This window comes from Bacillus rossius, chromosome 1, assembly GCF_032445375.1.
Source record: "Bacillus rossius redtenbacheri isolate Brsri chromosome 1, Brsri_v3, whole genome shotgun sequence".
In the NCBI taxonomy this organism is placed as follows: Eukaryota; Metazoa; Arthropoda; class Insecta; order Phasmatodea; family Bacillidae; genus Bacillus; species Bacillus rossius.
Window position 1 is genome coordinate 249,377,078 of NC_086330.1, and position 72,089 is coordinate 249,449,166.

Here is a 72,089-nt window from a genome sequence, read left to right on the forward strand (position 1 = left end):
TCCATGCACTTGAGCGTACACGTTTTCAACATTTATATTTTACAGGATTCTCATTCAGAATAAAGTAAAAACTTTACGTAGGACTGTACATAGCATGGTTAAAGCAAAGGTTGGTGTAGGAAGTTGATTATAATTTAGTTTAGCGTAATCAACCCGTGCAATGTTAATTCATACATGTGCTTAAAAGGAAAACCGTGTTCACAAAAAAGAAACCACGCGAAGATTCCAAATGCCCTTAATTAGCCAAGACCTAGCTTTCCTCGCCACAAGCCGCCCTGCCTAAGGGCGACAGTTGCGTCCTGTCGCTTAGCGCAGGTCGTCCTTAAGGGTGGGACGCACTTCGACACGCAGTTCCTCGCGGCGGCGAGTGATTTAGGCGCGCCGTAAATTACGTGTTTAATTACATTCAGTGACGCGGTGGGGGGGGGGGGGGGAGCCGGGATGAAGGATCACCTCGCACGGCGGGGAGGCGCTGCCTCGTGCTCCTCCTGACCTGGGCAACTCCGCAGACAATGGAGCACAGTCACGTGGCCAGAGCATCACCCTGCACCCCCTGACTGTAGCCTCTGAGCGGTCACTCGGCTTCATCGGACTATCTGCTTCAAACTCATCACTTTACAGCGGGATATTACTTTCCGTGCTGATCAAAACTGAAAACACAATTATTACATTATACAAATTTAATTATTTCCTATTAAAAATTTTAAATGTAAGTGAAGTTTTGATAGGACAAACTTGTTCTAAAATAAATTTTTATGCTGCCACTTATTACTGCAAGGGATGATATATAGCGCTTGAAGGAAAAAAAATTACTATTACTTTAGTAGACATTCTAAGTTATTCAATGTATTGAGTTAAAAGCACTAGAAATATGTTTCTTTCGCTGCATAAAATAGATCATTATGGAATATTAGAGACAATAAACGATGTTACTTACATTATGTTGAAAAAAAATGTTCCAGGAGTTTCTTGAACATACAAAAAGTTTCTAGAACGTTCCAGAAGTAATCGGTACTTTGAAGTCTACCTGCACCTGTAGACTGTGCCGAAATTGATTTTTTTTTGAACGCAACTCTTTACTACGACACTTGAGCAGTAGTTTTACATGAAATGATTCCCACTGGAAGTGTGCCTGAGGTCTCGTGACCACCAACCTAGGTCACGGCGCTCAGGATAAAGCTATCTGAACTCACTAGATCTCCGTCACCTCCCGCACCACGTCATACGCGCAGTGGGGTGTGCTCCAACACGTCCATTACAACTACCAACACTTCATGTGCATCGAGCCTGCCACAAGCCGTCATGCCCGAGGCCACTTAAACATACGAAATGAATGCAATTAAACCATTCTGGGTGTGAGGATCTCACAAGAAATAATTTACATAAACAATTAACTGAAAATATTACATATAACAATTAACCGATGTCTAAAGACAGGGATTGTAAAAAAAAATCCTCAAAGAACAGTTTCAAGCAAGGACAAAATTCTTTACTAAGTAGTGGTTGATGTCTTTGTTGCAAAGAATTTACACTTAAAGACTGGTAAGAAATTTGTGTTCATGTTTTTTTTTTCAATGGTTTTGCACACTATGGCGCATGGCGTGATTCTATTATAGTGCACGGTCTAGCAAGCAGATAGCTGGCTGACTTGATGCCACGTGGAGTGGCGTGAATAACGCAACGATGTTCTGGATGCTTCCCGTGTCGGGTTGGCCCGGAATGACGCGAAACGTCACAATCACTCCAGTCAGTTCCAGAAAGACGGCCAACGGGATATAAAAGCGGTAAAGCCGGCCTCCGTGGGAGTTTCAACAGGCGAGAGAGTGAAGTGTGAGTGCGGCGAGTGGCGCAGACGCGGAGCGACGGGACCGCGCGTGTGCGACTGAGTGGCGCGAGACTGTGTGTGTGTGGATAGGCGCGGGGTAAGGGGCGAGCTACTGTTGAGCCCAGCTCCAGTGTGGAGTTTGAACTGTGGATTGGACAGATTCTTAGCGATTTGTGAAAGGACATTAAGTATGGAGATTTAATTAAGTAGTAATGTAAATATTAAAAGCAAATGAAGATGTATAAAATTAATTGAGCTATCCATACGAACCCATTTTCCCCACTCGTAACTATTAATATATAAGATATTTTTTAATAATTTCGCATACACATCCTGAGAAGTTTGGTGAAAGTGAACTGATGTAATATTTTTTGCTCGTTGTACATGTGACAACGTTAGCGTTCCTATCTTTTTATCCTGGGTGTGGCTAATGGAAAACTATCTTTGGTAAAATCTTTAAAATAAATTAATTTATATAGTGTCCCTCGTGATGTTCTCTAAAATAAATAGAATTCTAAAATATCGCACATACTGATTCCTCAGTGAATGAACACATGAGCGGCTACAACTTTTCGTGATGAAACAGTGTCCCTCTATTAGTAACCTAGGTCTAACTGTGCATAGTCGTGCGAGGCAAATCTTGTGTTTTCCTTAACCTTACATCACGTGTTTCAAATTAAATGAAGTTAGTAATCGTTTAACATAATACATTTAAACAAAATTATTGTTACTAAGATTGGTTTTATTAATAATTATCAAAACCTTTTTTAAAAGCATACATCCTTAATATGGTTAATAATTGGAGTTACATGTATGCTAACTTAACCTTAAAAATGGTAACTAAAGTCTTAATCACAGGGAAGCGCTATTAAAAGCTATAACATTTTATAAAAATTCTGATTAAATTTATTTCAAAAATTATTTTGATGCGGTTACGTTCATAACTATGTATATTAAAGTAACTTTAGATGTTTTGCTTACTAAATACTAGTTTCGCATATTATACAATTAATTTATGTTACCAAAAAAAACGTGTAAGTGGCATTATAAATAAACCCCCAAAATATTTTTGAGTAGCAAAAAAATTGAATTTTTAATAGTTTTAAAACTTTTCTTTGGTTTAAAACTGAATTAAATTAATGCAGTGTTTAAGCTACAGTAAATATAGGTAAGTGCTATGGACTTTTATCGTTAGAGTAGGTGAATGTTCATCAGCGCATCTAAATCAGGTTAATCTTTCTCTCACAAACGGCAGTCGGTAAATAATTAAAAAAAAAAAAAAAAAAACACCCCATGGAAACCCTTAAGTAAAATTTAGCTATAGTTTCGATATAATTTTATATAAAATTTGAATTTGAATTTGGATTTGTTATTAATGCACACAAAGTTAGTTACCAATCATTGCGGAATATATTACAATATTGTTAAACCATTTAGCTTAAGCATTTTAATGCTAATAGTGTAACGTTTAACCGTTTTCTTAGCTTTTTCTAACATTTAGCAACTTGTGATACTACCATTTATAGTTTGTAGAGATTTGAAACAAAATTTGCTATTTGAAGTACAGGCAAAAATACGTCGACTGTAACAAAGAGACAGATAGACGTGTGAAAGCACATGTTCCTCCTGCTTAGAACACCTGTGGGGCAATATGGTAGTCCCCATATTCGTATTAAAGTGTCAAGCACTATAATTCTGTTCAAGAGAATGCGCATGGCAAAGTTAGTAGTTTGTATTGAACAGCGCACGAATAACATTTTAAATATTGATAAATGGGAGGCAGGGTTTGTTTCACTTAGCTGAGAGCTTGTCACGTTTAAAGTAACTCATGTTTCATGTAGTCTTCGCTCAAAAGTACTGCTTCTTGGCATGAACTAATAAGGCAGTAGTGATGAATGAACCAAGGCAAAACGGCTCAACAACATGGGAGTCAGAGGTGAAGGGAAAATCGCTGATGGAGTTGCGACAGAATGAATTGTTTGAGGAGACGAGATGTGTTGGCTTGACCCTAAGGGGCTCATAGAAGTGCAATATAATTGATCATGTATAGTTGATTGTAAAGGTATGCGCAATATACTGTACTAAATAAAACAGGTTTGATATATATTGCGCAATTGGGAAAATACTGTGCCGTGTGTTGGTAACAATGTGCAATACCCCGTCACTCCCGTCAGTTGCCATCATCAAGTGGTGGAGAACGTGTGGTGATGGCAGACAAATAGACGGAGAAAAAGTTTATTCGGGAATTTATTGAAGTGTACCATGGACTTCCGGCTGTATAAAACGTAAGGTTAAAGACAAGCACTGACTTACGGGAATAGCAAAACGCATAATAGTATTATTTTTCTCAATTTTAAGAGTAACCAAAGCGAAGAGTTCATCAAACAATTCACTATCCGTGCGCAGAAAGTTTCGAAAATCATTTGGCTAATATACTCGTATTCTCAGTTCATGAGTGTACTATTCTCTGTATCGAAACCACTGTTTGGGCCATTTAATTCCTTTACTTTTCTGCTTATTATTTTTGGCACTTTCGCCCACGGCGATCAAAATGCCGCGAAGTTCAGTGTCACTCAACATGTCCACCACTCGAAATACCGCAGGGGCTGTGCCACGCACAACCCGACTATATTGTACCATCTATGGGCGTCTCTCAGTATTATTTCACAAAATTTTGGACATTATTATTACACGCCAATGGGCCCATTTACGTGGCCCGCCTAGTCAGGGGTGTATTGTATTAGTAAGGCGGGATGATTAATGCGACGCTCGCTGGTGCTGATAGCGCGGTGTCGCCTCTAAGCGCTAGGCTCTGAACTGGCATGCATACTTCTAGTCGTACATCGGATAACTGTGAGACTTGAGGTAACCATAACATTAGATAGCGGATAAATGAAGATAAAGGTGTAATGCAAGTCCCTTGAGTGCTTACAAGAATCTGTACCGGATTTTTAATGGCTAAACATTATTATTCTGTAAACACAGGTTTAAGCCATTTTCAGTCTACTAAAAAATTAAGTTTCAAAACGATAAACGGAAACATTAAACTCATCCGCCCTCACCATATTCGTAAATTCTTATCTTAAAGACATATCAGTCGTATATCTTAAAACGTTTTCAAATCACGTGGGTTTTTTCTGTAGCTCTGCACACAGTACACAGTTCTTACCCAGATAGGCGGGGCTCTTGAGCCAGGAAGTTTAGTTGAAGGAGACTTTCAAACTGGCACATTCCCAAACGTGCGGTGCCTCAAGACCCACGAGCCCAGAACTAAAATTAAGGAAAGCTTTCCCGCACATGCACGTGGTCAGCTTGGTGGAGGAAAGGTTTCCGGTTCGACGCCCAGCTGAAGTGGTCAGGACTGGGTCCAGAAAGCAGGAGGCAACAGTAAACCACCGCAGTCTCGCCCGGCCACACGCAAAGTTAGACGCAACTGAGCCAGCAGGCGAGATGACGCGCTGCTGCTAAGGATGTTGCGATATTATCGATATCAATAAATATCGATATTTTCGTTTCGATATTTGCTATTTTATATCAATACATGGGATACGGTATTATCGCTGTATAGGAAGAAACATACAAATATCGGTTTTCAATATCACACTTCATGAAGAGTTACATTATTATCATCTTATTCTTATTACTTGTAAATTAAAAGATCGCCACGCGTTGTACTCTATCCAATAACGGAACGGCTCAACAAACCAAGGAGGTTGAATAATGGTATACCTAATGAACCTCAAACCTCCTTGGAACAAACATTAATAACTAGTCTGCAAAGAAGGCTAGTAAGTGTAATGTGTTTAGTTCATTTATTAAGTCCTCTACAAATACTTTCAGTTAATTTTAATATTATTAAGAAGTTCGCTATGTCAAATATTGACATTTAGTGCAGTGAAACGCTTTATTAATTAACGACAAACAAAGCGATGGCTCCACCAGTAAGATAGCTTTGGAACCTTTTTAGGAAAAAATGAACAGAAAATCGCTACTTGCAAACATTGTTTGAGAGATGTGAAGTATATTGTAAACACCACTTATTTAGCCCTACATTTTGAAAAAAAAAAAAATCGTCTTTCAGTTTATAAAACCTACTAGAACGTTGGTATTCCCAATGAACAACATTCTACATCGTCAAATACAGCTAGCTCAATTTAAAATCTCCCCTCTCTGAAGTACTTAATATAGGTAGAGAATACTCCGAATGAGTATAAAATATATTGTCAATATATATTTGTTGACCACTTTCCTTGAAATATCGATACCATTAGGTATTGAGGATATCGATATTACTGGAATATCGATAAGGAATATCGGGAGCAGGGGCTGGCGAGGTTGGTGTGTCGGGGCGCTGCGAGATGGCAGGCGAGTGTTTCCACCGGCCGGTGTGTCGCAGGTGTCGGCGGCTGCTGGATCAATACGGCACCTGGCGCCGCGAGCCGCGAGCCGCGAGACGCGTGCCGGAGCGATAACCAATCAAAACACGCGCCTGGCCGGCATCAGGCGCGTCCAGCGCGGCCACTGGCCAGACCCGCCTCGACTGTTGCCGCGAGCAGCGAGCAGGGACCTGCGCGAAAATACTCCTTGTTGTCACGTCAGTCCAGATGGCAAACGGTATGCTTAGTATGAGCCATGTACCTGTGTTAAATAGGCCTACACGTGGTACCAACCGAAATAACTTTCTTTTCTCTTGGAAAAACTTTTTTTTATCATTGTAAAGTTTTGTGAAAGATATAAACCTCCAGGTCTTAAAGTTTTTTTTTTAAAAAAGGAAGTTAATGTTTGACACCAGATAATGTTATATTTATTTTAACAATTAAAAGAAATTTGTAGTCACACCTTATGCTGTTTGGATATTTTTCAATTTCTCGCCTGTGTTGTTAGTACAGAGCTGTCCGATATTAGTCTCTAGAGTGCTGCATGAGTGTTTTCTGAACGGACCGAGTAAACACCTACGGAAAATAGACAGCTATCAAGTCAAAATCGAGTTGATAGGAACTACTGAGGGGTGTTGAGATGAGAATGAAGCCAGTTGCGGATACAGGAATTAATTTAGAGAAGGAACTGAAAAGAAATAATGTATTAAAAAAAATTACGTCAACAAAAAAGTATTTCGTTACTTAATATATCATTCTCAACATACATCATAGCCTTTGTGGTTTAGTGTTGTAACGACATAGCATCAACCAAAATAACACGTTAGCTTTCCAAAATCTCGCATTTTTTCATAACTTCAGGCGCCTCTACCTCTAAATGGAGCTACGATGGAATGAATGTTAGGGTAACATCTGGGTTCCCACGGCAACGTAGGCCAATTTTTTTTACTTGCGAATGCACGTCACTGACTTTACCAAGAGTCAAAGCAGAACAGCCGGGAGGTAAGTGATCTAAACTTCAAACATCGACACCACACCAGTTAGTTAGACCATTGCAGTGTCAGCTGCAGCATACTTACACACATGCATATACAATATAAAACTAGCTGAAGTACCCGCGTTGCCCGAGCTAAACACATCATAATATAAGGAACATCACTACTGAGCTTGAAAAACGGGAAATTTTGATTTTAAAGTCCCATTGATTGCACAGTCTCTGTGCACAAGGCTACGCACCAGCGAAACTGAGGCGCCAATCTTCAGCTTCACATTGTGGGAAGGCAGGTAACCCCTAGGCAAGACGTGACGGACGCACGAAAAGATAGCACGTTACAAATTCAAGGCAACGCTATCTATGGATGAAGTTCTAAACTAAAATATTTTTAGCGCCTTTAGTTCGCTAGCAGCCGCGAGCTTCACTTATCAGATGGATTTCACCAAAGAGAAGGATAGGAAATTGCCAGACCTTACTATACGACCGAGTTTTCTCAAATTTTTTCTATTAAAAATATTTTTGTTGAAAATCACCATTAAGATATAGGACCATTTTAATAAAAATAAATGCCAATGAAATTGTTGTCAGCAATACACAATACGACACTGACAAAAGGAAAAATATCAAATAAATAACTTTTGGATAAAACAAATAAAATTTTATGGTGCTCGCTGAAAACGAATATACATTCCCTTATACTGGTAAAATATCAAAAATTCAATTAATTTAATGATTGGTCAATATTATAGTAGGAATAATTGTGTCAGAATACATTTTTATTGGTTCGTACAAATTATATCTTACAGACAATTAGTTACGGCCGAATATTACGGCCGTTGCCAAATCTTTCTTCTTTGGCGAGCAGTGAGAAAGTTTCCTTGTAAAATCGACCCATTCGTGGTCCGCGGAAAGTTCTCTCGTCGTATCCCAAGCTCGGTGTTTCGAATAATACCCAAACTCTTGGAGTTGACTTCACTCGTTAAACATGAACTCATTTAGAATAGCGGAAGTTTGTGAGCAGAATTTTAAACTCGGGACCCACTTGTTCCCTTACAAAAACTTTTATATTAAGTTACGCTTCGAGGAGCGCTATCCTTCGGGAGAATCAGAACTTGGTTGATATTTTGATGGATACAATGCTGTGACGGAAAAGGCACTTGAAGGAAAAAGTTCTGCTTTAAAATATTTCATATAGTTTTTTTCACAATTGATGTTCACAAATTGTTAGCATCATTCACCTAAAACATTTCCAGGCAGATCAATGTCGCTTTAGAAAGTTATCATTCCACTATTAGAATATGTAGTTGTCAGTCTTTATTTATATTTGAAACTAACGCGTTCTCATGCATTCAACCACAAATAACATTTTTAGTAAATAACAGACCCACAATTTTATTACAATTTGGCGCAGGTTAAATACAAAAACCGTATCTTAGACATTTAAATAAAGAAATTAATAAATCATGTAACGTTTCTTACAAAATTAACAGCCATTTTAATTAATAAATAATAATTTGGTCTCTTAACCTGATATTTATCTCGAAATAATTTTATAAATATAACTTTCCATATATACCCAATGCATTAAAATATTTAAATAAATTTAAAAAAAAATACCATAGAAACAAAACAAAAAATGTAATGAATATTAAAGTAAAATTATTGTTTAATATGGTTTACGGTTTAGTCATGAAGTTATAGCATAGATATCAAAATATATTTAGTTCAGATTACTTCAAAATATTATTTCAGATATTTTAAAAATTGTTTTCAAATGAAATTTCACACTTAGTCTTGTTGCAGCTTTAAATAACACTTTGGTAAATTTGGTAAAACAAGTTTGCAGACACTAAAATTTTATTATTCACGACCTAAATAACCAATGACGCAATAACTCTCAACAAGGCATTGAATGGGGAAAGTTACCTGACAAAAGGTTTCAAGTTTTCATTCTTATTCAGAATAGCACTATTTTTTAAAAAAAATCTGAAATTAGAAACTTTTTTGGAAAAAAAAAATTAAAATTAAAAATGAAATTCTATCTAGATACTATATTGCTTTTTAACATGTCTAATTTACAGATTTCCATAAAAATTACTGTTCAACTGCTTTAATTTGTTCTCAATAATTAAAATGTATTTAATGATTAGTTTTTTGCACTCTATTTGGCTATATGTTAATAATTTTAAAAAGTGAAATATTGGCTTCAAAAATACATACATCCAAAAGATTTGCATCTTGAGCCCTTTTTATAAACTGACGGTAGATTATAATTGTAATTTCTGATAGTCTTATTTTTATTTTTTATAGGGCTTTAAATGACAAATTAAACAAAGCCAAATAAATTAAAAAAATTACAATTATTTTACTTAAAAACCAATTTTTTAATTATTATTGCAAATTATGCTTAACGGTAAATTATAATTGTTTTCTGATAGTCTTATTTTTATTTTTATAGGGCTTTACATGACAAATTAAACAAAGCCAAATAAATAAAAATAATTCATTTTTTTATGTAAAAACCAGTTTTATAAATTATTATTGCAATTTATGCTTAATATTTAAGCATTTTCAGAATGGCAGAAGTAAACAATTTCAACAACTCAGCACTAGAAAGGCTGTCATTATCATTATAAAATCGATCACTGCTGCATAAAACTAATTGTAACCGTCTTCGTAACTGCACGTCTTGCTGACAACGTGGCACCTCACGTCGTCACTGGAGACAAACTTGCGACCACACCACACGTCGTGCAAACAACACAAGCACGCCCGCAGCTGGGAGATGTGGCAACGTGGCCGGTCGCGGCCCGGGCAGAGTCAGGCAGAGTCCCTGGGGACTGAGTGCCGCAGCTCCGGGGCTGAACAAGCATAGCGGAGGAAGAGGAGGTCAGTTCACTTCAAAATTATTGTTCCCCCCCCCCCCCTTCCAAATTTTGACTTAGTTGTATAAGTGAAACTTATTTACAACCAGAAGGGTATGTTGAGAGATGAGGTCATTACAGGGTAACGGAAGTGAGTACAGATAACGGAGGTAACGGAAGTAACGTAGGTAACAAATGTGTTCGATGATGCGGAGTTTGAAAAGTAGGCTATGGATAAGAGGGGCAGGGGAGGAAAGAACAATGAATAAAGTACGGAGTAAGAAAAATACGAGACTCTGCAGGTTTTCCGTCACTATCTTTTTTTGCAGTTGTAAAAATTCATTGTGTGCTTTATTGATCAAATTCATAGATACTGTGAACTATAGAATATTTTCAAATGAAACTTCTTCACAGCCCGACCTAGACTACTGTCTGTGTAACCGAACAATGAGTAGCCTGCGGTAGGGAGTGATTCTCTATTAGCGATATTGTGCCTACTTCTGAGTGGCGACTGTCGGTTACTACCATTTTTTAAATTTCTAACATTTCGCTTTTAAATGTAGTTATAATTGATCTAAAAACTTGTTTTAATTTGATAAGATATGTAAATGACATTAGTAAATTTAATTTTTGCTCTCCAACATTTTTGTAGAGTTTTTGATGGTACAATTACTCAACCGGAAAAGAAATATATCACTACCTATTGCCATGAATTACAAAATTAGTAAGTTAATATAAAAGTGCAATGAATAAGGTTTATCTGATAAGATAATTATTTATCTTTTAAGCGAAAACATTTGTTAAATTATTCGGTTTATTATTCAAAAGATGCCTAAATAACATCTATTGTAGTTGAAAATTATGTTGTAATTTAAAATTGTTCTTAGTAAAAAAAATATTTGAAAAAATCTTTAGTATCCCTCTTTTTGAAGTACATAAAATATTTTTTTTTCGGAATAATTATTAAATCTTTATATAAAAAAGATAGAGTTGTTGTAAGGAAGTGTTAAAAGTTTATTTTTAACATATTATACTCGTCCAATCTTTTTGGTTATATATCATTTTAAAAATAAATACAATGTATCAAATTAAATTATCGTAAATTTAAAATTTAAATTTACGAAAGAAATTGAGCTCAGCAAATAATATTTTGTAATTTGATTGTTAATTTTATTTGAACTGACAAGTATGCATGTTTTTGCTCTAGCCACTGACACTGGCTGGAAAAAAAAGAAGCTTTTTGAGCCATGTCTGAAATGGGTTTTCAAGCCCTGTCCTGATAAGTTGAAAGTCAAGGTACGACTACCACAGCCGAGAGCATCTGAATAATATCCCTTTGAGTTGCGTAAATAAGTGCAAAAAAAACATTACAAGGCTTAATTATCTTCCCTGCTTTACATGCTAATCTTCCAAAGCAGCGTGAAAATCCCTCCTTCAGCGAAGAACTTAAGCCGGAAAAATATTTGCCGGCCATTTGCGCTTGTTCCTCGACGCCGGAGAGCGAACACGAGGGGACGAAAGAAAGAGGGGCAGCTCGTGCGCGACATTAGTCAGATGGCTACAAGCTAAGCGGATTGCTCGGGCTGCGGCAGTCGGCGGGACGAGTGCGCATGCGCGCCGGCTCCGGGACAAGCATCGCGCCGCGTTGCAGCTCTCTCTCTAGCGACCCACATCACCTTGTCGCGCACCCAGTGCCAAGACCCACGTCAACACCTTCACTTCTTTAGGCGAGTTATGGGAAAAAACATGATAAGTTAATAATTACTATGCGTGCGCAACATGCAACAAAAATTGACAGGATGGATAAAAAAAAGGCTACATACAAATCAAAATGTTATATTTGCTTTTAAATAATATACTTTAATCTTCTATACAAGTGATGTTATGTTCTCGCATGTAGAACTTATTTCCATTACAAATTTATACATTATAATTTAATAAATAATAAAATGTTAAAATGTATTACAGCATATTTATTAATGTTCGTTTTTAATTAAAATTTATCTCGATTATTTTTTAGTTAAATCATTAATTTATGTACGTTTTTTTAATAATATTGAGTACTGAATATTTATGAAAAAATTTAATTTGATTCACTACATAATTTACCGACCGTATTTATAATAGGCCCTACCACTCCTGTCCTTTTATTATTTTAATTCTATTAATTAATTCCATGCAAAATAAAAATAATAGTTTTTAGTTACGCCAAGTAAGTGTACTTTCTATCGCTCATACATAAATAAACGCAGCTATTTTTTTTTTACTGGAAAAGTATTAAGGAATATTTAGGGAGAATTGGTTAAATAATATAAAAAAAAAGCAAAAACTTAAGCCTAATTTCAATTAAAATTTAATTAATTTTAAATACAATTTTGGTTTTCAGTAAATTGAATAAAAAAACTTTTATGAATATAAAAACTCTGTACATCTTTGAGGATTCATCAAATCGGATATTTTAATGGGAAAAACGATTGTTCTTCTCAAGAATAATAGTCAAACAACTGTAAAATATGTTATACGTTTGCTGTAGGTACTATTAAGTTACTGTTAGCGGAAATATATTTATTTGTAAATATAGCATATTTTGTTAATCAAGTAATAGGATAGATTATTTTTTCATTAAAATTTTATTAGGTTTTATGCCATTACAGTACTTTTAAAATGAATACTTTTTCTTGTATTTTAAAAGGAATGTGAATTAGTATTTATCAATTTCCTACAGGCTTTATAAAGCCAGATAAATAATTTAGAAATATATATATATATATATATATATCAATGCCACTCAAAATATCACAAATTAAGTCAAATCTAGAAGCTGAAAGTCTGTTAATATGAAATTTGATCAGAATTAGTAAGATATAGTTCAGTGGGAACATAGAAACATACACAGACAGAAACATACACAGACAGAAACATACACAAACGCAGAGATAGGAAATTGTTCTTATAAGCATAACTACTTTTGGAAATTATAATTGTTGAGGCAAGAAATCTTAACTTTACGTGAGCAACCAATAACTTATTTCTGTTTTAAAGCAGTCGTAAGTTTTAAAGTAGTTATACATTATTAAATGTTAGAAATTATTAAATGTTAAATGCTTAGGCAAGTTAAAGTTTTTTGAGGTGCATGTTGTAATGTATTTATAAATTACTAAGATTGTGATATATATTTAACTAGTGCCGATTATTACGTTAAGAGTTAAAAGTGGATTTAAATATGAACAATTACGAGTGGTAAATTATTACTGCTATCAACCTTCCACGTAACTATTCGCGTGAGAGTGGCCAAGGACAAAGCCAAGGAGGTCAGCAAACCGCAGTCCTGATCTCGAACCGACTGTAATGAGTTGCTTATATTAAATGCTGTAGAGGCATATATCTCATTTCATCGTTCAATGCTTTCATTTTCCTTGAGTCGAAAGCTAATGTGGAAAAAAAGCAGGTTCTGATACAAATACTTTAAGTTCAGAAGTTCTAAAATAGCAATAAAAATTAGGAGGCTGGAGGGCAGAAATTCGTTACGTAATTATGCTAAGATATCGGTCTACGAGAGCTTACTTGAGTGGCAGTGAAAGGAAAAGTCTGCAGCTGCCGATGGTCGCCCATCGTCAGAGAAACCAGAAACGTACATGCGGAACGGAGAGTCACACACTTGCAGTCGTGATCCAGGCCTCGCACTCGGTCCTCTCGCGTGTTGCCACGCACGCTAGAAAGGGTCATAGTTCGCATTCCCACTTCTCGTGGCTATTAGGCAGTGCCACCGGCCAACCAGCCACCATTCACGTCACACAATACTGCGCGTCGAAGCCTGCGTGATGTGCAGTTTCGCGCCACATGCGCGCAGTTTCAGAATGATTTGGGAGGTTGGGGTAGGTGCCAGCATTGCTGATAATGTCTAACTGCTAAGGGCACACTCAACTGTCTGGTAAGCTTCGTGGTGATATGCTGGGATGGTTAGCCTCAGCCTCTACTCAAATCCCTAGCTCTAACACCCAAAGGGTGGAATGGCTTAGGCTAAGAGAGCTGGGTTTCTAAAAAGCTTGGGAATAACCCTTCCCCCCTTCATGAACGGTATATACGCGCAGTCTATATTCAGTTTCAGACATATGAATAAAATTGTAAACATCTTGAGACACAAAAGTCCAGCAAATGAATCCAAGTATTTGATTACTTATTAAAAGTAAATAAATTACAATAATAAATATTTATAAATATGATTTTCTTATAACCAATACATTAATAGGAAGACGAGGCAGCTTCCACGAAAAAAACCTAAGGAAAAGCATGGTCAATTAAAATACTATTTTCTATTATAGTTTTCGAATTGTGCCCCTTTTTTGTCAATGGTTTGGTGCGACTGAATTTTTATACATTTCCTTTCTTAATGGTTAATTTTTTTTGTCCAAGTATTTCCTAACATACTATATTGAATATAAACTTGGTTTAATTTTTCTTGGGTCACGTTCGATTTTAATTTTGTACCGGCCTCTCGGCCCGCAGAGTATTCCGCCTTCACGGCTGGCAGCTCGCACTACTGCCGTCCTGGCGCCTCGCCAGCTGCCGTGTGTGACGACCCGCGCCTGCTGGCGCTCGGCGTCTCAGCAGCCATGTCGGCCAGACGAGCCAGGGACCTGGCCAGAAGGGAGGAGGTCTGTGGGGTCCGGACCACTCCCTTCCAGGATTATAAAATAGATCGTGAAGACAGAATAAGAAAAGTATAGCAACTTAGCTACATAAGGGTACAGAGAAATTAATCCTTAAAGGGCTGCAATTATGTGTTCACTCCCCCATATAGCCCAACACGGCTAATGCATAGAAGGGCCAGGAATTGTGTTTCAAATTATGCTGTTATTTGTAAGTATGTTATTTGATACAAACTTGAAGTGTGTTCTTAATGTATTAAATAAAATTAAAATATGAATTTATGACTTGTTTTTAACGAAATAATAAAATAATTAACTTAAGAATAAAACTATTAAGAACAATTATATAAAAATAATATCAAATTATCAGTTTTCTTTTCTCAGGCAAAATAATTACTTCGTGTAAACGTTGGACTTCTAAAAGTCTACTGTTCCCTAAAATTTTATTGTAAAAGTTTTCTTTTACAAACAGTTATAAAGAAAACTTACTCAAAAAATTACATAATGGATGTACGGGACCCCTTTCTTCTCAAAATCCTGGCTACGGCCTTGGACGAGCTGACTTTACTTGCCTCTCACAACGCAAGCATTTTGTCTGATAACAGCCCTCTGCTTTTGAACACTGCTCCAAAGTTCCCCAAGTGGTACCCTCTCCCCTAAGCCCACACTTAACGTTAGCCTGCCTTCCGGTGAATATGGGCTCTGCCTTCCGGTGAATATGGCCCCTCCCCCTCCTTTCCAACCAGTCGCCCTGGCGAGGACCGCGTTCCACACGCCATCGTCGGAGCGAAGTGTTAACGACAATGTCCACCTCCCTAGCTCCGTCTGCCATCTGCCGGCCCGGTTACACACTGCCGCGGCCAACAATGCCCCTGTGTTCGTGCCCAGCGCGGCCTCCAGCGGGGCTTCTGGTAGCTGCTCCTCAGGCACCGCCTTCCTTTATTCTACTCGGCGCCAGCGGTGTCGCCATTGCCCTTCAGAGTCCCTGGTTCACGTACTGACTTATAGTGCACGCCAACTGCTGCTTGTTTCGTCTTGTTTATGGGGGTTTATTCTAAGTTTTTCGCATTTCCTATCGTAAAGCTTTCGGTGTTGATTCCGACATACTGCACGCTCGCCGACCGCAACAAATCAGTTTTACCGACAAGTTTTTAAAATGCTTTGATGTTCCAACTTTCATGGCGATCGATGAAACAGTTTCGGAGTTTATAAACGTCATATATACATACCAACATTTGTTCAAAAAAATGATATCCATCCTCTCCTCGGAAAAATATCAGCGGGTGTTGTAACACATCATATGAACGATGAGTTTCGCAGATACGCTGAAGGTTATCACCATCACGCCGTCGAATCACCATGTCGCGAGACACCAAATTCTCGTCAACAACCACAATGGCAACTTCCTTTAACGTCGGTGCATTGAAGTGTCTTTCAAGTTGGCCTGCTGGTCTTTTATCTGCTTTGATCGCTATTTTGTGATTATCTGAAGGCATCATTTCTAGTGCAGTCTTGAATAATTTGACCAATTGATTGTGTTGAGGCAAGAGTTTAGCAGTTGCACAATAATCTCTCGATTTAGGACACGACCTATGGCACAACGCTCATTGATTTCATCATCAGAATTTCCAAGTAAATAAATCTGAAGAAATTTGTCATCACTTTTCACTGACGGCAACAATGCTCCTGCACGATGGTAAATTTTCACTTGAATCTGTAAAATAGAAAACAAATACTTGATTTATGAGCCTCGGTGAAACGCTGTGTTATGTGTTTTTGTATGTGGTGTGTGATGCAGTCGAAAAATTGATTTCCTTTAAAAGTTGCGTTAAAACCTCGTTATTCTATAATATTTGCCCTAAACGTTGTCATTTGAAAGGAATTGTTGTAATTTTGTATTTTCTGCAAGAAATGCTTCAATAGAGGATCTCGAACAGAAAACAATGATACCAGTGGCTTTGGTGGTAGTGTTAATTGTGGTCATTTGACCTTTTCGCTCACACAACATAATCCTGGTGGTTCATGTGGAAACCTCAAAGCATTGTAATGTCGACAAACAGTGCTCATTGTTCCGAAGTCGACAGATACATCCGTGGCGTAATTGACTGTTGGACCATACCTGAATGGCAAACGTTTATGTCGTAATGTCACCCAAATTATTTTGTGTGTAGATTCCAACTGAGCGAGTAAAACTCGACTGTATCCATTGTTCTGGAGTCATAATGGATCGCGCTTGAGAAATTCTTATTCGATTTTCTTTCAAACGGTGACTTCGCTTTCGTCAGTCTCATTTACTCGAAGTTCATGTAGTTGGCTTGCATTGCGCGTACACTGACCGATATTTCGATGCCGCACTGGTGGCATTTATATCAATTAACAACGAACTGAAATCAACTGAATGATCCAATTATTTTTATTTTTAAGGTTATGTTATTCTATAAAAATTATATTAATTTTTTTTTAAAAAACGCTCAGACCTATATATGTTTATTTCCAACTGAACACCTTAATATCAAAATTCATGCCTTTACTTTGAAAATGACAGACTTTCCGGAAAATTTTACTATAAAAATACTTGGGTATTGAAATTCAACGTTGTGACAAGATTTCAAGTCAATCGATCGACTGCTTTTCGAGTTTTGTGATCACAAACATACGGAGGCTGAATTTATATATATATATAGTTTAAATTATTTACAAAATTAAAATTTGTTGATTTAGCTCAGTGTTTAGGGTGACTGCATGACATAATTAACTGCTGGGTTAGATTTTTTTGGGTTTGGTTCTCCAACATTTAAGACATTTTTTAATCTTTAAAATAATTAAGTATTCACCATCATTCACAAAATAAAAACAAAAAATATATAGTTAGCTTTTTATTACATCCGACTATAGCATTACACTATCAGAGAAATCTCCGGGAATCTCGCACAACATAATAACTTTTAATTAAATTGTTTGAAGAAATATAAAATAATTTGAGCCATTCTTAAAACAAGATATAATATTTAATCATGTAAATATTAAACGTATTAATTAAAAATATGAAATACGAAAGTAATAGCACTAAACAATATCTTAATTTCGAAACATAAATAAAGTTTAAGGAAATATTTTAACTGACAAAAGGTTTTCAATGTGGTTAAAACGCCACGCCTTAATCTACTCTGTCATTCTTTACTTTGGTGAGTAGTGTGAGAAAATTGTATCTAATATAATTAGTAGTATATATTGGAATAATAGATGGATAAACAAAAATTCATAATTGTATTTAAATCTAGATTAAGTATAATATAAGTAGTTTCTAAGCATTCAATGAGTGGATATCTAGCTTACACGTAGCTGTTGCCACCGCGCTTCCAAGCAGCCATGTTTGAGAGCTGGTTGCCGAGTGAAGTCAGGTTCCGACAGTCGGGCTCTCCTGATCGGCGGCCACCGAGCATCGAGACGCCACACGTAACTCAGAATACCGAACACGCGTCATATTCCGATATTCGTCATTTTACGATCGGGAACTCTTTTCCGAGTAACTATAGAGTAAACCTCCTGGACGGTTATGTCGAAAAGTTTAATAAATGTGGTCCTGAGTGATTGTAATTTAGCTATTTTTTGTTTTGTTTTGGTCATGTAGTTTTTCAGTGTGATTTTTTTTATTAGTCTACACTTTTTCTTCGGATTTTCGGTCTTCTCAATGAGATAGCTCTAGGATAGATTAGTGGAATCTATAGCCCGAAATAAACACCTAGATTTCTTATCTAAGAATTTTTGCGCCCGCATTTACAAATATTTTTTGTTTTTACCTATTATCTTTTCTTTTTGTGCACCGGGGTTCCAGTATTGGAGCTCCAAGCTTCGTTTTGGTCTGTTTGTTCCTACCGGGCTTCTCCGTGCGTGCTTTTCTCCGTGGCGTCCGGAGAGGCACGCCCTAGACGGCCCGCAGGTTCCTGTTCCGTCCACCGGCGCGTCGCTGAACACTCCCTCATTGGCCGGCGCGCAGCAGCCGAGCTTCCACGTCTCTTGACTCGTCACTACGTGCACCCCAGTGCCCTTCAGCTCACCTGCTTATCAACTCACTGTGCCAGAGCTTAAATAAGTCACGGGAAGTGCTGGAGATGTAATCTCTCTTTTAAAATAAGACATTTTACTGGCCAGCTAAGAAAGAATTTTAATCGAATTTTTTTCAAACATTTGCTAAAATATGTTATTTAAAACCTTTTTTATATTCTCAATAAACTCTATTTCGATTAAAATATTTAAATGTTTTAAAAAGTAACAGACAAACCAGAGACAACTATCCCACTTTAAATGATTAAATGACTATATTTTTTTAACAAGCCACAATATACAGACAGGAATGAATAGTCAGTTAAACTAAATTTTGATTTTTTGCGCTGCTTCCGCCTCTGTAGCCAACAGATTAATGGGTATTTTAAATTTATAAGCCCCGAGGATTCCGCTTAAGTATGCATTTTTGAAGCCACGCAATTGTATTTAGCGGATACAGTATATTATGACTAACGTTTAATTAAAAATATGACTAACTAAATAAAGACTAAATCAGCATAACTCATTTTAATTTCTGAATAATAATTTATTGTCAATTAAAATAATCAGAATCATTTATTTTTATAAAAACTCAAACATTTAAAATTTCAAAAGGAAAACTACCATCGCACAGAATTTTTAATAATGATACATTATTTTGCAAAAGGGATTAATTATTAATAGCATAAAATGTAATTAATTAAACAATAACAAAATAGTTCTCTTTTAACAGTTTCTGTGCACAACAAAATTTAGAAATGGTCAAAAATGTAGCTTTGTCTTCAATTTAAGAAAATAATTCTTAATCATTGTTTATTTAGAAGTTCATGCATTAACTTATTTCCATGGCAAAATTGTAAACTATTAAAATTTCAATTATTTTATTTTAAAGAATTCTTTGCTGAGCATTTATTGCTTTCAATATGCTAAATAAAATAAAGTTAAATTAGTCAATTGTTGTGATATATATATATTTATTTAATATGCTTGGATATGATTTAAAGACAGGACTGATAATTGATTCAACAAGATATCGATGTGAAGGTGTGCCCTACCTTCTGAAGAGAATTTCATTTCAGCTTACGTTTGTAGAAAACCAGCAGACTTACCTGAAAAAAAAAAAAATTAATTAGACATTGTCTAAGAACATAACCTAAATTATTATTCTATTTCAACTTTCATTACAAGACAACAACAATTTACAAACTCCAAGGAGAGTTTTGTATGTCGGTATGTATTTTGCATACATAAGATTCTACACATAAGGTTTTCACATAAACTTTATTAGTGGCATTATATATGTGTGTTTCCTTGTATTAGTTATTAAATAACTTGAAATGTTTTAAATCTTGTAACATAAATTCCTACAAGTTTTATTCATAAAAAAACCATTAATGCGCGATTTATTTACACCCATTAAATGTCAATTAGTGAATAACTTTTGAAAATATGTGTAACAGAACAACAAGTTTAACAGGGGTTTTGCGTAAGAATTTTATAAATATAACCTTAATATTAAAAACGACGAGAAAATGAAAAAAATATCAAAATGGGGTGTGAGACCTAACAAGCAAGGAAAAAAACTTATTTTTGACTGGATTCCTGTTTGGGTGTAAACCCAGAATTATTAAAAAAAGATTGAACATCATTATTTTAGATGTTACAAAAGTTTTGATTACAGATAATAAATTGTTTCAAGCTAAATAGGTCATGGCAGAACGAGGCATTGCATTTACCCCTTTAATACATCAGCTTTATAGCATATGGTTTGTCATTTATCTTGCTTACTCCCTAGGCATTTAAAATTTAGCACGTTACACTCTAAACCTGAATCTGTAAAATGTTAGCAGCTAAAAATTCTGCTTAAAGGTGGTTACTAGCTGGTAGATGTATAGACTTCACTATGAACATGAAATTAAAGAGTAGAAGTAATGGAAAATAGTGAAATCCAATGACGAAACAAATATATTTATGTGTGTGTGTGTGTTACAGAATCACGTTTTATTACCATACAGTTAAAGTGAAGCGTTTTTTGCATATTCTCAGATAAATTTTATCTATAACAGAGTAATATAAACTAATTATAATTCGGAGGGTTTGAATTTCAACAAGACAGCAGTCTATCATATGAGATATAGTTGATATCAAAAAAAGTTATGAGTCATAAAATTACAAGTGACCAAAAAAAGAAAGGGTCTTCAACCCTATTTTATTAGTGGAAGGTGATTATCTTATCAACCAAGTTTTCACAGGTGAATGATTGTAGTTAGGATAGACATATTACTCCTATTTTTGTATGGATGCAAATAGTTTCCTTAATCAAAAATAGATTAGTAAAATAATTTACAAATGCCGGATAGCTTCCTTAATAATCACTATAGGGTAAATAGATGTGATGTCGTCTTGTTTTCTAGTAAGGTAACATGCGGGGGTCTTGGTTACAAATGCATACTGCACAAAATTTAATTATTATTTGAATGACAATTCTGGAAGTTGCCATAGTACATTTAAATTTTTTTTCAATGTCTTGTGTTAGTGTTTATGACAACATTTGCAGAATCACCTACACCATTTTACAAAAAAAAAAAAATGATTCCAGAGAGTTTGTTGTAAGATGTTCATGCACTAATTTCAAAGAAAAATGTAAAATTTTCCTGCTAACACACTATTTTCGCTTGTGATTAAATTGAAATTCATGCCAAGTATTGAGAGTCGCAAAGGTTTTTGTTGGAGAGCAGAATAATTGGAGGTGGAGTTTGCCTTGAGGCTGAGCGTCAAACATTAATCATTATTTCCTCACACTGACCTTTTTAGCGAGTACCTACCCAAAATGACACCTTAGATTTACTGAAATAAAATTTTATTTTTTTTTGTTTGGAAAATATTTTGTTGCAAAACATACAGTTTAAATGGCGTTAATGGTTTAAATGTTTTTAACATGAGTTCAACAAATGAAAATGAATCAATAAAAGAACACTAGTGTGAATTCTGTAGGTATATAAGATGTAAATACATTTTTAAAGAAAAAAAACACGTTTTTAATCATAACAATTTGTCAAAGCAAGCATTGAGTAAATAAACTGTTTTAGTTATTTAAAATCATGAGTACAACATTCAATAAACGCATAATGACATAATTTAAGATGCCACGTTCAATAAAAGCTAAAACTAATTTGTCTAGAGGAATCCAAGCAATTTCAACAATCCTGTACTTAAGTGTCTCAGCACCAGCCCAAACTACTTACTGAGTTACCAATCAATGATTAATAATACTCACTCAAGCTTACGGAAAACTCAAGGTTTTCAACATGCAAACACTAACTGTTAACTACCAAAGATGAAGTTAGATTCTTGGTGTATATTTGTTTACTTGTACCGTATCTAATGATTTGTATATTGTGTGGAAAACGTTATTTCTGAAATTCATTTGTAATAATAGTTTTAATGACTAATTAAAGACTAAATTTTATTTGAAATTTAAATTGATTTCTTTCACATACTTTTTTTGTAAATACTTTTTCTGCGTGGAATTGTAACATGTTTACTTCGTAAGTTTACTAATGATTTATTTATTTTCTTGTTATTTACAATATTTCATTTTTCGGTGGAATTACTTGCATAATTATATTATGCACTAAGTTATTTTAAAAAGTTATTAGTTCAATATTAATAATAGTATTTTCGTGGTTTTCACTATTTGAAACAATATCTACTGTTTCATAACAAGAAGCTATTTGATATTGTGTGTTTCATCGCATTTCACAATATTTTGACACATGCGGTAATTTTTCTTGCCTGACAATACAAAAATAAAGTAATATAAAATAATAAGTTAAAACTTGGTGACGGAAACCAAAATTCTGTCTCCCAACTACTGAAATAGGACAAACTTTAAGCATTAATACAATTTGTGTTTCGGAAAACCTACTTATTATTTTAATTCTAGCTGACGAGTAACTATGGCGAGCGCCAACCTGTTATTGAAAGAAATAACATAATGTAATAATATATGTATTCTAATGGTCTGGGCTAAAAAGAGTTTAGTTTGTTTCTAAGATACCAGTAATATTATTTGTATAGGTTATATTGAAAACAAAAACTTCTGTTTACAGTCAATATGAGGATCTGTTGTAGAAGTTCCACCTTCAGAAGCGAGCACATTATTTGCCTGATTGATTATCCTTTAATTTGTGTGTGTTGTTTGGTATAGATTGTAATAAACAAATGAATAGAACCTTGTGCTTCTGTTATCGGCCTGCCTGTTTTTCCTTTAAAACCCAGTGGTTTTAACAGAACAACAATATACAATATTAAAAAATATAGAAACTACTTTAAAAAATATGCAATGCAAATAACACATGGGCGGAAGGGAAGCCTTTGTTACTTAAATAAATTAAATAAAACTTATTAGAAAATAAAAGTAGACATTCAAAGACTATATTGAAATGTACAGCAAACAATTGCATAAAATTTTTATCCAAGGTTTGTAAAATTATCGGGTTTATATGCGTGTTGAAAATAAAAAAAATTGAGGTCTTGTAAGGACAGCGTGTTGCGAACAGCGGGATGAAGAAACTGAAGGAAAGGGAAGAATCTGCGTTGGAGTGGAAGGAGGGCGGAATAAAATAAGAAAGTGAGCAGCAGTGACGTGGAGGAAGACATAAAACAAAAACCGGTTGATCCGTGGGCGATATAAAGTTGGCGGGAGGCTCGGGGGATGGCCTCGCCCGCGCAGCCGGCGCGCACAGCCAGAAGCCAACACAAGCCTCGGGAGTCGCCGGGTTGAAGCAGGCGCCTGGGAGGGGGAGACTTGGCAATTCCCGGCTTGTTGCGGGCCTAATCCAGGCGGACCGGCGAGGCAGTCAGTCACGGGGATTGCCACAGTTTGTTCGCAACTGGGTCGCCAACACGCTCACAGCACTCGCACAGAAACACCTCGCGTGTCAGCGGCTGTCGGTCAACGAGTGTTTACTCGTTACGTGATTGGTTGGAAATATTTCACTACGTTACTGTTGAGAAGTATTGTTCATTTAAAGTAAAACCATGTCCGATTATAGTTGTTACAATGTTATGAATCCTTATCAACTACACTCACGACGCAAAGAAACTTTTGTAAATAATTAATGACAGCCAAAACCTGCTTTTAAATCTAACAATTTGTTAAAGCTATATTTAACGTAGAAATCCTTGCATCACTGTGAACTTGCAAATGTTTGTTTCAATGTAATTGAAACGTGTTAGCTGTTTAAAAATAGCAATAAAAGTGTCAGTATTGAGACAGAGACGCTTCAGTTTTACGTCTCCTTAACAACGTTACATTAAACTTTCTAACTACTTTTTCAAGACATTTACTTTTTGAAGTGTTTCATCGTATTCTACCTTTATAGCTTAAAAATTAATTTTGTTACAAAATTTGTGTTGTGTAATTTACAATTGTGTCATAACTTTCATATCAAAGAAATAGTTTAACTGGTTTCCTTAACTGAAATTGAAATAAAACTAAACTTTATTCGTTAATAATCTCTCCACACTTTTACCTAAATTTACCACTCGCCGTTGTAAAGATTAACATATTAATATTTTTAATTTAAAAGTAGTGTTTTATTTTGCTTACTTAACCTAAGAGAACAATGCCATTAATGTAAACAGATAGTTACAAATGTATTATCCTTGGTAATGTATCCATAAAAATGTATAAAACAACAGTCGATACACTAAAAAATAAATTTGTTAACGATGGGAAGAAATGTTCATCACATTTTATCCGATGATAGCTAGGTTTCAATCACTTGCACATTGTTTCATAATGCATAAGTGGGCCTCAAAGTTAACTGCAATAATCTTGTATTAACATGTATGTAGCAGCAATGTCTCCATTATATTGGTGTAATATTATTCCTACAAATTTATGTGTTTTTTTTAGCTTAATCAACATAAATGTTGGACAAGTACAACTACTTGATCAAAATGGCAAAGTTATTTGTGTAATTACTTTTAAATATTCAATGTTTTTTCCCCCCAAAATCCAATTAAACGTTATTATATTTTTAGTAAATTTAACAAGCTGTAAAATGGGAATTTGTTTTCTCTATAATAGGTACTTTTTTTGCAGTTAGGCCTGTACAAAAGTATACTAATTGTTCTGGAGAAGTGAACCTATGACTAGTCATCTTAACCATCGTGCTCAATAAACAATGTTGTGTTTAACTATGACGATGAAAACTGTATACGTATACATAATGTAAATATATATATATTTCAGCAAAAATATTATATTTTACGATACTTTGGTGTTGCAAATTCACTATAAAAATAATACGCAAGTAAACATTGATATAATTGTGTTCATACTACTTTATGATAGTAAAAAATAATAATTCAACACCTATTGCATGTGCTTTCAACATGCTCATAAAAATGGTAATTTAAAACTGTTATATGTATGTCTATGGTAACCATTAGTACTTTTTATATGACCTTTAAAAAACTTAGCTTTCTTATATTTATTTGTAGAAACTTAACACAAACTGTTCTAAGACTTCAAGACAATAATTACACTGCATCGCAATAAATATCGAGTATTGTTAGACCAAGACAAAAGTAAAGCTGAACTCTCATAAAGACACATGTTTATTTTGTCCGGCAAGCAAGAGACTGGCTGAGCTGCGTGGCTCTCGCAGTCCCTGGTCGGGTCGCCGGAGCAGCAAGCAGAACAGCGAGAAGCGAGCGAGGAGCGTTTAAGTGCGCGACAGCCGTGGGCAGACTGCCTGCTCTTCTCCCGAGCAGGAGGATATTATCCGCGCGCGTTTGTTATCGGGGCCAGATGGCCGCGGCTGGCGTACGGCCAGAGACCGCTCGAGCGAGAAGAGAGCAGCCGGCGCGGCCGTGTTCCGTTATTGACACGAAGGAACTAGCGTGCAGGCCGGCGAATATCGTTCCGTTACTCCGTGCGTTCGCGTACAAGAGCAACGCATTCTTTAAAATACATAACACCATGTTGCATATGCTGTGTGTACTATTTAAGGTGGTTACGGGGCGTTAAAACGTAACGCCTGTGTATCCGCTGGCTGACGTCAGGTCAGTGATAGCGCCATGCGCTCGATGGCGAGGGGAACAGACCCTGAGCCTGTGAAGTTGGCGGATATAGAGAATGGCAGTGAGCAGAGGAAAACCTTCCAGAAGGAACTGACGTCACCAGACGGGAAAGTCTGAGTCTCAGACAATCCACAGAGAGTCGCCAGAGGTCAAAGTCGAGATCGCGCAGCTGTCGACGAGGAGTCCACACGGCGCATGGTCGAAGCAGAAGCATGCAGTAGCCAAGCCGCCGACGAAGAGGATGCGCTGGGCGAGTGAGCAGTAGTGGCAGTCAACAGCGAGTCGTGCGCACAATCCGCGTGGCGGCTGATTACAAGACTGGCCAAGCGAGGAGAGCGAGTGCGGAGAGGATTCGCAAGCCTTGAGAGTTGGTCGCTGGAACGAAGAGGCGCCACGCCGAGTTTCCCGGCCGGAGAGGATCGGGAATGACGACTCGTCGCGGTCGCTGGTGAGATCCCGCAGCCGCGAGCACGCCACTGAGCGAGTGGTGTCGACGAGCCAGAGCCGCGGGTCGCGGGACCCGGAGGAGGGTCGACAGATAGGAGTCCAGGCGACGGAGTCGAGTCGGGCAGAGTGGACTGCCGGCCAACGCTTTAGACTTCCTCCACCAGCCACAGCTTTCGGTGGCGAGACTTACCCTGGAGTTAACCAGTGCGGTAGTTGGAGTTGCATTAATAACTCTTCTTTTTATTCCAAGTTTCTTTTTCAAGATTAATAATTAGGCCTAAATATATTTTAACCGTTTTAGCATTCTTCACAATAGTACGTGTAAAATTAAATATAATGTTTAATGTAGGTTAAATAATGCACTGTGCTGATTTGTCATAACGGGCATTTAAAGTTGATTCATTTTTTGTTTGGCTTTAGCAGAGGTGTCATCTAGTTTTGCTAAACACCCTTAGGATGAAGATGATTTATAGTTACATCGCTACGTTTGCTCATAGTTTGAATGATTTTGTTAATAATAACTGATGGAAAAAAGGTTCTTGTTTAGTCGCTGGTTCGTTACCCCTACATTCTTTAAGTTTATTGTTGTTGTCCAACCACAACGAAGTTTTTTATTAATGCCAGCAAACTTTCAATAATCTTAATGCCTTTCTGTATCTGAACTACACATTTTAACTAATTAATGTTACATTTTAACATTAATAACTCACTAAACTAAATTGGGAATGGTTTTGCCAAAACTTTTGCATCATTGCAGAATTGATGTTTGCTCAAACCATGCGCGATCCATGTGCGAGCCTGACTGAAGAAGAATAAAGAGGCGCGGATGCCCTTGTTCGAGGTATGGACTCTTGCCCGTGTGCACACTGTGAGAAACTACAGTACATTTACGGACTTGTCAATGAAGAAATTAACTGGAATTAATGAAGAGTTATTAATAATTTACAATAGTTGAGTCCTCGTAGAAAGTATGCCGTATTTCGACTTCCGAGTTGTATGATTCGTTCTTAACAAAGGTAAACACACTTGTGGTCAAAATAAGAGTGCTATTGCTCTAAACTTACCAGATATTGAATGTTTTGATATCATACCAAGAAAATTATTTCGGATTCATGTTTAAAGTAAGTGGACTCAGTGTCCGTACATTTAGAAGACAGCTTAAATTTACGAAGATACCTGGATAACTTGTAATCAGATATCTTTTAAGTTGAAGATGAAAAATTTTAACATTGCACGAGTTCTCGAAAACAGTAACTGAGCCCCCATATACATAAATACACACACACACACACAAACACACACACACACACACACATATATATATATACACTCTAGCTTTTACCCGCGGCTTCGCTCGCGTTAATGTCCTTAAATAAGTATCAAAGATAATTGCAAAGAAAATAAAATAATATGGTAATTGGTTTTTTTTATTGCGTGATTGGGATCAACAGTATTTAAAAATTCTAACATACATTTTAGCTTAAAAAATTGAAAACATGCTTTCTTGAAATATGTTTCACTATTTAAAAAAAATTAAATAATAACATTTTAAAAAGTTTAAAGTATTACCGTATAGTAAATTATTTTTTCTTTAAAAGAGCTTAAATCAGAGTATTATTCTAGGATGCTCCTTATGCTATGTTATATGTTTTTCTGTCCAGAGCAAATATGTGTATATTTCGGGCATTGGACACACGCGAACCGGCTACATATAATTGGCCATGGGAAAAGCATGGCTTTTCCAAATACTTTCCTGCTACATGCAATGTTTGCCCTTGCGCTTTGTTGATGGTAACAGCAAAAATAAGCTTGGCGTTCAGCTTGATCATCTAAACGATTCCGCGTTTGAAGAGGCGTCTCAGTTGCTCTCAAAGAAGCTTGACGGTCGGCTTGGTCCTCTAACCTTTCTTGTCTCTGAGAAGTTGCTTCACCAGCTCTCAAAGCAGATTGCCGCCTCGCTTGTTCTTGTCTTCTTAATTCTGCATGAACGGAAGATTCTTGAATTCGAGCAATATTTGCCACCTGGGCCCGAGATGAATTCATAGACAGGTTGGATTTACGTTTGCGAGGCATTTTGAAAAATAAAATAGAATACACACTGAAAATAGAGTGAGAAGAAAATAAACAGACACCTAACCTCAAAAATTAAAAAAAAAAATCTTTAAAAATTGCTTGGCGGTGACAGCAAAATAAAAATAAAAGGGTCAGCAGATGCTGTACTAGATTGAATAGTGAATTGACGGCCGGTTTTATTAGATTGGCGAAATATTTACTTTACATATTGAAATGCCAGATGGCCTTAAAATTCATTCAAATTACTCAAACTCTCAATCGGACGATCATACATACCAATATCAATTTTTTTGCCCTTCGGAAAAAATATTTTTTAAATAAAAATTGTCCTATGTCCTTTACTATACCCTGGAAAAAATATGCGCTTAAAATTTCATGATGATCGGTTGAGTAGTTTCCGCGTAAAAAAGTAACAAGCAAACATAAAAACAAACTCACATTCGCATTTATAATATTAGTAAGGATATATATACTATACATATAGAGAGAGAGAGAGACGGAGAGATACGAGGCGGCAGTGGAGTCATGTGCGCACGGGCTTTGGTGTAAATATTACACGAGCATACACGTAGAGTCCACGCGCCTACGGACGGGACAGGTCTGGACAGGTCTGGACAGGTCGGTTATGTACCCCATCCCCACCTCCTTTTCTCCAACGAAACCATTCAATGTGGCAAATTCGCCAATCCATTTGTAATTGTCAGAGTATCGCTGTCATGTGGTGAAAACTAATAATCGATGCACATATCTGTTTGAGCGCCGACTCCAGTCCAGGCACAAGAGATAAAAGTGTGATGGTTCGCTGTCACATCGCTCACAACACATCTACCGCAGAATCGCTGTGACTAATGACCTTCGAACATTGCCCGTGTCGGGTCAGCTCTTTGCTGAAAGTGCGCGTGGAGAGTTGGGTTAGTTATAACGACACGCACTCGCATAAAAATCACAGAGGAAACAAGACACTCTAAAATTGCTCAGGTTTGGATTGTGTATAGTTTTTGAATAATGCTTCCTTAGATGCGTCAAGGGTAAAATTTTAGTAGGTAACCGAAGTCACACGCGTGTGACATAAAGGAATTTCAGCAGGTCAAGTCCAATGCGCATGCACGTTTCTGATATAGGCCCCAAGCCGAAGTCACCAAGATGGCAAAACCACATGTAGCAGCATGCACCCATATATATTTGCTTTCTTGAATATCCTGGGAAGAACTAAGCAAATTAGTGTGCTGAATAAAACACTATACTAGTGAAACGATTCTGGATTACACTTTGTAAACTTTAATAGTCCTAACAAGACATAATGGCAACTTTAAAAATACCTATATATATTAAAGCCAAGAAAATTGTTTTGGAACTAACATGGCGTTAGATATGTTAAAAATTTTGTTGATACTCTTCAACATTGGATCCTTGCGCTATCTTATATGTATTTTTTAAACAAGAGGCTGCATATACAAAATAATGATTGAAACTGTAAAACGTAGGTTTACGATTGGAAAACTTAAGAATAATAAACTTAACTTGTACGCCGATGAGCAAGCTCGTAAGTTATACTGGCAACGTCCAGTTTATGTTAGAGTGGTCGTTATTTTCATCCAATTAAAAGGGCGAAAATGAATCATATCATATAAGCTGAATTTTTGTAATAATTGTAGTTAACAGAAACACACAGGAATAATCAATTTCAGAAATTATTAAACAAAATAAATATTACTATTATAGCTTTCTTATAATATTTCAGGACAATTTCTTCCAAGTTGGTATATCGTTTTCTGACATGATAAAGTTATTTCCATAGTTCCTACTCCTTTCGTACTATATCATATCATGTTTTTCCCAACGAAACTTTATTTCGCTCCAACAACACAAACTACAGTTCTCTGATAAGTGCTCTCCGTTATTCTTAAAATAACTTAAATTTTAGCCATCTCTGTTAATTCTTAAGTCAACATATGATTGTCATACAACCTTTCAAAACTACTACACGATAATCATAAACCATACTACCAGTAAAATTTGAGTCTATCTTAAGCACATAACTAATTTATATTATTTCAACTCTTAATTTTAAATTTTAGACTCATGTTTATGGTGTACATAATAACACACAATATTTGTTTTACACATAAACATATTTTAACTCGTCAACCGTGTCGCGGTGGCTCATGATGCTACTCACGTGGACAGACCCACATCGCTGACGTCAGGCGGACAGGTGGTCTGGCATGTCTTACATCCAATAACAACCTATAACTGTCAACAGCAAACATACTGAGACTTTTGTACTAAGTCTCACTAGACATATGTCTCAATTCACAAAGGAATCAAAATATAATGTATCCAAATCTAAATAATCTTGACGTTACAGTTCAGATTGCTCAACACTTTGACGTTCATTGGAAGATCGATGGTCTTTAAAACATTTTTAATTAAATAAGGTTAGATAATGAAAAACCGGATTAAATCTAAAAATTCATTTGTGACAAAATAATATAAATAAACACGGTTCGACATAAAGAAGCCGCGGATGTCTCATATTCCACCAAATATCCTCGAAAGTTTCCGTAGTCATTCCCTTATTTCCTTTGATCAATCTGTTTGATCGTGACAAAGTAGGTCAGCGGTGACGGCTTTCAGCGCGCCAGGTCCACGGCACGGCTCTCGTGACAGATGTGACGCGCTCATGCTGTCACACCGAGCAGACTCGTCACGTGGGTAGGCCTTCCTTCCCGCTAGTCAGGGTCTACTAGTGCTGGCCCCGCCCCTTCACGCAACTAACGCACAGTCTCACAACTCACACAAACGAGGAAATATCCATATTTTAACAGATTTTTTAATGTTTTAAAACTAATATATATATTTTTAATTTAAAAAAATACCAAATAAGATTTACTTTTTCACAGAACCTAAATTACGATGTTAAACTGAATTAAACATTATACTCTTTAGAATAGTCACTAAAATAAATCACATCATCACAGTTTTGGAGATATTTCATATAGGTATTGGTAAGGTATTGCAGTTTATATGATATCTCAAGAACGTTGTATTCATTAAATATTTTAATACTGTTAGCAGTTTCTGGAACACAAAATAAATACACTGATAAAGAATAACCTAAATTAAAATGGTTATCGTCACAAAACCAATTTTTTTAAGTGTTCAAATGTAAATTGAAAAAATTATTTCGAATTGCTTTAACTGAAAAATCCCATTCGGCATAGCCTTAAGGCAAAGGTAGATTTCTAAATAACTATTTCATCTGGAAATATTTAAAAAACTACTATAAACATCTGGAACATTTTAAGAACTTAATGTAGCCTTCAACACTTCCTATATGTTCGCCAAAACTAAAAAAGGATCGATTTAACATTTTCTCATATTCCATTTAGAGAAAATATTTTGAATGTTTTTAACTAATACACACACACCATTGGTTGTCTTAACGGATTTCATATTATGCCTACTAAGTAAGTTTTACAATTTTTTTGACATCCAAACCATATTTTTCATCCCTTACACTAATACATGGTCGTATAAATTTTTTTGACAATGGTTTAAGATAATATCAAGATGGTTATTAATAAATTCCGATGAATTTCTTACTAAGAAAGATATAATTTTTTAAATATCAATTGTTTCGGCCAAAGTTTTTAGGAAATTTTTAGGAATTTTACAATAAATTATAATGGATTTGATAGTATCTACTTTTTTAAAAAATGATATTTTGTCTTTTAAACCTTTTTATTGATATGTGATATAAAATTTACTTTAGACAAAAGTTTTCAAAAATATTTAAAAAGTTAAACCAAAATTAACATTAATTCGATAGAGTACATTGTTTGAAAGTATTATTTTTTTTAAAATTTTAACCATTTTTTTTTTCAATCCCTTGCAGCCTTGGTTTGTTTAATCAAAAATCGTTTTAGATGAAAGTTTTAAATAGATATTATAAAATTAATACAAAATTAATATAAAACTCAATGTTGTGCCTACGAAGAGAGTTAAGATTTTTTTTTTCTCCTCTAGCCCTTGTTTTTCCAACCCCGTGCAGTTATTGTTGGTCGTATCAAAAACGTATTCAGACAAAAGATTTTAGTTTTACTCCTGCGATTTATAATACATTCAAACGGATGTGATATTTTCCATATTGTGTAAGTTCAGCGATTTATCTGTTTTTCAAAAAACCTTCCTCATTTCTGCCCCTTTGGTCGGATATTGATCATTAACGAACTCGACCAAGATTTTCCACTACTAGATTTTATGTGTCAGTTAGGAAGTTATTTGTGAAAAATTGCGAGTTATCGTTTCTACAAAATTGTGATATAAGTTATATGTATATACACTTTTCAGTAAACGATGGTTTTGGTGTCTATGGACCTATCGACCATGAAATGAAAAACTATATAAATGTTTTCCGAAAGTCGCACTATGGTAACGGCTACAATAGGTAGTATTTTTTTGAAATCTAATTAAAAACGAAAGACATGAAAAATTTTGATTAAAAAATTTTAATTTAAAAAAAAGGTTTGCACATTTTCTATACATTTTTAAAAATCTACTCCCAAAATAAAACTGAAATATATCATGATTATTAAATTTAATGTATAAGAGCCTGAATGGCATTAAATGAATAGGTATTTTTTTCAGTGTTTCAATTTGAACTCCTGAACTTATATGAATGTTTAAACATTCAAAATTTCATATGCGATGCTGGTAGTTATAAACAAGATTTAAAGCACACCTTTTTTGAGTTTATTATCATTATTTTTTTTTCAATAGTGACTGTTAAAATTTTCATTTGGAAATAAAATAATTTACGGTGTTAAGATAACATGTAAAATTTTGAGTCAGCCACGAACCGCCGGTAAAATTAATATAGTTTTGGTTTTTGTGGGAAAGGGAGGGGAACTGTAATTTTTCCATCGGTTATTTTTTTTTAAAAATTAAAGTTGAAATTGGACCAGTGGAAATAAAAAAATATATTCTTTCGAAAAAAAATGTACCAGGACCCTGCTGCAGTTTCCTCCGATTATTTTTCTACCTCCGGCCTTCCGCCGCACGTGCAAAAAACATTCACCCTCCCTCCCCTGAGGGCCGCACATACTGAGCCACACCTGGTGCCGCCAGCGAGTCTGTTTCCCGCCCCGCCCCGCCCGCCCCGGGTGTGACTGCATGCACGCGCTATTAGCAGCAGAGCCAGCTCCCTGAGGCACCTCCGCCCGCCGCACTCGGGCCTCTTCCACCGCCACTAGCCGCACCCCTTCTAGCGCTCTCCGCCTCTTGCCCCTCCGCACTCGGGCCTCTTCCACCGCCACTAGCCGCCCCCCTTCTAGCGCTCTCCGCCTCTTGCCCCTCCGCACTCGGGCCTCTTCCACCGCCACTAGCCGCCCCCCTTCTAGCGCTCTCCGCCTCTTGCCCCTCCGCACTCGGGCCTCTTCCACCGCCACTAGCCGCCCCCCTTCTAGCGCTCTCCGCCTCTTGCCCCTCCGCACTCGGGCCTCTTCCACCGCCACTAGCCGCCCCCCTTCTAGCGCTCTCCGCCTCTTGCCCCTCCGCACTCGGGCCTCTTCCACCGCCACTAGCCGCACCCCTTCTAGCGCTCTCCGCCTCTTGCCCCTCCGCACTCGGGCCTCTTCCACCGCCACTAGCCGCCCCCCTTCTAGCGCTCTCCGCCTCTTGCCCCTCCGCACTCGGGCCTCTTCCACCGCCACTAGCCGCACCCCTTCTAGCGCTCTCCGCCTCTTGCCCCTCCGCACTCGGGCCTCTTCCACCGCCACTAGCCGCCCCCCTTCTAGCGCTCTCCGCCTCTTGCCCCTCCGCACTCGGGCCTCTTCCACCGCCACTAGCCGCACCCCTTCTAGCGCTCTCCGCCTCTTGCCCCTCCGCACTCGGGCCTCTTCCACCGCCACTAGCCGCCCCCCTTCTAGCGCTCTCCGCCTCTTGCCCCTCCGCACTCGGGCCTCTTCCACCGCCACTAGCCGCCCCCCTTCTAGCGCTCTCCGCCTCTTGCCCCTCCGCACTCGGGCCTCTTGCACCGCCACTAGCCGCCCCCCCTTCTAGCGCTCTCCGCCTCGTGTCCCTCCGCGGCCGAGGTCACGAGACCAGCGCCACCGCGGCGTTCGGTCATGTAGCACACTAATAGAAGTATATCGACTTCGAGATTTACAACTGAGAATTATATGGAAACACCCGTAACAACTACACGTCATTCTGTCACTAAAATACTTATTAAATTAAACTACCTTTTAATTGAATAAAAACTAACATACTTTTATAACTATTTTGGTGAATTTCTAAAGTTGAGAAGAAAAGTAATTACTTCATGAATTATTTCCTATACAACAGTTTAAAAAACACTATAAATTAATTTATTTTCAATAATTTACTTTCCCGACACAAGTTACGAAAGATGCACTCATCTTAACATTTTACAGTCCCAAGTTCGTGCAGAGTACCAGTGGTATACCTTCCCCATGTCTCAAAGAAGTCTCTATTTTTATTCGAGGCGGTCACAACAAAGCTCCATCGTCTTTGGTGACCGAGAAAAATCTTAATTTTTCACCAACATGGCGTGCACAAAAACTTCATTGTCACCACTCAGCACTGGTAGAACATAGGCGACACACACTTAAAACTGGAGTCCACAGATTCGTGTGCCTGTAGTCAGGTGCGCCATAAGAATTCCAGCATGATCTCGTTTCTTAAACAGGTTTTATCACCGTTCAACAAGTTTTCTGTTGCACTATTGTGTTTTGGCAGCGAACGAAGACAAATCGGGACTTTGAGATGAACCTACCAAACTGGTAGTTTTTAGCAATACTATCGAATCGCCAGAGCACGAGCAACCACATCCGAAATGTATATGGACACTATGCAGATTATTATACCAATTGTAATAAGATGCCTGTATTAGCGAATGATTCACAAAACTTCAATAAATAAATACATATAATATGCTACAGGTAATGCTAGAAGAAGAAGTAAACCTAGGTTTAACCAGGTAACTTAGCATTATTCAAGGTTGTAGTGTAAAGTCTTCGGACTTTAACCTACAACCTTGGGTAATCTAGTGATTTCCCGTGCACACCTAGGTATACCAAACGCTGACTAGGTTTTGTTAGGTGTTGTGAAATTTTAGAGCACACGAGGTTAAGTTAGGTTAGGTTCAGTTATATTAGGTAACTTTAGGTTAGTTAGTTTAAGTATCAATGAAACTATAGTTGTCATTTGGTTTATCTAGCATTACCCTGTCAGCGAGTAACGCCGAATTCAAATTTAAGTTATTCGAACTTTACCCAAAAAACATAGATAATGCTAAGTTAATTCGGTTAAACCTAGGTTTACTTCTTCTTCTATCATGATCCGTAAAACATACACATATACTTGGCACTTTAAGACTTAGAGCCCAGAATTTTTGCGTTTCATTGAGTTACTAAGTAGACCACAGTGCTCCATACACGCCCTTGTCGATCCTGAGCCAGTAATAAACAAGGACTGGAAGTGGTAACAGGCGTAAGCTTCCAAACGATTCTACCTTGTTATGGAACAATGAACAATCTTAAAATAGCTCCATTTCTCTATTTGGTTGAGTCCATTCAGAGTGAAATGAGTCCGAGAAATAATCGTCACCCAAATAATACATGTGTATATAAAGTACTGTTTTTCTAGCATTACAGCTACAGCCCAAATTTTAAACATTATTTTCATTTGTACGATATATATTAAAATAAATTTAATAAAAAGAATTCAGTTATATTCATTATTTTTCGACGGGTGCCTTAGATGCCTTACAACCTCCTATGTTCCCAATAACTAGACATTACAGTTTAAGAGGATGCAATGACTTGAGGCTTTACAATGGCAAATAATAAGTCACAGGGCCAAATATTGAGAGTGGTGGGAATTCATTTGCACGACCAAATCTATTTGTTATTCAAGAGTATCGAGTGTCCAAACCTTATATATAAAGACGGAGAAAAAATATAATTTTGTCTACATAAATATATTGCATTAAATGATGAGATTCAAGAAAGAAATTCTGCAAATCTACCTTGTCAGTGAAGCACAAAACTGCAGTACAAATCAGGCTCATTTATTTTTTTTATACTTTATTTTCCCTCTTTATTCAATCACTTCGGGATGTAATTCTGAAGTCCACGAAGACGAAGTTGCGTGCAAAAGCGTGTTATAAAATCAGACAATTTTTTGTAGGTAAAAAATAAAAATATTTATACGCATACCGAATTTAGTAAATATAATTATTAAAATGTATTATACACCTGACAAATTATTGTGTTCTTTATTAATAATAAATGTTTGGAATAAATCACATACTTAAGAATATCAGCAATAAACTGAAATTGCACAAGCGAAGTTGAGGGTTATAATATAGTTAAGACTTATAAAAATATTGAAATTGATATAGAAATAAATCTAATACCAGTAATGTTAACATCAATTTTGTAGACATCAGCATCTTAAATATCACATCATTAATGAAGACACCACAAAATTGTAATCATTAATTTTAATATGTAAAATTACAAATGACATCATATAAACAAATGAAACACAAATTTTGTAAGTTGTTGCGTTATACACCATAAATAAAACAATATAAGATATATAGCAAATACTTATTCCGATACTGTCAAAACCGCTTATATCGCAAGATCTAAAACATGGTCTCACGTGATACATTATAAGGAACTAGGAGGCAATAAGGCACCTAAGGCACCCGTTGAAAAACGATGAATATAACAATCATAAATAAACATAAATAAAAAATATATTTGAAATTATAAATATATTTGACAAATAATTATATATAAAGTACATTTGTGCTGCGTAACGATAATTTTAGCAGCAAGGGCCACAAAATAAGACTATATTATAAAAAACCAAAAGAACGTAACTATAAAAAAATTGGTTGTCTGTAAATTCGGTTTACGGACGATAGTTTAACGTGACAACGTCATAACAAAACATTGATGAAATGATTGATCCAGAAGAAAAGGAAATATCATATTCGGCATGAGACTGAGCCGTAATAGGTTTTTGCATTTAGGCATTAAAAATATTATATTCTTTGAGGAAGAATTTTTTTTTTTAAATTTTTCTATCTTCGTATGATAAAATCTACCTCTGCATACTTTCATGAATAAAATTGAATCATTTTTATTGAATTATCACTATTTTGAATGGATACACAGGAGTGAAATGAAATGTACAATTTAACAAATAAATTTACTTATATTTGCATTTATTAATTCAAATATATTTATTACTTTTGAAATGTTGCGTTAGCGATGCTGACCGCACGGCCACGAGGCCATACTTAAAAAATAATAGTTTCAGATGTTATATACATATTTATAAAAATTTTGTTCACGGTAGGGGAATAATATTATTTCGTTTTTATTACACGATTTTATAACAAATACGCATCCCAAATACACCAAACTTATTTATAATATTTTACAAATTTTTTTTTAAACATTGTGCAAAAGATCCCGGGTGTAATTTTAATTATTATGTGCAACTGTAAAACACAATTGTTGGTTCAAAACGTATTTGAATATTCATTACTTTTAAATAACCGTACCGATTGTGCTAAAAATCGGTGGACGATCGTTAAATTACATAATATTAATAATTCAAACGACGAAAATATGATTGAAAAGTCAAATCGATGGTTTTTCCAATCGAGTGGAAGAGAGATGCCACGCATGCTTACAATGAGCATGAAGAGAGATGCCACGCATGCGTACAATGAGCAAACAGGACACATCCGTAGTGGGACATCCGTAGTGGGACACTTTTTCGTGCGTGCAGCTAGCTTTCATCGATTTATTAGACGTTGTCACGTCAAAAGTAAATCTACCAAACAACCATTCAAGAACACTAACATAAATTATATACATAGAAGAGAAAATTATAAACCTCAAGGATATAAACATATTCAAAGAATAAAAACATAGATATTCGTGATCTAAATAATTCAAAATATAATCAAAATATTTCCAGTGACGCAAACTTGGATTTCCAAGAAAGTGCAAAATGTTCACAGGTTTTTTGTTTAGAGCTATACTTTCTGAGAAATAAGCATTTTTTTAGTAATCCTAAGCACAGTTATTCGTAAGGCGCCTGAAGTTACAATTGAAAAATGATGATAAACACTTCAATATAATAATTAAGATGTGTTCCACATATGAAGTTCTATTTCAAGTGATAGTCTATCGTTACACTTCCATTTTCTATTTTATACACATCTCTATGGAGTGGGCTAGTATTTGTGTGTTATTTTGCGCTTGTCTCCAAGGTATACTTATCACAGAGTGAGTGAGTGATGGTAGAGGATGGTATCCACCCTTGCTGCACGAGGCCTGCACCGGGCTGGTTGTACGCGGCCTAGCTAGAGTCGACAGCCTGCAGACCGCCGCGCCACTCTCCATGCTTGTCTCACAAGCCCTTGCACTTCTTGGCCGGTCTCGGCGATGCATGTGAGCGCACTCACATTTCATTGCGAGTGCCACCACTCCAAGTTGTCGTATTTCCTGGTCGAATCATACCGCGAACAGTTGTAGTAAATAAAAATGAGAAAATAATTTTTTCCTTAAAAATAAAACAAAAACAAAAGAGAGAATGCTCCGATTACTTTTCTTCAAAAGAAGATGCTTAATGAAAACTAGAACTTAATTCGACGGAGATTCTAGTACTGACTTAGAGAACCTACTCGCACTAGTGAATAAAAACACGCAATTCCTTCAAAATGTCAGTAAATACTCCATAAAATTATCATCTACTCATTCGTTGCTCAAATGGAGACGTTTTGACTAATGAACATTTTACATGTTCATGCCGAAGAGAAATACAGAGTGCAGAATGCAGAGAGATTCTCTTGAACACGATTGTTCGGATTCTTTATCCCTTTGATCATATTAATGTTGACGGGATGAGTGATCATTTACGTGGTGAAAGCTTTGAAACATGCGGTAGTTCGTTGTCACATTACGCTAGAACTGAGCTTTTATTTGCTGTTTTGGGACCTCAGCTTCCATAAAAGGCGTAACAAAAAATGCTAGTAAACGAGATTCCTCAAGGCTCCCCCCCCCCTCTTTCTTAAAAAAGTATTATAAGCAAAATACTTTGCCCTACACATGCATTACATGTGTCGGAATATGTAAAAAAACATGAACATGTGGGTATTAATGTATTGTAATTATGGACAGGAAAAAGCAAACAATCTTGCACAAGGCTGTGCACTCCAGTCAAAAGAGAGCATTTGTTAATGGGAACAGGACTTACTCTTCGTTGTCTGAGTATTTCCCCATTGGCTCGTAGTTTGATCTCCCACCACCACCACACTTTCAGAAAGGGTTATCGGAGGAAACATCAGCAACGAATCTTCTTATTTCTACAAGTTCCACACATCTTAACTACATAAAGCATAAATAATTTCCCAAGTTACATCGGCACTAGGCATTACCAACTCCGCTACCACATACATACTCGAGTCATTACTTTTTTTATTTTATGTTTCTGAATGAGGTTTGGTCTGAACCTCCTGCTCCATTTCAGGTTTTGGTTGACTATGGTGCAATCCGTTTAAAATATGTGTTAAAATTTTGGTTAAAATAAAAATAAAACATTATTAAGAACGTAAGTCTTGCTTGCGTTAAAATACTCATAACATTTCCGATAAATGGAAAAAAAAAGACTTTTAAATGCACTGTTTCCAATTTTATTTTTATTTATTACTATTATGGTTATTAAAGTTGTTAAAACTATTTTACAAATATTTTAACGGCATTATAATGTTTTTTTGTTGAAAGTTTACTAGGCTAGTATAGCTATATTTTCCTTCTGTAAGCTCTTTTTTTTAAGACAGCGAGTGAAGGCAGCCATTTTTCTACAGCTATTATTAACTGAAACCTAAATGTTTCACGTAAACTTGGTAACGCAGAATACTGTTTCACAGCTAAGCGAACGCGTGCTTCACATTACTCGCGCGGTTTCCCTAGATAGTTCTGGAACAATGTCTCAATTTACGAAAGTCCACGTGTCAGATATGCATGTTACATCTCTCACATTTCCTTTATTCAGCAGGAGACAGCGTTAAATGCGCGCTTCTCTTGTCAGTCGTGACCGCCAGCGACGGCAACTACCTGAGCATAAAGATGAGGCAAGGCTGCGACGTTCAGCAGAGATCGACCTTATGGTTCTCTTATGGCATTAAGACCACATGGAAAACTGCAGTTTACTTCGAGAATTCGTACATGCACCTAATGTTATATGACTGAAAAAGTTCTGTACCATAAGTCGTAAACAGTTATTGTGTTTTAAGTGTTTTAATTAAACACAGACAGCGTTATAAAATTAAACTAAAATATACTTATATTTATTGCTAGTAGGTTTATTAAATGTTAATAATATTTCCAATGCATAAAACCTGTATAATTTAATAAATTAATTCAAGTAGTAACTGACGTTAAATCAACGGTATTTCTTTCACGGTAGCGTTGGCCATAAATGTGTTTCTGAAATGAAGTGATTTAGCCTGCATTATTATTGCTTATGTCTAAATGTTAGCACGAGTCATAGTCCACAATTTATTCAGATAAATTCTTGTTCTTGTTTGATTGTAGACAACCATGCTATTTGGCTTCGTAACTAAACATTATATACTGGTGACGTTAGTTAACAGTACGTCAGTTACAGTGGTACAACATGTATGTTTATACGTAAATACTTGATTGCACTGTAAAATGGGTTATTGGTTACTGAAGTAGTAAACATACTTCTACATTTTATTATAGTCCCTAATTATTCTTGTTGGGCATGTGCATGTTTATTCATCAATGTTGTTTATGACTGTTTGTTGAACTGTCATCCTGGTGTTAACCTAACTTTTTAAACAAATCAAAACAGTCATAGGCGTGTGCAAGTGATACAAATGAAAACTGTCACCTCCCCAATTAGGCACGCATATTTTACTGTCGTGACAGATAAGAGTGACTTCCAGTCAACCAAACAGTTTTACATTTACGGTTTATCATGTCAAATATGTTGGCTTAGGCCACCAAAAAAAAAACAATAATAAATAATCTAATCGAAATTTTGATTAACTACCATTGCCCGGACGAGGGCTATGAATGACAACCGAATAGACGGACAACATAAATCTCTTAATACTTATAATGTAGCACGATAATTATTTAAAACACACACAAATATATGCGTATTTTTTCCTGGGTTTTCTAAAGAGATTTGTGTAAACGTACACAAATGGTGCGAGTCCTAAGGCACGCCCCGACCAAGACGCAGCACAGCTGGGCCGCTGACAGCGGGACAGCGGGACAGCGGGACAGCGGGACAGGCGGTCCTCGCGCCCGCCGCAGGCCTGGCTCTCGGCGGCCAGGTACGCCGCGCCGCCCGAGTATTGATCCACGGGGCGCCGCGCCGCCAGACCTGCCCTCGGCTGGCGCGCCCGCTCCTCCAGGTGTGACCACCGTCCTCGCTCTGCATCTCCACACACCGTCGTCACTCCGCTCCAGTCCGTCGCTGGCGAGGCGAACGGAAGCTATCCAGTACTTTCGACCTGCGACGCCAGCCACGCCACGCGGCTTGAGGGCTTTGCAGTGTCATTCTCCCAGAAGTTCCCCGAAGTCCGACTCGCCGTGCTCTTGCCGATGCAACACGGAACGTTCTATACAGGACGAATAAATAATCAGACAAAACGCTTGTTCTTTAAGTTATTTCCAGACAGTCGAAAGTTAATTCCAAAGAACTTATAGTATTTTACAGAAACAAGCGTTTGGTCGTTATGATCACGCTGTTCTCCAAGACATTCCGCATCTAAAAAGCCCGTCTTCAGTCGCAGGCCTGGTTATTCGTAAATAGAAAGTGTCTTTAGTGCACTTGGACATTCAGTTAATGTGGATGTCTGCTGGAAGGTAACATCCGCCCACTAAGTTATTTGTGTTTGACATTTCTTTTTAATAACATGTTGTTGATCGCTAATTGACTACTTGTTGGCCTGGAAATAGACCATATCTTCGATCGACAAACCTTCAGGGAAGAATCCGTGTTGTTTCGGCTATGGCACAAGCTCGCGATAAGTCAAAGACTGGGGAAATATGTTTTGCAATGCTGCAGGAGTATAAAAAATGTGTGCGTGTGAGTCTGCGTGCAATAATAAAAGTGAAACTTCTGGCTTATATTTGGCTGAGGTCACACATAAAAAAATACTTGCAAGTATGCGAGTCCTAAATTATTCTTTTGAACCAGTGTGCAAGTGTAAAAGTAGGCAAGTGTGCAAGTATGCAAGTGTACAAGCATGCAAGATAGCTGCGTCATTTCTACCTCCCCTCCCCTGCCGTCTTCCCCTCTACCGGTTTCCCCACGACGTACCTAACTATTCCCCTGGTGTGAACGGAATTTTTTAAACGCTAGCAGATTGTAGCCCCCCCACTTGAAACACCTGTATAAACTGGTACTGTGCCTGGGTGCATGCTTGGACGGCACCCCCTGTGGCGCTGCAGCAGCCGGGCGGGTGTGTCTGTGTCGGGCGAGGACACGGCCCTGGGACCAGCAGCTGCCTCGGCGCGGCTGCGAGTGCCGCGGGTCACCCAGAGCCTCTGTGGCTCTCCTGCACTGCCGCGTGCAGAGGGCGTGGGAGTGGCCTGAGCGCGTCACGTCTGTGTGCGGATGAGATCCCGCTGGAACAGCTGCAGCTGTCAGTATTAACAATTAAATTGATAACTCTGAAAAATTAAAATGAAAATATTTAAAAACAAAATACAGAAAATCAGTGAAACTTGTATGGTAAACTTTTAAAGATCCTAAATATTGAATAAGTATAGAACTTTTTAACAATATTTACCGTGATATTACTGATTCGCACTGTTTTAAATTTTCATGCTTCAGAGTTTTCTTTTCAGTATACAGACTTATGAAAACAACTATGTTCTGACCAAGGAATGATAAGGAAGTAGTGGTAAATGTAAATTTCAAATACACACGTGGCCGTGTGTTTACTTTCTAGTGATTCGGTCGGCCATGTTTGGTCGCATCGCCCCAGGACGAGCGCGGGTTCCGGCACCGTGGTGTCCAGCCGCAGACTACCGCAGCTCCAGCAATGCGCGCTCCGGCGAGGCCGGTGGAGATGTTCAACTGTTGGCTGCTGTGTACACAGCAGCTTGGAAACTGCTACGACCCACACGCGTGTCACTTGCTGGCGAGTTTTGCGCACTTCCAACATCGTCTGGATATTTGTAACAGGGACGACCACAGTTTATTAGTGAGATAGAAAAGTCTACTTTTTGAAATTAAACGTCTTTGCTGAGGGGGCTACAATTTTCTAGCATTACGAAAATTCCGATTGCATGAGGGTAACAGTTATGTATGTGATAGGGGAACCGGTAGATGAAGAGTCGGCAGGGGTGAGGTAGAAAATATGCAGCATTCTTGCACACTTGCATACTTGGGCAATATTATTATTTAGCTGTTGTTTACTTGTATATGTATATACATATATATATATTTTAATATGGGACCTCAGCCAAAGAGCGTTATGTTACCTATAAATAATATAATAAGCAAGAAGTTAACTTTTTTTAATTTAGAAGGTACTCGTTATTTGTCGTCTCGCCTCTACAATGCGAACACAAGGCCAAGCTATTGCAAAACCATTTTTCCAAGAAACAATTCAGGTGCATCGTTGTTGTAAATATCCCTTTGGGCACTTCTCTCAAAAACCAACCAATCGCATCATTTCTTTAAAAGCTGTTTTCCATGATCATCAAAACATCTTTTTTTTTCTCGAATTTATCTAGCTACTTATTTTTCTAATTTTTGAAATTAAGTTCAACTTCATTTACAGTAAAATCCTAATTCAATATTATTTTATAAAGATTGCATTAGCATGCCTGCTTATGTAAATCCTTTTGTCTTTTATGCTAGTACATAAATTTATTTTAAAATATAAAAATTATCAACCAGAAATACTAATGATAATATTTGTTTGAAAATCTGAGATGTATACTGAAAGAAAGAATATTTAATTGAGGACTTTCTCTTCTTAATCGTCGAACAAGATAAAGTTATACAATTATCAAAAACAAAAAGTACAGACAAATAATCGGCATGTTAATTCACTGCCTAGCTTCTAAGGCAACAAAGCTGTGGCAATATTTGCACAGCAGTTACACAGAACATTCACGGAACAGATCGGATGGTGACACGAACTGCCAATTGTATTAGTCCGCAATGTGCCCTGGAGTCGGATAGGGTGGGAGGGGTGTAACTGGGAGGGGCGGTGGAGTAACCAGTTCATTGTCCTGCAGGAGCCGGGAACAGGTGATTAATACCACCCGCTAGCAGGACCGAGAAAGAGTGATAGATAGAGCAGGACCCAGGAGGAGGGATAGGGTTGGAGTGTGGGGGTTACGCCCACCTGCCCGGCGAGCTAATAGAGGGGAGGGGGAGAGGTGAACCATCGATCCCGGCTCCAAGATGGCGGCGAAGCCTCACCTAGCAACATCAATAATAACACTGGCCATAACTCTACCCTGCCCCCTGTCCCACCCTGCTCGCTTATTCGCACTCGCAAGGTCACAAACGTCCAGCAGAGAGGCAGCACAACTCCGCGCAATAAAAAACCCCGGTGGCTGCAAAGTTAAGGTGCTTGAAGTGGCGCTTCTAGTTGTCTTGTTCTCTACCATGGTTCTCACATGTCCCATGGAAGCATCGAAGAGACCCGCCTGCCTGCCTAACGAAGTAACACCCAGACACATGTCTGTCTGTAATGGGTAAACTTTGACTTTCTTGCTGGTGATCTGACTTTGAGTAGTATTCCTGAAAGTGTTCACGTACATCGATGATGTGATCTTCTTGAATCCTATCGAACCTTCATGATTGTTCAAGTAAATATTTGTTAATGGTAATTATAGTTGGAGAAATGTTTTCTATGGGGTAAATAAAACTTTATTTTCATAGACACCCCACTTGTCGTTCATCGTTTGCCATGTTACAAAAGGGTCGCCATTGTCAGAATCGCCGCTGCTCGACGGGACATAGCAGATTCTGCGGGTCGGAGTCGCCGTCATCACTACCGCGAGGGCTACAACCTCCACTGGGTGTTCAGTGCCTCAGCTCGCTGCTCAGGGACTACTGTCAAGCGCTGTTCATCTCACGCTCTCTATAACCGACTGTACTTTTGATATACATTTTTAAAAGTTTCAGTATTTCTGACGTTTTTAGCAGCCTATTTTAAATTCAAATCGCCTCGTCAATATTTATAGTAAGAATTATATTCAATATCATATATTTACAAACATATGTTTTCAGAAAGGTTTTACTAAAACCTATCAGGTCGGGTATCAAATACTATCTAAATATTTTTCTGTAGCACAAGACTGCAGTTTTATTTTATTTGGCCAGTGGAATTTGTGTAGCCTAGGATATATCTGACAAATTGTAATGGCTAAATGTAAATAATTCTTGATCGATAGCGAAAACATTGAATGTTTAAAAAGGTTATACTATGAATACTTTGTCTGACATAATTTTGAAGTTAAGAGCAAAACCGTGTATTTTTCGGAACATTATGTGCGCGAGTACGTAAGAAGGAATTTTTCTTGGTGATTGGAAATAACATCTCAATTCGAGGAATCTTTCAAGGGTTTTGCAGTGTCGGAAACACTAGGATGCACACGTCCGATACATTGGTTCAGGAGAATCCAGTTTTACCGTCAATGATGCATTGTAAAAATACATGTATACTTTAATGCTGTTGGTTGTGGTACGAATATATTCAACACTATTTACACTTAAACTTTCTATACATAGTGCTAAAGTACCTTCTAATAGTATCTATTTTCTTTTAGTTTTTCCTTTATGGTGATGGCGTTGGTGTCCGCCATATTGGAGTGTGACATGACCACCATAAAAGATAATCTTGACCTTGACATGTAACGTCGACTTTCAAAATTCTCTCAAATTGACTTAAAACTCGTTTTTAAGAAGGAAAACGTTCTGTTTCGAGAGAAAATTTCCAGTTTTATTTTACAAAAATGGAAGTGGCTGGAAATGTTCGAAAAGTGGCCTAAAATACTGCAAAAAAAATTGAACCAAAGTCACTGCCACATGACTTTGGCCTTTGATATCGACCTTGACTCCGGACTCTACCTTGTATTCTAGAAGATTCTGCCATATTTGATGATGTAATGATAGCTTATCATCCCAGGTGGTGGCTGTGTCACAATCCAAGATGGCGGACAGCGAATATAATTGCGCAACTTGCACTGCGCTGCACCCGTGTTAGCTGGTCCCAGTGGGCACAAGTGGTTCCAGCCAGCACTCTCGCCACTTCCTGCTCCACTGAGTGACGTGAGTGACGACATTCTGTCGGACACTCCGCCAGACCCGGACAGAGAAGCCTGTCCATACCGTGGCCCGGACAGTTAACTTCGATATCGACCATTCTTACAAGATTACAAATTTGTGATATTAAACCTTTACTGAACCACGCGTTAACATGGTAAACTAAAAACATTTAGAACTTTTTTATTTTCAGAAAAGTGGCTTTCCTTCATAATTACCAATTTTTTAACCAATCAACATAAAAGTCTAACCAAATTCAACACATGCGCGAAATATTAATTTTAAATTCAAATTTTCAAAGTGTTGATTTTATGTAAAAAAACAAGTTAAAAACCCAAGGAGAAAAACAAACATCCAGGAACGCGGATCGGAATGGACTGGTGTGAATCTGAAGCGGGCCACACACGTACGAGCCCAGCTCGGCGGACTCGGCTCGCGAGCCCAACTCGCACGAGCACGGGCTGCCCGGATAGGCCAGGGGTGCTCGCCGCTAGGGCATACCGCTGCATCCTGGGGTGGGAAGTGGGGTATCATTTTTCCATTATCTAAATGGCTGGTGTGACGTGCCGACAGGTATGACGTATCACGGACGGAATCATCACACGCGGACACGCGAGCGGGAAGTCTTAACTAGGTTGAGGACGGCACTCGGCAGATCGATTATTGGAAACGCATTCATCGTCCCGCAATCCGAAATTGAAATAATGCCAATTTAAAAAAAAAATCCGCGATAAAACAAGCGAGATCCAACGAAATATTTCATTTACTAGAATCTGATTGCTAATGTTCCACAGTGTATATTAAGCTGTATCAGCTTATTAGCTCAGCTGTGTACTATTTACCATTTCAGTATCACTTTCAACAATTAACGATAGGTTACAGTAAAAAGCCTAAAGAATAGTGGTATCAGAACCAATCGCATTTATTTTATTTTCTCATCAATCTTCAGCTACATGAACAAAACCACGTTGACTAAGATCATGAAACTGTAGAAATGTAAAATTTTTACTAAATAAAGTTTTATTTACTTGCATTAAACGATAAGTTCCTGGATGTGATTCATGGAAAAATAGTACCTTCTTTTTATCACATTTTTATTTAATTTTTTTTTAATGATTTAGAATACATCCTATTTGTTTTTGCAAACAGGCCTGCAGAAGTGTCGTTTCTGCCTCGCACGCATGAGCCACGCGACTCGCCAACACGCGTGGTGCCCAAATGCGCGGTAAAGCTGAATGAATGTATTATTGTAAGGTATCACTAATCAGGTCGCTGCGGCATAGCGCGAACATATGCAGTGTCGCGCTTTGTTTCCCGATTGTGGTTGGAGCGAGTGCTCTGACAGGTTTGGCTGCCATCCATCAGCTAGGAGGTTATACTAAAAAAAAAACCATTCTTTGAGCATTTAAAATGAGGAGATGTGCATTATAACTTGATATATTTATGTTGTAGAAATTACAGAATAATTTTTTAATGGTGGCATTTATTTGAAACTGCCAATCCTATAGACAAATAAAAACCAATTCATCACATATTTAAAACAAATTTATTTATTCTGTTTTTCTAGCCGTGTGCCCGATGGAAAATAATTTGATGATTTACAAATGACCTTTATGTATAAACATAAGTTTTAACAACCATTTCCATATTTATAATTTCAATAATGACAAACTTACACACAAACCTTCATCCCGTATCATCTCCGTTAGGGTAGATAAGTATTTTCAAAAACTCTTTCTTAGTGCTCACCTACATTGTATAAGGAGCTCCTATGCATAATTTAATGCTTGTAGGTCCCAAAGTTTAGGCCTACGTTGTCTGTCAGTCAGTGTTAAGATCTTAATTAAGTGGTTTGCAGAAGTCGTCAGTGTTTTGCGGAATAGTTTCCGTGCAGTTGAAGTGGCCTGCCGTCCTGTGGCAGTGTTGTCTGCCGCCACGGGCAGGAGCCTGCACAGAATTGCATTTAGGGGCGGGTTGTTCAGTGACGGGGAGGGGGTGAGTTGAAAACAATATAGGCTACCTATTGTTTGCTGGAAAATACCTTCCTTTTGTTGGTGAGCATGACCACTGGCTCACACGATTCTATCCTGCGGTGGGCGCAAACATCAGCCGCGCGCTATGTATGTAGCGACATGTACAGCTGCGTAAAGCGAGGTCATAGGTTTGTGAGCGACGGGCACATCTGCTTGTGGCAAATGTTAAACACACATATTTTTGAAAGACATTACGTACTTAACTAAATAACGATTAACTAGTGATATTAAAAAAATATATCCACAAAGCAAGGATAATCAGGGGAGTTTTTAATAAAATTATACATAATTAAAAAAATCGTAAACAAAAGCATTACCTAATTTCAATGAAATTTGCGAATATGTTTCTATAATAAGTGGATGTTTTCTAAGCTCTCTTTGCAGCTTAACTGCTGCTGGAGCGAAGCGAGCCACAAAGAAGACAGAGAGAGGTAGAGGTAGAGGTAGAGGTAGAGGTAGAGGCGCGTGCGGCTAAAGGTCAAGTCGCACTCGCCGGCGCGGGGAAGGGACGGAAGTGCGCGGGAGCACGGCACAAGTGCTGCCAACCTGGCTGCTAACCACGGGGTCGTCGTCTCAAAGGCGGGCGGGCTCATTACCCTGTAATTACAGTTGCACGCCTGGGCCGCGCCGCTCGCGAGACGAGAGGGCACTCCTCGCAGCGCGCACCGTGCGACGGGCGGCTGTTCCGCAACCACGCCCGCGCGCACCGTCTGGCGCACCAGCTGCACCAGCTGCACCAGCTGTTCCAGGCGACGAACACTGGCTTTTTTCTTTGGCCGCTGTCAAGACAAACGTGCGATGGATTGAACCAGGGCCGTCGAAAGACTCTAAGGGCCTCGGGGCAAGTAATTACTAAATATAAACCAACACTTTAAACGTGATCTGGAAAAAAATGCATAAATTGCAATGAACCCAATTAATTTGTTAGTAATTGAATCGTCATTTGTGTTATTAGATTTAAACACAAGTTTTATATAATATTTCAGAACTCAGTCGTACTGCCCTTGGTGCTCGCGATCGTTCCTGTTGACGACCCTGAATTAAACAATTTACAATTGTAAAACATTTTTATAATTAGTGCAAGTAAACGTGTGCCTTGTTACTGTGAATTTAGTAAATGATGCAGTTATATGTGTTTCGTTTGGTAGTGTGAAATATTTTCTTTTTGTATGGCGTATTAAATGTTTCGTATGATTTCTCAATACTTTACATTTTTTAATGTGATAATATAATGGCTTCTTTGGGTATAATTATTTGCATTGTTGTTCTCTTTAAATTTTCTATAATATCTTGCGTGATTTAAATATTACTTTTCTTCTTATTTTCTTTCACTGTAGATGGCGCATGCTTGTCAAATATATGTACAAATTGGGAATATAGTACTTCTGCTTTATCGTCAATATTGTTACGAATGCGAGAGACCAGACCACACCACGACACTAGGTTAGGAGCTGGCTGGTGGCCCTGCACGACTACAGGCGTTACGCGCTTTGTCACGTGCGGTCTACTGACGTAAGGCATGCCACGCATGCCTGGCCGGTTTACAATGGTCGTCGCTACCACTCCCCCCCCCCCACCCACCCCGCACCAGACACATCATCCTGCCTTGGCGCTGTTATCTATCGCTGAGCGGCCTTAAGAATGCCGCGGGCCACTGCGCGGAGTGGCGAGAATAAACGCCGCCTTTCTCGATGTTTCGGGGGTCGGGTCGGCCCAGGATGACGCGACTTGTCACAGCCACTCTCGTCGGTTCGTGAAGGGCACCCCTGAACTACTAAACAGCGATGCCAGTCTCCTCGTGAGTCCCGCGATGTGTGCCGCGACTGTGCCGTGAGTTCTGCGGCTGAGTTCCGCGACAGTTCCGGGAGAGTTCCGAGAGTTCGGAGAGTTACGCGAGCGAAGGGAAGTGCGACATCGGGGAAGAGGAGGAGACCCCCTCCCCCCTCTCCGAGAGTGGCGCGACCCGGAGTTCGACTGATCGTGAGAGTGCGGTGACTGAGTGGCGCGAGACTGTGTGTGTGGACAGGCGCTAGGTAAGGAGCGAACCACTGTTGAGCCTAGCTCCAATGAGGAGTGTGAACTGCGGTACTTGTCAGACATTGAATGACTTGAGGACAAACATTCTTAAGTGCTAATGATTTGTGATCGGACATTTTGAAGTACAATTATTTATTATTAATGTAAATATTAATAATTAATAAAACTGAAAAAAACCTAATTGGGATATCACGTACGAACCTAGTTCTCGCCACATTATAAATCTTAACAATATTTATAAGTGTAAGGTCCATTCCCAATAAGTATTTTTTATCTGAACGTGAAGTTATTTAACGTTGATTTGCTTGTAACAGCGTCTTAGCCATTTATTTGACCCATAAGTATGAAGGAAAAAAAATCATTTGGAACTGCTATGGTTTAGATTAACTGCAGTAAAATATAGTCGGGAAAGTTTTTAAAATGTTTAAAAATTAATTATTTTAACTCATAGAGGTGCAAGACTGTTCCGGATCTCAATTTTTTTCTTTTTCTTTTTTTTTTAATGGAAACGTCACCAATATGGTGGCTGTGAAACATTAAGTATCATTAATGACATTGGCAATCATGTGATAAAAGTTAAAAAAGAGCTATTTATAATTCTGTAAGCATAGTGTGTAATTATTATTAGTACATTTTATATAGGCGTTTCTGACCTATTTATTTAATATTCAAAGTTGTACTAAATCTGAGTTTGCAAAGCTAAGGAGAACTGGTCTTATCATATAATTCCCTCGTGAGCAAAAACTAACACCAGACTACAACAAGAAAACAATTTATTTAGGACTAAGGGAGGCAAAGCTTTTAAAGAACTGTAACTCTTGTATGTCTTACAACATTAAACAAACAAAAAAAAATTCTCAACTTATTTTATAGTTAAGTTTTTTGGTGACTTTAATCAATTATATACTCACTATAAAAGTGTTAATAACTTATTTAGTGACCAAATCACATACATTTCACAAATACTTGTTTCTGGAGGTAAAAAGAATCATAAAGACCGCAGGCTTTCTCGGCCATTATCTGGAGTTACTTGGCTTTTTGGTTGTAGCAAGTTTTCCTGCCTTTGAATACTCTCGCCTAAGAGGGGAGTATTTCTCGATTGGCTGCAGCTGTGAGCCAATCAGAGCCTTACTTTCTTCTGGTTAGCCTGTTCGTTTGGCCAATCGGAGCTGAGATTCTGTGGTTGGCTGGGAGTGCTGGCCAATCATCTCTTCACTTCTGGTTGGCTGGGCTCTTTGGGCAACCAGAGGCGACTTTTCAGTTGTTGGATGCAGACCTAGGTCTTAAGGATTTCTGAAGAGCGAGTCTCATATTCTACTTAATTTGTAGCCATCTTCTCTATTTATGTTTGCTGTGTGTTTTACTGTTTCTACTGATTCTCGAATGCATCTTTTATTGTATTGTATGATGTTGGCTATGGTGTGGAACTGCTCAAATTCAACGCTGTGCCTGGATTCCAAAGAGTATTCTGCCCTTAGCTGATCGTAGGTTTTCATGTTTATAGTCGCTGATATGTTCTTTAACCCTTGTGATTATTAGCATGCCAGTTTTTCCTACGTTTATATTGTCACATGAGAACTGAACCTTGTACAAACCGGCTATATTTTCGACTGAAGTAAAATGAATAGTTATGTTAACGAAATAATATTGTTTTTTTTTTATTGGCCGACATGTTATAAGAAAGTCAATTAATATGCATTGTGCAGAAACGGCTGCAGCAGTCAGTCCAACACACTGTTACGAGGAGATCAGACACGGCTAGTCCACTCGGCGTGCGAGAGGCATGGCGCCCCAGCTGTCAATGAGTCATGGGGATGACCTCTGACACGCGTCTATCAGCGAGGCCACCACACTCCCTCCCCGTCAACCCTTCTTCAGAGAGACAGCTCCGCGGGCTGACTAGGAACACACATTCTACGACTCAAGATAACTAAACAACTAGGCAACTAAACTCGTGGAGATTACCGCAGGAAGAAGCTTCGTGAATACGAACACAAAGATTTTCGTTAAACCCTGACCACTGATGACTTGTGCTGGTATGTACCGTAATCTTTGAGATGGAACACACATTTTTGACGGAATTCATCGTACCGGTGCTATGTCATATACCATGTGTGTATCAGTTGGTGGTGTGAAACCAATAAGTGGTTAGCGATGTAATTTAGCTATAATAAATATTAAATAATTTGTTATTTTATTGGCACGATTAACTTTTTACTATAACTGTGACTGTTGAAGAACCAAACCTATTTACAACGAAATTTAACGTAAACAATATTTGAGGGTAGGAACTGTTACAGTAGTAATTTTATCGATAGATTTATTTTTACTATGGCAATACACATGTATTGCAACATTGAAAACGTAAATTTATCTCCAACTTTAAATTAAATATTTGCCAAACAAAACATCGATAGTTTAAATGGCCGAAATAAAAATGTAATCTTAAAATAAATATTTTTAATGTATCAGTGGAACAAAGTTTTCACATTTCTCTGACAAAATAATTTATATAACGCCCTCGTTGGTTATTCAGTGGTTACCGCGGCTCACGAGTGTCGCGGACCACAATGCGGCCTGTGTTCCGGCGCAGTGTTGGCGTGCAGCCCGCTGTGGTCTCCAGTCCGAGCACCCGCCCTGGCACGGCGCCCTGCTCCCTGGTGCGCAGCGCAGTCTCGGTGTGGCACACGGCTGACTCGAGCGGCACAGAGCGGGCTCAGGCCAGCACCGCGAGGTGAGCAGTCGACTGTCGGCGGGCGACGAGGACGAGGACTTGTAGCCGAGTGTACACGACCACCCAGCAGACGCCAGTCACTTTAAATATGCAGGAAGGCAGCTATTCACTTTGTGACGAACTTCAGACTGTATTAAGAGTGCAACAATCATATATTTAAAATACACACACATACATACACTTAGATCTACATAAATAAAAATGTAAATGATCCTTTGTTCAAAATATTAAATCTAGGAAAGTTCTTCACCATTCTTTGGAATTATGACACAACGTTGCATTCGAATACGCGCGTTTTTTATATACCTTTGTCAAACATGTGACAGGTAAAAAGATGGATAAAAGTATAGATACGTAAAGCCATAATTTTTTAATATGTATATATTTATAAAGGTTTCAAGGAAAAAGAGAGATGGAGATATATAGGGCGATTTATATAGATATAGAGATATAAAAAGAGAGAGGTAGTTACATATGTATATAGAGATTTAGAGAGATGGAGAGAGAAGGAAATATACATAGAGAGATAGGTAACTAGAGAGGGATAAAGAGATGCTTTGTGAATGTGTAACTACTTCGAACAAATTACAAAAAAAAAAAAAATGGTGATTCTGGCATTGCAACGCATGCCGGGCATTAGATAGTATATATAATTATTAGTTAATGACAGTGCATTGAGAAAACCCATCAAGCTATCTTCCAAGCGTGATAATCTCCCACATGTAATATTATGATGACCGAAACAAAACTGCATGACTATTTACGGAAAATTAAACTTAAAATATTGGTGAAACATAACTCTTTTCTAGTTTGGGCTAGTTTGTATTAACATCGTTCATTGTAGGGACTGACATATTTACGGATGGACATCAAACAGTGGCTCTCAGTTAAATGTAATATTTCATCAAAAGAACGTACCAATTATATTGATATCACAGATAACTGTAATTCACCCTTCTGATTGACATGAAAACGTGCAGATAACAGGAATGTGGCAACAAACATTGCCCAAACATATTCAGTACGCAATATCTACTGTGCGTGTCTGTTTTCCTGCAGGTCAATAGAGTGTATTATATTAATAACACCATTAAATTTTGACCTGTGTCTTAATTTAATTTAAATCATACCTATATTATGAAATCAAGATCTTTCCTACACACTAGTAAAAACTTTCGTGTTGAATCACTGGGAAGGCAAGTTCAAAATACTTACTCTGTATTTTAACCACAGGAAAATTCACATCTCAACTTAGATAAAGAAAATCTTAACTTTTCTTTTTTTTGGTATTTCCGTGTTTTACATCGGCCAATAAACAGCAACAGCACGAAGGTGACTAACTGAAATGTGTATAAAAAAGAATATAACAAACAAAATAGCTGAAAGCAGCCACAGTAATAAATAACTAACCTTCTGTGCCAAGTGCCAGCGTTTGCACCATGTCAATACATAAGTTATACGTTAAAACGTCAATACATAAGTTCTAAGTTACGAAGTTAATACACAAGTTGAAGCCTAGACGTTGAAGATCTGTGAGTCACTGCATTGGTAAAGTTAAATTAAATATTATATCCTGTAATATTATTTTCATTAAAAACATTTTTTTGAACCTAACATTCTTCATATTTCTTTTTTGCAGACATTATTGTGAGTCCGTTGTGTATTGCAATACAGCTGTTTCTGTGAGTGTCTCACAGTACATTACAGTTCTTCATGGGCTCAATGAATTTTCAACCTGTTTTGCAAATTAAAAAAATGCGTTATAGTATTTAAAAAGAAAAAAATTAATCATGGCAATGTCAAAAAATTTAAGAACGGTTAAGATTCTTTATTGGCTTCAAAGTTATGAAATGATGTAGCACAACAAGCCATTAAATCACAAAATATGTACCATGAAAAAATGTATGTACTCGTTTGCAATATGAATGACATATTTTTATTAGGCGAATATTTTAGTATCAGCATTGTATTAACACTTAAATAATTTTAAAAGGCTCCAAATAAATGTTAGCTTTAACATTAATGAACGAAAGAAGACTTATATCCTATGTGTGTAAGAATAAATTATAGAATGAAATTCGTTTTTACTTAAAATTTAAGAGTATTAAGAGTGAATTATAACATGTGTGTTATCATATTACGAATTTTTCATATAAACTGTAATAAAATAACAAGCGTAAATTCAGCGTATATTTGTAGACCGTTAATGCGTTCGTTATAAAAAACCATTAACATTAACTATTCTTTGATCTAAGAATACATAATTAAAAGCCCAAAATTAATGCAATGCTTAGTAGTACCTACGGCAGAGTTGTTTTTTTCTCGCTCAGCATTCCAGTTTTTTTTAACACAAAAGAAATAAAATCCATTAAACGGTTTTTTATAGTACCAGTAATTATGTGTGATAATAACGTTTTGTAATGAAAATTCACCGCTAGCAAAAGTGAAGTCGCGCTCAAAGGAGTAGACCTGACGGAAGACGTTGGTAATGGAAAGTAATCAGAACTCCAGAGAGGCATCTTCTCAGCTGTTCCCAGCTCACTAGTTGTGCATGGAACTCAATAGAATTTAATGCCAATTTGTGTTTAAAATACTCTGAAATACGTTTCTTTTCGAAAACATTTTATTTTTATTATTGCAACAGTAAGCAACTCTATTTTCCTCCGTCCATTATAATCAACTGTTCTCTCACATTTCTCACAGAACAACTGAAACGAGATAGCTTCCAACACATTTACTCTTTTTCCCATTTTATTTTATTTCACCTATTTTTCTTGAAAGTCCTTAATCATGCCACTTTCAATAAGAAAATTAAATAATCACGAATAAAGCTCTTCTTCTGAACACTTTTAAATGTTTTCATGTTCGCTCTTATCTGTACATCACATAGCTTTTTTTTTTTGCCCGTGTTGTATTTTAAGTATTTTCCATTGGGTTACTTAGGCTTCTATAAACTTTAATTAAGCCTTGAACCCCCATAAACAATTTTTTACAGTTAGTTTTAAAATTAAAAACAATGCATTTTAAAAAGAGAGTAGTCTTATAATGGAGGAAAACATAATTTCTAACATTTTAATTCAGAAGTCGCCCATTACATATTCTGCAACCAAAAAAAAAAGTGACTTTCCTAACGTAATTTTGAAAAAGATATTTCATAACAAATGACTTTGTAGAGGTGCAGTTCCTATCCTTCTGTCTTGATGCACACCTCATACTTCTTCCAGGTATTCCAGATGTTACAAGTATGTCGCTTGCGCACGGCTGCAAGTTGAGGTTACGTATGGTCCCGACCTTCACTTTTAAACTGCTCAAAACGTGAACTAATTAACTTTTATACTCTTTGATATTTTCTTTGATAACCAAGCATCATTTAAACAATTTTTTTCATGAATTTCTTCAACAGTTAAATTTTAAACAAAATTTTAACATGTTTTAGTAAGAATTATTTCAGGGAAACGTTTTTAAAATAATGTGATCACGACGATTATAAATTCTCCGTGTCATCTGTATACCAAAGCTATGTTCATAATTTTTTCATAATGATTAATATTAATATATGTAAACACACATAAAATATTCACTTATTAAATGGCTAATAACATATAGCTTTGAAACAGACTTTTCACGTAAAACTTATAAATTACCTGCTTAATTTCAGTGGGACTATGACGAAAAACAGAAAAAAATTATACCAGCGTCATGATTTATGCATATTGTCTCTGGTATTCTGCCATTGGCACTTGACTGTTAGGGACATTGTCAAATTTATGTAGAATGGTTTAATATTCAGGAGAGAAATTCGTACAAACAGTCTCAAACGAAACAGAATATTTTAAACCAGCCGTGGCATTGTTTTAAAGACAAAATAAATAAGAGCAGTACTCAATTAACACACTGAATTTACATCAGTAACGAAGAGAAGTTTTCGTGTGCTTACAACTTGTCGACAAATAGTAAAAACCTTTGACTGGTGTGCTTGAATTGAATCAGACGGAGAGATCGTAGCCTGGGAGTCTAGTCCACAGCATTCTCCGGAGTATATGGACGTGCGAATGACAGGCCATAGCAGGTCGTGTTGCGCAGACAGCTGTGAAGCAGTCGGCCGTACATTCCAGCTCATTTGCTGACAACTATAGTCTGTTTCCCGCTGTTGCCAGACTGATACCACCTGGCTTTTTAACAATAAAAGTCTTATTTTGTATACCATTGTTTATCACAATAAGTTTAAATATATTTTTTTTAGTTATTCTATTTCTTGATTTTTCTGAGACCATAAAATAGTGTCTACTGACCGTATTATTACAGTTGTAGTCATTCTGCCAGAAAAGAAACTTAATTAAACGCTTAAAACCAATTACTATTTAAAAGGAGAAACTATTTGTAACAGTCAGTTACTATCAATAACCATGCATTCTATTAAAGTACGTGCTTTGTTGAAAAGACCCAAACTGCTTAAAATTAAAATATAAAAACAATATTTTAACAAAAATCGTTGATACCAAAATGACATATTTCAATTACATCTCCTTAAAAAAAATGGAAAATATCAGATGATGCCCTTGATGAAATACACCAGGAAAATGTATTCCCACAATTCTCATTAGAAATTAAACATTTCCCGATAAGTTAAACAAATTTTCATTACATTAATAAGTTACATGTATCTCAAACGTTTGCGCTCTATGGCGTTCATATGGCAACAGAGCACACAGAAACAATGACAGTGCTAATGACAGAAAACGTTCATTGAAACGAGAAAATAAATGCCTATTTAAACGCACATTGCTATCTAAGGATGAAATGCGCTATAATGTGAAAACGAAACTGTCTCTAATGACCTCGCTGTTGACAAGATGTTGGGGATGAAGAGAAACAAATATGTGTGGTTTCTTGATAAAACACCTATAGTTGTCTCTCTTAACAGCTCTATATTTTAATACAGAATTTTGTTTCATTCTGAGCACCAATCACTAGGTACTGAGCACCAATCACTAGGTACTGAGCACTGAGAACTAGGTACTGAGCACTAGATACTGAGCAGCAGCACTAGGTACTGATCGCTGAGCACTAGGTTCTGAGCACCAGAACTAGGTACTGAGCACCGAGCACTAGGTACTGAGCACTGAGAACTAGGTACTGAGCACTAGATACTGAGCACCAGCACTAGGTACTGAGCGCTGAGCACTAGGTTATGAGCACCAGAACTAGGTACTGAGCACCGAGCACTAGGTACTGATCACCGAGCACTAGGTACTGAGCACCGAGCACTAGGTACTGATCACCGAGCACTAGGTACTGATCACCGAGCACTAGGTACTGAGCACCGAGCACTAGGTACTGATCACCGAGCACTAGGTACTGATCACCGAGCACTAGGTACTGAGCACCGAGCACTAGGTACTGATCACCGAGCACTAGGTACTGAGCACCGAGCACTGAGCACTCAGGAGGTCCGCAGCCAAGCACGCGGGTTGCCCGCGCGACGTCACCGCCAGGCAGCGCCGCCATCGATCGCGCGCGCAACAAGATTACCGATACGCGGGTAATCCGGGATTACGGAATCAAGACGTTCCGGTTCCGGGCTTCCAGGGAAGGGGCAATCAGGAAGGCTTGCACGTTTGCACTCACAGCGAAGCGATAGGAAAAGAAAGTGGTTTTTGGATGTTAGCGGAGGAGAGGGGGATTCTTGAGGAATGGTTCGTACGATAGGAATGAGTAATCAAGTTTGGCAGCGCTGGTCTGAGGAGGGGCGGGTGGGAGAAGCACCGGACAGAGATGGAGAGAGACAGGAAGGGCCGAAGGGATGGAGCGGGGTTCAGACGTCTTCACAGGGTCGCCCACTGGCCGAACGCTTAATCCTCCTTATAGACGCGTCCGCCGCTGCACAACTTGCAAAATAGAAGTTCCCTCTCACTTATGTGCTTTAAGTTTTTTTGATGGGGCAAGAGTAATGAACTCATTTTCCCACTGCATAAAAAAATCGAAGTGGGTATTTTTTTTTTTGCGTGAAACGTCTCTCGTGGACCATCGGGTGCTCATAGTTGTAGTTGACTCGTGGCCCCCCAGCCCCTGCACTCGGGGTCTGCAGCTCACGAGGCGCCTCGCTCTGCTGAGTTCTGGCGCTGCCTGGGCTCCTGTCTCCAGCTGCCCGCCGCCTCTGGCCGCGTGCTTCTGCGACTGCGCGGCATGGCCTGGACCAGCTTGTGACTGTCACCCGGCACTACTTCTCACCTTCTTTTCTGCTCAGCTAACCTTTCAGAGCACCTCAATATCCACATGACGACACACAAATAACTCGTATAACACTTACCGTTACGGAGTTATAACTGAATTTGAGTGAATATCGAAGTTATTTTCAACCCCCCCCCCTTTTCCATCACCAGCTTAATGACCTAGGCGCACGATTGCGTAAGAGCACTAACCGGCAACGTAAAGTTGTTTATTTTCAGAACATACACTACACTTAGCGATACAAACCTTGAGACACGAGATCTATTTAAACTTTTGGCAACAACAAAAGGGTTTCATCGCTAACTCTGGCGGGAATATAGTATGAAAGCTCTTTTAAAAACTTTTTCACGTTAAAATAAAACATGTGCATACCTGGCAGAGGGTACGCAGGTTTGACGCCACTTCGCCCTTCTTTTAGGACTCACCCCTGACTGAACCAAGCAGACATGCCGGGGAGCAGTCCGGACGAAATGCTATGCTCGTGTAAAGGGGAGAATTATGGGAAGCATTTCTTTGCAGTAGAAACATGTGTTGTAACATTTACAACAAACAAGAAGAGTAAGTGCCATACGCAGAAATTCATGTTTGATAGAAATGCATTACTAGTATGTCTTAAATTATTACGAAACATTATTGTTTTATCTTAAAAATAACGGAAACGCATCAAATTATTTGTGCACAATAATATTATTTATTTTTATTCACAGTTACATAATGGTGTACAGATATTTAGACCTACTAAACTTTAAAAAGCCATCTCGTGACAAAACTATTGAGCGTTGCTTGAAGTTTGAAGAGTAATGTCCATTGAAGCATAGATTGCAAGATCCCTCAAGATTAAAATTAATAATACATCAAGTATTTTATTTTATTACATACATCTGAGAAGCAGCCGCAATGATATACATATTTTCGAAAGGTAATATGCTTTTAATGGAAACAAACATGTTTTACAAAACCAGTTTTAAATGACACCCAGAATAGAGGAAATTCAAACACCTTCATTAACAACAATTTAATAAAAGATAAAATAAAAATAAATAAATAATTGGAATAAATATATTAGATTATATAGACAAACATAGCGCTGCGTTCTTTACTGGAAAATACAATCCAAAAAACCTTCGAAAGCATAAACGGAAATTACGCAATACAAGTACGTGTCACAACTATATGAAGTTTTTAAATATTTACTTTAACAAATGCCGTTTTATTAAACTAACGACCACATTTCTACCCATTTAAACAACAGCACTGAACAATATATTACATTTAACTATTATTGTCTGTACTTTAGCAACGTAAAGCACGCAATGTCGCTCAGGAACAATAAATGCAGAACTGCAGCAGTGGGTACCGCCCTCCAGCGTACCAGGAGCGAATGAATGCAGAACTGCAGCAGTAGTCCAGTCATTTTAGGTTTTATCTGCGGAAAAATTCCTAGTGAGCTGAATTTTTGTATACACCTTTATTACGGCGTTGTAGTGAAGTTGTGAAAAATCGACATTGATATCGTGCCGGCTAAAAAGTTATAAAGGTCAAAAGGTCATGAAAATCAGTTTTTCGCAAATATCTCGTGACCTATTGCTTGGAGGTCAATAAAGGTCATTATAAAAATTGTTTGTCGTAAAATTATCTACATAAAATGCCTGTTTCATTTTTCTGTAAAATTATAAGTAAGGATATAACTCACATAAGTGGCACAATTTAATTTATAATTTCATGTTTTGAAAAAGAACCTATGTGTCATCAGACAGCCAGAAAAAATCATTTTAAATGCTATTATTTTTATAAAGTTTCCTGTGACGGATCCTTGAACTCCCCGCTAGTCTGGGGAGTATGCCATTACACAACCCACCAGACTCACAGCAACAACAGTCATGTCAAACACCTATTCTTGCAGCTTTTTTAGGTCCAGCTACGCGCATGCACGACGATGTCAACAACTTGAACTGTATACGTTCAATAAACAAACCACTATTCACAAACACTATTCACGACGATTGCCTGTTGGGAACCGAAATTGAACAAACAGACATTACAACAACAGGGAAAATACAAAATAATGATCGCATGATTGCTCAAGTCGCAACCTCGGAGACCCTAGCTGCCATGAACTCAATGAAATGTTAGCGTGAGAAGACGGAGGCCTTGCGTACGAGCGCATGCGCAAGGCCACTCGAACTAAAAGTTTGGGGGAAGGATGTGGGCTAGAAACTGTGATGGCAGGGAACATACGAGAGAAGGAACGTGACACTCCCTTAGGTTGCACTCGGTCGCAGACTTGGTCAACTCCAGTAATTTCGCTCAGCTTGCTTCATTCTACGCATTTTATGTATTCTGAAAAATGAATAAATAAAGGACATAAAAGTTATGAATCTCTAGATATAGCTAGTTAGCCTTTATATCATATAAAATTTCATCGGACGCAGTCATCACTGTGGGTGAGTGACATTTCAAATGTCAGAGCTTACAGATATTATATTATCAACATATTAAGTTACATACAAAAGAATAATTATCAAGCTGATCTTTAACTTAACTGATTAAAAAGAATTGTAAAAATGTTAGCATTTATTACTTTAAAAACGTGATCTATTATTAATAAAATTAATTAACACTGGAAATATTAAGCACGTACTCTCCTACAACGCTCTCAAAAAAGATTTGATCATTGCGAGGGGCGTGGTAAAAATAAGGCCGTGATTTGCACGGGCCAAAATCACCGCCAATTACTAACAGGCGGACGAGTGAGCGGAGAGCGCGCCGCGTGTTGTGATTGTTCCGAACTACATTTTAATTAAAAAGAAATGAAAAGCGCATTACGCTTGCGCTCGCGCTTGTTTACTCGCGGGATAATTGCGCGCGCGGACTAACGACCTCGGCGCAATTGAGGGGAGGGGGGGAGAATAATGGGGGGGGGGGGGGGGTACCTGGCGCGCGGAGTAGAGGGAACAGCGAGGTCCTGGATCAACGGCCACCGCGCATGCGCGTCTAAGAGGGGCGTGGCCTCGGTGGGAGAGTGGAGGAGGAAGCAAGTGCCACCGTTAGGCTGGCTTTAAGAACCACGCAATAACAATTTATAGTACCGGAATAGAAAAATACGCGCGGTGCAATAGCGCAACTCAAGTATTGTTGGAACTTCCAACGGTCTTGCGTTTTGGCTTGCAGTTTCAGCGGTCATGTTTGCGGAAACATTTTTAATATGGAGACGTTATGTGCATAGTAGCCCATGTTGATATTTTTATTATCTATATACTTCATTTTTACAATAGTTCAACTTTCACACTGCGATAGAAAAAATTTAAATATAAAATTAATAAAATAAAATTTTTTTTCGTGATAACGTGAATGGTGTAAAAATATGCTTTCTACTGTTTTAAATTTTTTAGTTATAAGGTTGGTAAAGTGTGGCGACTTGCGTGCTTCACAAAGGACTGTGAATTTCTTGCGCTGTTGAGTCGTTGCGTTCTTTGCGTGGTTTGTGGACGCAGCATCACTGCACGCACGACCACCTGCCTGTTGCTGCGCGCTGCAGCCACTGCAGCTCTGCGCGAGCGCAAGTGAGGGTCCGCCCCGCGGCCCGGCCAACTTCTAACCCAGTTGTTCTCAAGAAGCAACATGTGTACTTCCGAACTAAGATGAAAAACATGCATAAATAATTATGTACTGTAAACATTTTTCTTTTATTTTACGACGTTAGCCAGCTAAGGGTGTTAAAAGGAGGTAGTTTGGTTTTATTTGAAACAAAATCGTATCTACGAAATCAGTAAAGCAGGACGTCAAATATGAAGTACGAATAATACAAATAATAAAATTACACATTCGTTTTTACCATTTTGCAGATTTTACACCGAAGGCAGTTAAAAGTAGTAAGATTAGTTTTAATGAGAAAAAAATTGTACCTTCGAATCTACTAAAACTACAGGTAAGAAACTCAGAATGACCGACATTAATTTAGAGATGTGTATTGTATTATTCTAATTTTTAGAAATTTGACCACTTCTTTCGTCATTAAAAACGTATCCTGAATTCAAACCAAGCAAAAATGGGCGAGGGTAAAAATAAATAGGAGCACGACTATCGCTTATAAACAAATACTTTGTATGATTTGCAATTTTTAAAAAAAAATACTGCAAAGGGCGTCAAAGGAGTGTAAGGTATGTTTTATAGTTAGAAACCATATCTCCGAAGAAAATCTAGCTAGAGGCTAAAAAACTTATACGAATTACTTACACAAAGAGTAAAGTACCTAGTGTGCTTTTTATAAATTTATTTAAAAGAAAAGCGCAAGATAAATATAAAAATAAATCATATCTAAATAACTAAAGCATGCAGGAGGTAAAAATCTGGGGTGTTTTTGCCATTTCGGTTTAATGGAAAAATAATAAATCTCTGAATCAATTCAAACAGGACGTAAGAATGTGAGAATGAATTATATATGTATGATTTACGTCGTAATTATTTACAATTTCTCAAAATCTTACTACAAAGGGGTTGGCAATGTGCAAGTAAAGTTTAACTATAAATATTCATATATGGCGAAGCAAATCAAGTGGGTAGTAAGAAACTGAGGACAAATAATGTACATAATAGGTTACATAGCTTCGTAAGAGGTATTTAGGACGTTATTGCACGGTAAACGGCGTCAGATAGTAGAGAATTACATTCATAATTCTTTTTTGCGTACTAAATACTGTTCTGAACGACGCGGTGACAGTTTTCTCTGTAGAAAAGGTTTTTTTTTCCTTAGCAACTAAACGGATATGTATCACCTTGCCAGATGGAACTTGACACTGTCGGAACTCATAACACTGTTCTGTCAGAGATGTAACTGGGTGAAAGCTGAGGATAAATTTAGCCATGCACAACCAATTAGAAATCGCGAACAAACACGACCTAATACAATACTTCCTGTGGTCTTCATACTTTTAAATTTAAGTTTTATTCCTTCGATACATTTTTCATTGTTATATGTAGAAAAGTTAAAAATAAGCCTAAAACTGCACGGTTGGGACAAAAGGTTTTAGTGTTGTACACCAACTGAAAGTGGCTAAGGTTATCGGTCATTGGAGTGTCATTACTCATTAGTATCATTTAGAGTGAAGAGGCTCAGAATGAAGCGGTATTCAGTTCGAAGGAACACATAAATACTTCTTATATTATGCTTTCAATCAGTAATCAACAGACGAGGTGACACAATATGAGCCATGAAGAAATTTGGGCTTGAATGTTCATTAGCACATTAGCCACTTTAGTTTAGCTAAGAGAGGCGCAAGCGTCAACGAGTTGAGATAGGTGTATAGACTGCAAGTGAGAGGCCATCTTCGATTCCAATTGAATTATAGCCGGCTGGCATGATAACTATACTGTTTGATGGTTATGTGGGAAACAATATCAGCTTAACGAGGCAGCCTCGAGATGACTTGGTATTACCATGAGAACTTGACGGAATAATTGAAGTAATTGATGATTGGGATCGTTTTAGTTAAATACTGCAAGAAAATTCCCAATTCTTGTGTGGCATACAATTAATTGCACGAGCAGAATATCGTGGGGTTTTAGAATAACTTCTCACAAGTAAGTCCACTACTCAAACAACACGACACGTAAAAACGTTTGTTTTGAAAAAAGTGCATGCTCTTTGTTAGTCTCTCAAATTTTTATCATAGTTATTTAACAAAAATTTACGCAAAATGTGTCTGTAACACACAAAAAAAAGCTATCAAAATTATTGCTTAAAATGAGCAACAAACTCCCGCAGGCTAGAGGCGTTTAAATGATTTTAATTTGGAGTAATTGTAGTTTTTACTAAATCTCTATTATATAAATATTTTGGGAGGTTTTCAAAAACAAAGAACTTTTACATTACATGTTTTGATTACGTGAATATTGCCAATTTATTAAAGTATCTAATTAATGTTTTACGTTATTATAGATAGGTATTTAAGGCTTCAATAATCTACCAAAATATGTAATGAGTGCTAGAACAGTCGTACACTTGTTACGTATTAATTTTGAAGAATAATAATCTTTATGATCGATCGTACATATATTGACTTTGAAGTTGCTAGCTTAAGAAAATACAATACAACCTACATGTTTAGATTTTTCTCTTTTTTTACGTATTTTAAGAACTAAAAATTAGAATAAATTAATTTTTTCTCTTAAATTTATGACGAATACCGTGTACCAACTATAATCTTAAAAGATTTCTTTAGTTCTTGAAACGTGCAACTTGAAAACGTACCTTTTGTAGTATTTATATTCATACTTTCATATGAATTAGTAATTCTGAAATAAATGTATATAGTAAAAACAGTAAAAAAATAAAACCTCAACTCATAAGAGCACGTAAAAACTAATAAAATAACGGACACTTGCACACCATTTAAAAGAATTTTCAATTCTAAAGCAATTAAATATTTTAAATTTAAAACACGAATAATTGATGGCTTAAATTTTACGTGTCGTATTAATTACTTATCGGTTATAAAAGTAACAATTTTTAACTAATACATACGTTGGCCACGTACTTAAGGTTGAAGAAGGCTTGGCTGATTTTAAACTGCATTTAGAAGCGTACTTAAACATTGCATTTTAATAAAATTGTTTTTAACATTATTTGTGACTGCTTTGATATTCATGTGGGTAATTCTCATGGAAACTCTAAATTCCTGTCCTAGCAATTTTTACAGTAATCCTAAGCGATTTAGGATGTTTTTTTTTCCGGAAAGAATATCATCAAGGCCAAAAATGTTGGTCATAACTTAGGAACCGTACGGGCATTTGTGAAGAATAATAAATATATAGTACTCTGAAAATCATTCCCTCACTATGTCCCAAACTCCAGATTAAAACATTGTCTAAAGTTTTTATCGAAAATTTCTTAAAACATCTGTTTGCAACTATGGCTTGTCTATTGTAAATACAACAACTTTTCAAAATTTCTCTGAGTTTAGGATCGTAAGTCATGAACAAGTTGTCTAATGTTGACTTAACATGTGTCCCATGAAAAATTATCATTCCCTCATATCATTACCAACAGTCGATAAGTATGTATATTCTTGAGGACTTTAGTAATAGTCTCATTAGTTTTTGATAGTTGGTAGTATGGTCACTTGTTCGAAATGGCAAATTGACTTCAAGCTTGTTAAAGTACTTGTTGGAAGAAGATGTCATTGTAATTTTTTAAAGATTACATTTTAAACAATCATTCCATCACAGCGAAGAATAAAGAAGGTAATTGTAATATTTGAATTTTGATGACGTAGTAAAGTATGTTTTTAAAGGTAGAAAGCGTAGAGAAAAGTTAGATGGTTACAAAAGGTTATGTTGCGATATTTTTTAGGTTATGGTTTATTTTGTCATTCCCTCACCGTCATTCCCTCACATTTGATTATTTTCAGTTATATTATAAGTTTGTTCAAAATAATGTTCAACAATCTCACTAAGAGATTTTAAAAATTTCTAAAGAAGTACACATTTTTGGTAATTTTATATTGATAGTTTATTGTTGTAATTGAACTGTGATTACTACTACGACAAGAAAAAGTTTTGGTTTAAGTATTCTTTTACTCATCTTCAAGTTGCAATATGAGTTTTAATTCATAATTTTTAAGTTAATGTAACCTAGTAGAATTCTAAAGATGTTTAAAAAATAAATAATACGATTTCATATGAGAAATGAATATAAACATCATTTCCTCACCTCAGTCATCATTCCCTCACATTTGATTATTTTCAGTGCTCATAAATTCGTTCAAAATTCATTTATTCTGGGGACCACGATATTTTTCACTTCTAGTAACATGAGTACTACAAATTTAAGAGAAAACAAAGATGAATTTATTTAATTATTTTTCATTAATTTATTGATAGGTAATTTCGGGATTTCATGAGAATTACCCATGTATTGCCTGTAAAATCTGTGAACATAAATTTCAACGGTATTTACTAGCCAGTTACTCTACTCCCAATACGAACCAACGGTGTTAATGGGTTAGATTTGCCCAAATATTTGTCAAAACAGCTCTCTGCTTCTCTCACTAGATTTTTATTCCTCATTCTGCCACCGACAGCAGTGAAAGGCGCTGAAAGCAGGGCGATAACCTATATATATGTGTATATATATATATATATATATATACATATATATATATAACAGACGTTGTTGTCGACAGGCCTCATCACGCATAGTAAATGGGAAACATAATGTTCTTGAGTGAAGATAATAATTCTTTGTCAAGAAAATTTTATTTTACAGCCTAAAGCCATGTTTGCATCCAGTAAGATGTTTAGATGAAACATGTTTTCAGGCCTTGGGAGCCCTGACACTACTACAAACCACGTGACATGTCCGTGTTACTTGGATGAACTCCAGACTAGAGGTTCAGGTAAAGAAATAATGTCGTAGCTAACCGCAGCAAAAGGGGTTTTCTGAAGTTCTTTTCGCCTTTCGCTTAGTCAGCAGCTCTCCTTCCTTCCATATTGGCATCCCCACTCCTAACCCATTCCTCTTAGCAGCGGCGAGGCCGGCTGCGGAAGACATTCCTTGAAGGAGGGGGGGGGGGGGAGTAGAGAAGGGCACGTCGGGAAATCCGAGTTAATATCGCCAGCAATGTGTGCGAGATGGATGACGCGTCGTGATGGGCCCCAGATGTTACCCCCGAGGCCGGCGAGGGAGCACATAATTGATTGTCTTTTCGTCCATCCACGGCCCGTGCAGTCCACCCGCGAGGTGCAGCAGGCAGTCGTGTTCGAGTCGCCCCGCTAAGTGCATCTGGCAGTCCTGTTCGAGGGTGCATCAGGCAGTCTTGTTCGAGTCGCCCCGCGGTTCTGCCCACCGACTCCCTCGGCCGAGGGGAAGCGAACAAACAACTCGAGTTCCCGAAGAAAACAAAAATCGCTCGCGACCGAGAACTGGGTAGAAAGGAGGGAAGGAGAATACGTTAAAGTCGTAAGTTTGTTTATCGCTTTGTGAAACACAGGTCCAGGAGGAAGGAAGGGGGAGAGATGCCATGAAAGTTGATACTTTCTCGCGGAAAACTTTTACACTTCGAGGGGAAAAAAAGGAGAGAAAAATATGTTTACGATTTCCTTGCGAGTCCTGTGGCTTAGAAGATGTCCTACGCCGTACCTTCTCCTGGATTAGGGGCTGTTGACTTTTACGCTGTTCGTAAATACCAGATATTTATTAGCATAGAAAAATTCACTGGAATAAAATAAATTCTCATTATTCCCAGACGTAAAAATTTCTTACTCCCGTATTTTTTCGAAATTTTTGTGCCCGCAACATTAATAAAATCTATATTTTTCACATAGCTATAAAATAAACAACGCTTCTAACTTTCGCGAGCGGACTACTATTTATGGGAAGATTGTTTACGCAATAAATTGTATTTTGTGGCCCAGTGATTGCTCAAAGCCCGTTTACCTACTTCTATTTTAAGTTTTTTTCGAGTCTTTCTAAGAACACACTATTAGAACGAGAATAAAAATAATCTTCGATAATTTTATTTTCCACAAAAGTGCCTTTTGTAAACTGGATTCATATATTGTAACTACCCAAATTATGAGGTTTATCTAAGATACCTAAAAGTATTTCAGTACTAACTTATGAATTATTATTGAATTTTTTCTATAATGTAATAAATTAAAATTGAGGATAATTTAATTCAATGCAAACCTTCATGTAACACATAGTTTCAATAACAAAATTAAACCAAACACGGTTCGAATAATCAGAAAAAAATATGTCAGCGTTTATATGGTTAACTTGGCTTCAATAAGCAGATAAAATTAGACATTGTAATACAATTAAATAATAAACAACATTAAAAAAATCGACTTCAAAATACACAAAATTAACATAAGTTCACTAAAACGCACAAAACAAACATGTTATATGTACACCAAATTAATAATTAATTTTTCCATTTATTGTAATTAGGAACTTATTGCTTATTATGTAATTATAATTTTTTTTTATTCTTTTGAAGCCGGTGCCAAGTAAAAATTTAGCGCGTGTTACTCTTTGAAGTGATATAAGTGAAACTTCCTTGACATTTCAAACCTCAACTATGTATATTAGTACCGTCGTCATATCACTGTAGACGAATACTTATTTTCTCCCCTGTTCGCGTTAAAAATGTTTCACTTCAAAAGTACACTATATCTGTTATTGATAGTAACTAAACTGTTTATAATCAGCTGTAATGCTAGTTAGGAACAACTGTCGCTAGGAGCGCGGGCGCAGGGGTGGCCATGATCTCCAGACAGTGTCCGGTATTAGCTCCGTAGTCAGTGCTTTAAGACTTTATTTATGTTGGTTGTGTGTGTTTGCGATAAATAATATATGATATGCATGGAAAATATTAAACAAGAAAAATTATATAATTTTAATTTTATACTAGGCACCGACTTCAATATTATAAAATAATTAATAATTCCATAAGAAATTATTACAATAAACGGAAAAACAATGTAGTATTAATTTGGTGTATAAAACATTTTTTTTTTTGCTTTTTAGTGAAATATGTTAATTTTGTGTATTTTGAAGTTGGCTTTTTTAAACGTTGTTTATTATTCAATTTTTATTGATAGGTAGACCTTGTAAATACACTTAGCGAATGAAGAAATGACGCCTAGTTGAAACTGAACATGAAAGACGAAAACACTTAGAAAAAAAAACATAAATATAAAATATATAAGAATGAAAATACACAGGAGTGAGATAATAGATTGTCGTGTGTTGAGAGTTTATGTTTTAAAAACATGAAGAAACGAAACTCAAGAAGATCGAGACCAGCGCGTTACCATGATACGTGATAGTTTAACAAATGCAGATGTTGAACACCGTGCTCATCGACTTAGTTTAATTTGCAGGCGACTGGCCAGCGACACAGAGGAAGTATGTGCTCATCGGCTTAGTCAAATTCGCGAGGACTTTCTAATGAATCTGAGGAAGAACCTGATCTTAGTTTAAATTTGATTCATGAGGGGCCTGTCAATGAATCTGATAAAAAGCGATTACAACAATTAAGCGCATTACGTAATTATTCTTCACAGAGGGTGCTTAATGAATCTTCAGAAGAAAGTTACAGCCAATATAATAATTTAAGACAAGCAGCAAACCGTTCAAGAAATATATTAGGAGTTGAACAATTTCGAACAGCCATTAACGTTTTTTGCAGGTTTACCATGTGTCTTATGCAAAAAATTACTTACTCTGTTAACAGCGTGTTAATTTGCATCCAGAATTAGTTTCGTAATTAGGAAAGTGACATTTTCTCGATGTTCGAATACTATTACAAACGATAAGTTCCATCTCAAGCGTATTTAAATAAGATGGGAGTTACTATTGTACCACATGTATTAGTCACATGTATTACTCAAACCAAAATTTCTGGAAGTTACATCATTAACTGGAGTTGCTGCCCGACATATATTTGGCAAGATCCTTCATTCTGTATTTTTACTTCCTATCGAAAAAGACAACACCATGACATTTAAACGTTTGCTTGACTGGACAGAAGCTTTAACAAGAGAGACGCAAGTGGTGCCATATAAATTGGCCAGACATTGACGTAATTTCAATGGCCTTCTACGAGAATTGGAGAATAATCCATTTACATCTACAGGAATTTCAAAACGAGCAATTATTTTGCATAGTTAACATATTATTTTTAGTAACATTATGCAATTGCATCCTGTCAAAGGTCAATGGTGCTTTTTACAACCATATTGTTTTGCAATAGAAATTAAATATTCCTTCAGTTTTCATTTTACGATCTGACAATAAAAATGCGCCAACGAAACGATAGTGAATTCATCGATCTGTTAATTACTTTGTAATCTGGTGAAGTAACTACCAATCAGATGCCATTTTTACGTGAACTTTGAACATCCTCCTTTTTTAAGTCTGTTAAAAAGTTTTATTATAATACAAATTAATTGTTTCAAATATGTTCTCTATTAGTTGTTAATACGGAACTATTATTTATTTAGCCAATTTTGTGTCTTGAAAGTATAAAGATTAAATATGAATTAAAAATTAAAAATTGTAATAATAACTTGATTTTGTTATTGCTGGTTTAATTTTCATGACAGTTTTTTATTTGTTAAATAAAATTATATAAATAATTAAATGGTTATATAAAACAGCTAGAGAATAATTCTATGTCTTCCAGATGATCAAAAATTATAAAGCAATAAAAGTCTTAAAAATAGCCTGTTTTGTAGCATACTTAGCTCCATACCATCAAGAGTTTGCACTACGTTTTGCCAGTGAACAAGTCT